Source organism: Dasypus novemcinctus, chromosome 2, assembly GCF_030445035.2.
Source record: "Dasypus novemcinctus isolate mDasNov1 chromosome 2, mDasNov1.1.hap2, whole genome shotgun sequence".
Lineage (NCBI taxonomy): Eukaryota > Metazoa > Chordata > Mammalia > Cingulata > Dasypodidae > Dasypus > Dasypus novemcinctus.
This window is the reverse complement of record NC_080674.1, coordinates 199,755,037-199,826,902: the sequence shown is the minus strand read 5'-3', so window position 1 is coordinate 199,826,902 and position 71,866 is coordinate 199,755,037. Positions and strand designations below refer to the sequence as shown.

The following is a 71,866-nucleotide window of genomic DNA, read 5'->3' as shown; positions in this document are numbered from 1 at the left end:
GTACATTTTAGCCTATAGACTTTTATACATTTTTGGTGTAATATAACATGTCCTATATCCACCATTGAATGATGTTGTGGAACACTTCCATTGCACCACAGTTACCCTGATTCCATCTATTCAATACCCTCTCCCACTCCTGACAGTGCCCACAGTGGCAATTAGTCTTCATCAGTTGAAGGATCATATTCACAGATACTTGCAACAACTTTGAGGTCTTAACATACTCCACTGCCCTAATCCATTGGGAGCCACTGATTCTCTCAAGAGACAAAATTCCCTCTGTCTGAGAACATCAGTCCTCCCCAGGATGTGGGTACACTTCACACTCATTGTATGGATCTCCACCCAATAATATAATCCACTATGACAAAATGAGCACTCACACACTCCCTAGAAACCTGCCCTGTGTCAGATGTCTCCTCTAAAGCATCTTAAACAGGTAAACTTCCTTATTATATTTTTTAATGAGTTTTCTCAACATTATAGTTTCAACCACATCCCTGACAATCTCCTATGTCCAAATGTTTCCCCACCCTCCCCCAATTTCTTGGGCCATCAGACCCATCTGACCAATTCTCCCATCCCACAAGCCCTCAAAGTTCCACCCAAAGGTATCCCTATGCCCCCATTTTATCCCTTCCCTCTACAAATACTTGCTTCCAGCTTATCATAGATTTTGCCCATATAAGTGTCAACTCGCAACTTTCCTCTACCCCAATTTCCTTTAAGCCTATCATCCAGTCTCTAGCTCTCTGAGACAGCTTGGTCATTCTTTTACGTATGGATATCCAGTTCTCCAGGCAGCATTTGTTGAAGAGCCCATTCTCTCCCAATTGAATGGGTTTGGTGGCCTTTGAGGATATCAGATGAGTGTACATATGAGGATCTATATCAGAACTTTCAATTCTGTTCCATTGGTCAGTGTGTCTATCCTTGTGCCAATACCATGCCATTTTCACTACTGTATCTTAGTAGTACGTTTTGAAGTCAGGTAGTGTGATTCCTCCAATTTCATTTTTCTTTTTCAGTATGTGTTTGTCTATTTGGGGCCTCTTTCATTTCCAAATAAATTTCATAATTTTTCTAGTAAATTAAAGAATGCTGTGTTGATTTTTATTGGGATTGCATTGAATCTGTAGATCAGTTTGAGTAGGATAGACATCTTAATGATATTTAGTCTTCCCATCTTTGAACAGGGAATATTCTTCCATTTATTTAGGTCTTTGATTTCCTTGAACAGTGTTGTGTAGTTTTCTGTGTATAAGTCTTTTACATCTTTATTTGTTTATTCCTAGGTATTTGATTTTTTAATTTACCATTGTAAATGGTATTTGTTTCTTGATTTCTTCCTCAGATTTGTCATTATTGTACAGAAATGCCACTGATTTTTGCACACTGATCTTATAATCTGTGACATTACTGAACTCATTTATAAATTCTAGCTTTGTTGTAGACTTCTCAGGATTTTCTATGTATAGGATCATATCATCTGCAAATAATGAAATATTGACTTCTTCCTTTCCAATTTAGATGCCTTCTATGTCTGGTTCTTGCCACAGTGCTTGAGCAAATACTTTTAACACTATTTTAGAATAGGTGATTGTGGGCATCCTTGTCTTGTTCCTGATCTTAGAGGGAAAGATTTTAGGATTTCACCATTTTAAATGATGTTAGCTGTGGGTTTTTCACATATACCATTTATCATGTTCAGAAAGTTTCCTTCTATTGTGATCTTTTGCAGTGTTTTTATTAAGGGTGCTGTATTTTGTCAAATGTTTTTTCTGCATCTATAGATATGATCGTGTGATTTTTTTCCCTTCAATCTGTTTATGTGGTGTATTACATTAATTGATTTTCTTATGTTGAACCATCCTTTCATACCAGGAATAAATCCCACTTGGTCATGGTGTATAATTCGTTTAATGTGTTTTGGAATATGATTAGCAAGTATTTTGTTGAGGATTTTCACATCTAGATTCATTAGAGAAATTGGTCTGTTATTTTCCTTTCTTGTGGCGTTTATGTTTGGCTTTAGTATTAGGGTAATGTTGGCATCATAGAATGAATTAGGCAATGTCCCCTCTGTTTCAATTTTTTGGAAGACTTTAAGCAAGGTTGGTGTTAGTTCTTTCCAGAATGTTTGGTAGAATTCATCTCTGAAGCCATCTGGCCCAGGGCTCTTCTTAGTTGGGAGGTTTTTAATGACTGATTCTATCTCTTTACTTGTGATTAGTTTGTTGAGATTGTCAATTTCTTCTTTTGTTAATGTAGGTTGCTTATGTGTTTCTAGGAATTTTTCCGTTTCCTCTAAATTGCCCTTCTTGTTGGAATATAGTTTTTCAAAGTCTCCTCTTAAAATAGTTCTTTATTTCTATTGGATAGTGGTGACATCCCCTTTCTCATTTCTTATTTTCTGTATTTGCATCTTCTCTCTTTTTTCCTTTGTTAGTGTAGCTAAGGGTTTGTCAATTTTATTGATCTTCTCAAAGTATCACCTCTTGGTTTTGTTTATTTTTTCAAGTGCTTTCTTATTTTCTATTTCATTTAGTTCTGCTCTGATCTTTGTTATTTTTTTCTTTCTTCTTCCTTTGGTGTTACTTTGTTGTTTTTTTTACTGATTGCTCCAAGTGTGAAGTTAATTGTTCAATTTTAGCTCGCTCTTCTTTTTTAATGTATGAATTTATGGCTATAAATTTCCCTCTCAATACTGCTTTTGTGGCATCCCATAAGTTTGGATATGTTATGTAATCTTTTTTATTAGTTTCAAGGTAATTATTAATTTCTTTTGAGTTCTCCTCCTTGACCACTGTTTTTCTAAGAGTATGTTGTTTCACTTCCAAATCTTGGAGCCAAGTCTGGGTCTCTGGCCCTTGCAGATTTCCAGCTTCATTCCACTGTGGTCAGAGAAATTATTTTGTATGATTTCAATCTTTCTGAATTCATTGAGACTTCTTCTGTGGCCTAGCATGTGGTCTATCTTGGAGAATGATCCATGTGAACTTGAGAAGAACATATATCTTGCTGTATTTGAGTGTAACATTCTGTATATGTCTATTAGGTCAAGTTCCTCTAATACATTGTTCAAAGTTTTTGTTTCTTTATTGATTCTCTTTTGAGGTATTCTGTCCAAAGTTGATAGTGGTGTGTTAAAGTCTCCTACTATAATTGTAGAGGCATCCATTCTTTCACTTAGTTTTTCCAGTGTTTGCCTCACGTATTTGGAGGTGCCCTTGTTAGGTGCATAAATATTTATGATTGTTCATTTTTCTTGAAAGATTATCCCTTTCAGTAATATGTAGTATTGATCTTTGTCTCTCACAATTGTTTTGCATTTAAAGTCTATTTTGTCTGATATTAATATAGCTACTCCTGCCTTTTATTGGTTTTTGTTTGCTTGTAAGATTGTTTTCCATCCATTCACTTTCAACCTCCGTGAGTTCCTAGGTCTATGATGTGTTTCTTGTAGACAGCATATAGATGGGTCATATTTCCTTATCCAATCTTCCAGTCTGAATCTTTTGACAGGTGAGTTTAATCCATTGACATTCAGTGTTATTACTTTCAAGGAATTATTTATGTTAGCCTTATTTTGTTTGGACTTGTGTTTGTCATATTTTGTTTATTTGTTTTTTCCTTTTCTTTTTGTCTTTTTTGTTGTTCTCACACTCTCCTCCAACTCTGCCTCTCCTGTTTTTTTCTTTCTTCCTGCAGAACGCTCTTTAGTATTTCTTGAAGGGTAGGATTCTTGTTAGCATACACTTTTAATTTCTGTTTATCTGTGAGTATTTTGAACTCCCCATCATTTTTGAATGCTAGCTTAGCTGGGTAGAGTATTCTTGGTTGGAAATTTTTTTCTTTTAGTACCTTGACTATATCATACCACTGCTTTCTTGCCTCCATGGTTTCAGATGAGAAATCAATACTTAATCTTATGGAGCTTCCCTTGTATGCGATGGTTCTCTTTTCTCTTACTGCTTTTAGAATTTTCTCTTTGTCTTGAGCATTGGATAATTTGACAAGTATATGTCTTGGGGTAGGCCTGTTGGGATTTATGATGTTTGGTGTACGTTGTGCTTCCTGTACGTGTACATCAATCTCTCTCAGTAGATTTAGGAAGTTTTCAGCCATTATTTCCTCCAACACCCCTTCTGTCCTCTTTCCCTTCTCTTCTCCTTTTGGGATGTGTATAATACCTATGTTTGGGCATTTTGCATCATCATTCAGGTCCCCAAGTCCCGGGTGAATTTTTTCTATCTTTTTATCAATCAGTTCTACTATCTGTTTGTTTTCAGATGTACTGTCTTCCACATCACTAATTCTCTCCTCTGCCTCTTCTCATCTGGTGTTATTTGGTGTGAGTTTATTTTTGATTTCTTGAATTGTGCTGTTCATCACCATCATATCCACTATTTTTTTTGTATGATTGCAATTTCTTCTGTATTCTCTCCAAGTGTTTTCCTCATATTCTTAATTTCTTCCTTTACTTCATTAAACTGGTTATTAATATATGTTTTGAGAACTTTAATTACTTGTCTGATGTTTTGCTCCTTTTCCTGATTTTTAGTTTGTTCATTGGATTCAGCCATGTTTTCCTGATTATTATTTTGGTTTGTAGTTTTTTGTTGCTATCTGGTCATCATTTTATCTTGACAGGTTTAATCAGTTCCTTAGCTTCTTTGTCTAGTCTTGGGAATTAATTAGTTGTTGTTCATGTGTAAGTATTATTTCTTCTCTTTTTCACTTTGTTCTTCTTACTCTATTTTCTTGTTGCTGGCTAGGAACATATTAGGGCCAGGGAAAGTAAAATGAGTAAGAAAAGAAAATGTATAAAGTAACATTGGTAATAAATGTTAACAGAGCAACAATGTGAGATCTAGGAGAATGGATATTATACTTATGTAAGTTGTGTAGAGTTATAGCAGTAAGTAGAGTACCTATAATGAGACAGTCAACTGAATATGGGGAGGAATATAATATGAATTAAAATGTCTGTTTTCATGAAAGCGGGAAAAAGAAAAGAAAGACAGTAATATTAAGAGACAGTAATATAAAAGACAGAAAACAGAACAAAGGTATTAGAAATAAAAAGTCAGAGAATTTGGGTGCCAAAGAAAGGGAGGTGGAATGTAAGAGAAACAATAGATGATGGAGGATAGAAAGATGTAGGGGAAAGGGGATAATGTAGGTGGCCAAAATCAATACACACAAAAAAGAGGAAATGGAGGATGAGGAAACACAGCAAATGTGAAGTGCTCCCTGCAGCACCTATTATATAAAGAAAATTAAATAAAAAAGAAGAAAAAGAGAGGGAAAAAAGAGAGAAGGGGGGCAAAGAAAAGGGGGGAAAACAAGCAAGAAAAAGAGAAAAAACTAAATAAATGAAAAAGGATCTTGGGTGATAAAATGAGAGAAAAGACCAGGAGAGAATGCAGTAGTAGCAACCATGACAAAAAAAAAAAAAAAAAGAACCAACATTTCAAGCTAGGAATCCTCTTTGCAGTTAAATAATATGCTTAGGGATCTCACCTTCCCCCTTTCTCCCTTCCTCACTTCTCTCTCTCCCAGGGCAGCATGAAAGCTGCCTGAGATGTCCGGTAGGAGATTCAAGTGGGTCCTTGTTGAACCAACTCAACACAGAAGACTATGACTCTTTATTTCCAGTGTGAGAGCACCTACACCTCACCAGAAACCCCAAAATATGCTATTGGAGCTTGGATAGCACATCCTACAATCCTACAGTCCCTCCCCCTTAGGTGTGCTAGGGGAGGTCTAATTGATTTTCTGACTCCACCTTCTCCCAGACCAAGTTTCCTATCCCAGGACGTGTAGGTAAATTGGGCTTTCTCAGCAGATTCACCTCTCCTTTCTTCCCAGACTCTCCCCAAGTCAGCTGGTACACTCCTTCAAGCTCAAGGAGAAAATAAACAAATAACAAAAACACCAAGGGGTTGGGTAATCAAGGAGGTCAGACAGACTTCTGGGTGTAGTGGATTCAGGAATGGGAAGTCCGTGATATTGCAGACTCAAGGTATATGATTCTCTGGAGTGTGGGCTACAAGGGTTTAGGGGATACAGACCTGGGAACCACACATCTGGCAAACATGGGGTTTGGGAACATAGCAACACAACAAAGTTTTCAAGGATCACCCCAGCTGGGCTGCCAGCCCTAGGGGGAGGGGTCCTGCCCACAACTTCTGACCTTCATGTCAGAAACCCAAAATTCCACCTCTCATAAGAATCTCTTCTGTTACTGTCTTACCAAATTGCCATCCAGACACCTCCTGCCCTGCAAGCCCCCAAAACAACCCACTCAGGGTTTGGGAACACTACAGCACAACAGAGTTTTCAGGGATCACCACAGCCGGGCTACCAGCCCTACGGGGAAGGGTTCCACTCAGAACTTCTGACCTCCATGTCAGAAACCCAAAAATCTACCTCTTGCAAGAATCTCTGTCTCACAAAATCGACATCCAGACACCTCCTGCCCTGCAAGCCCCTGAAACAGCCCAGTCCATCAGGACTCTGATGCTACTCAGCCACTTCTTTGCAGGAGAGATTATGAGGTGCACTCACTCAGATGCCATCTTGCCCCACCTCTCCCTTCTGTTAACTTTAAAAGTGATTTTAATTTTTCACAGAGCATGTCCAGAAAGCACTTTATTTTTCATTTCCATCTTCCAGGGGAGGAAGCACAAACATATAGAGATGAAGGCATGAGTTCAAGGACCTGCAATGCTTGGTGGCCAACCATTTTAGATCAATGTCACCATGGAGCAAAGTAAAGGTAACTGGGGCATGTATTTCCAGAGAAAAAGGGTCTGTGGGTACATGATAGATGGCTGCTCAATGACTTCCTATCATACCATTGCCTTTGTGAGAATCTGAAAAGATTTAATCTTCTTCTGCAGTATTGTGAGCTCACAACAGTATGTTTTTAATTGTACCTCCTTAATTTTGAGGCACACAATATTCAGACATGATGGTAACAATATCACCCTTTCCTATGTCAATGCCTAAATTGTGGCTCTGATAGGATTTACATGTTTGCTCAATTTTCTTCTCTATGTTCTTATTCCATCTCAGGGCAAAGTAAGAACTAATCAACACAATAAAAATGGTACATGAGTACTGAGATCACTTTATATGACTCTTGTAGGAATGATGTTGTGTTCCCCTACCAAAGCAAAGTTCAACTGTGGGCTTCCACTGGGAAGCTCAGGTAATCAATTACATGTAAATTCCTTAACAGATTTTTATGGCTGATTGCATGACTTCCTCTATCAGTTTATCTTACTTGTAGGGTCTATTCATAACCCTGTGACACATTGATTGGAGTGGATATTCCTAGACCTAGTAGATTTTAGGGTTCTTCATGTTGAAGGAAAAACAATTTAAGACTACTACCCCTCTCCCCACATTGTCTTACATGGGTATTTGTGAAAAAGAAAATAATACCTGAGATTAAGTCTTTATGTTATAACCTCATTCATGCCAAGTTTTACTCAATTGGTTAAGTAAGCTAATATCCTCAGCTCTAGAAGTGGCAAGGTTTATCATAACCGCTAGTTCTCCCACAATTATATTCCTTATACTCCTTGTCCCTTTCTTGTTGCCATTGTTGCCCTTAATATTTATCAGAAGACCACCTGCCACCAGTTCTGTCTGCATAATATATTTAAATTCAACATCACTTCCTCTTCTTATCCAAAATCAGGACGTTCACTACACATACGTGAAATAGGAATTGTTAAAGCACCAAAGTGACATTGTTTTCTATCTACAGTTGTGTAGTGTTAAGGCTTCCTAAAGATATTCGAAGATCAAGTGTTTAATTGCTAAGTATCTGAGTATTCTCCAAGGTATCAGCATAGGCTGGGAAGCCTAAAACTAAAACTCAAAATACAGCAATTAAGAACTTTGTAAGGTGAACCCCTGTGCTCAAATTCTGTCTCTCCCCTAAAGTCTCCTTCGGTGTGTTACTGCACTAAATAGTCTCTTAGAGGTCAAGATCTCAGAACAGAGCTTGGCACCTGGTAAGCCCAAGGTAAATGTTTCTTATTATCATGACCACCAGGAACCCATAGTCATCTTTTAAACTCACAGTTCATAGGGTCATGCTAAGATATCGTATTTTATAGCAAATATGGTTTCAATTCCTCATGACAAGATATGTTAGATGCATCAAGAAGCTGTTGTTAACACCCTCACTTGATATATGGAGAAACTTATTTCTGAGGAAAGGAAATCATTTGCCAAGGTGAGTGGGTCAGTGATCACACTGAGCCTAGTGTACAGATTTATCACCCCTCTCTTGAACCTCTGTAGATAGCTGGCATTCCAAACTTGGCAGTCTCTCAGGAAAAATGTAACATAAAGAGGGAGGACACATTTCTCTTTTCTAAAGCAGGTCAGAGTAGACAGAAGCTTTCTGAGCCCAACATTCAGACCAGAGAGTGCATTCTGTTGTTCAGAGAGAAACAACTCCCAAGCTCTTCAATGTGAGAGGTACCACTGGATTTATTTTCTAAGTGCCTGGACTAGAACTGGACATTTTAAAAATATATATATTTTTTATTAGAGAAGTTGTGAGTTTACTAATATTCATGCATAACTTGCAGAGTTCCCATAAATTTCTCCTCCACAAACATCTTGCATGGTTGTGGAATATTTGTTACAGATTATGAAAGAACATCATCAAAATATAATTAGTAACTATGGTCTATTGTTTATATTTGGTATATCTTCCCTTTGATTTGGGGTCCTTTCAGATGATTATGTTGATGGGCACTCCCCTACAGATAGAGACTAGGGTTTTACTCCACTCCCAAGTGACTCGGTGCTTAGTGGCTGCTTTTCCAAGCATATTTAATGATGTCCAGTTTGCAGATTCCCTGGAAGAACTTCCACAGGGTGCCTGCAAGCAAGAATACGTACCAGGGTATTTAAGTTAGAGGGTGCAAAGAAACGTCGGTTACACAGCTGTTGAAACTGGCAACCTTGACTTTATTCATATCCATTCCTAAACGACCTGATGAGTTTCATGAAATTTTTCTCTGAAATTAAGTAGTTATGCCCACTTTCAAAACCTATGTCAATTACTCTTTAAATCTCTGCTAAATCCATCATGACTCTCTTCCCTACACTGCTATCTAATCATAATGAGTAAATGCTTGTTAGATTTCTATTGCTTGCCTTACCATTATTGGTTTTTCCTCACTTTCTTCCCTTTTCTTCACATGTGTAGGTACTTATCTGCACATGGTTACTATGAAGAGAGGGTTCACAGAGATGGCCTGAAACCATCATCAACCCTCATACCTCCTCTGGAGGTTTGTCCTCTGTGCTATAATTAGGTGTGGCTAGGAGATTATGTGATGGAACAAATAACAACTTCTACTTATTTTGGGGCTTGCTTGTTTCTTCCTAGTAGCCAACAAGGTTCTTGATTGCAATGTATTTTTAATTTTATATTCTTGATATATAGTGTAGGACCTTGAAAACAATATTCATTCAATAAATAAGGATGGATACATTAATTGATTTCATGTCCAAAGACAATTAATATTATTTCTCTAAGAGATGTACAGTACTTTAAAATGTGCCCTTAAATAATTGTTCATAAATTAAACAGAACTGAATGTGAAAATTAGGTAGAGTATAAAATATGATCTCAAAAAATTAATAATAAGCTCTTCATATAGTCATTCATATATATATGTATAAATATATCCATTTATTTTTTTAAACATAGTTTCTGGATTAGAGCGGTTTCTGTTTTAAATTTTACTACACTCTGTAGACACATATCTTTAAAAAGAAAATTCAAACAAAACCACATCCCTCTTACAAAGACTTTACTTCCCTTTTACTTGATGAATAATATCCAAATAAGGTTTACTGACATTTAAGGTCTTTGAAAAATTGACTCAAATTTACCTTTAATTACCATACCCTGTTATTTGATTTAGTCAATATATGCAATAATCTCTCTCAAATTTAGTTATTTGCTTTTTTATTGTTTTCTCTATTAGAGAAGTTGTGAGTTTACAGAACAACCATGCACAAAATACAGTGTTCCTATACACCACGCTGCCACCAACACCTTGTATTTTTGTGGAAGATTCGATACTATTGATGACAGGATATTTTTACAACTGTACTATTAGCTAGGGTTCATTGTTTAACATAGCAGTCACTGTGTAGTATAGTTCCATGGATTTTTAAAAAAATTATTGTTACCATATATGCAATCTAAGATTTCCCCTTTTAATCACTTTTGGATACATTTTTGGAGTTGTTAATTACATTCAAAGTGTTGTACTACCATCAACACCATCCACTACCAAAACCTTTCCATCATTCCAAATAGGAACTCTGTATACTTTAAGATTTAACTTCCTATTCCCTATCCCCACCTCTTCCCCTGGTAACCTGCATTCTAGATTTTGACTCTAAGAGTTTACTTATTCTAATTATTTCAAATCAGTGAGTTACTTGCTTTTGAAAAATTTTCTATGCCACCCTATAGTGTAACCTCAATTTCTAGACTCAGGCAATTCAGTAGGCCTAGTTTTTTAACTCCACATATTTTTAAGAGCAAATTGTCATGTCACCCTAGAACTAATTTTGAACTTATTCTGTGGGTTACTCAACCTCTTCTGCATTCTTATAATGCATTGCATGCACAAAAGTGATCATGTACATGCTGATGTACTTCATCATTGTGTCTACTTAACGTACCTACCTATTTGGTAGCTTTTGCTAATGTACTCTATTTCTCTGGTATTTATAGTCCCCACAGTTTCTATAAAATGTCATTACATTTACATTGAAAAAATTAATATTTATGAAAATGTGGGAAAAACCTCAGTCTTGATGCATTTCCTCTTTATTATCCCTATGACCTTTTGTTTCATCCTCAAGATAGATGGAAAACCTATTGCAAATAGACAGTGTTTATGGGATAATCAAAGATATCACACATTAGTATTCTCTACTTTGCCTTTTCCTTTCATCTATTTCCAAAATTTGATTTCCCAGCACGACGTAAAATCCATGAGGTGAATACATTTTATGACTTTGTCTTTCAGGAATGAATGATCAAAGTGAGAGTAATGCAGTGGACCAATCTGAGTGCCCTCCCTGGAGTCATTCTGATAGGTTTTTCAGACAAGTCTCAGTTGGAGCTGGTTCTCTTTGGAATAATCTTGCTCCTTTACCTCCTGACTCATCTATGCAAGACTACCATCATCTTAGTGTCTGTCTTGAACTGTAAACTCCACGCTCCTACATACTTTTTAAAAAAATTAATTCATTTTTTAACGTTATTTTTTCATTGTCTTTTTTTAAAAGATACATAGATGACAAAAAATGTTACATTAAAATATATGAGGTTCCCATATACCCCACACCCCACCCCACCCCCACTCCTCCCATATCAACAACCTCTTTCATCACTGTGGCACATTCATTTTATTTGGTGAATACATTTTGAAGTACTTCTGCACTGCTTGGATTATAGTTTACATTGTAGTTTACACTCTTCCCCAGTCCATTCAGTGGTTTATGGCAGGGTATATAATATCTAGCATCTGACCCTGCAATATCATTTAGGACAACTCCAAGTCCCCAAAATGCCCCCACATCACATCTCTTCTTCCCTCTCCCTGCCCTCAGCAACTACCATGGCCACTGTCTCCATATCAATGATACAATTTCTTCCATTGCTAGAGTCACAATAGTTCTATAGTAGAAGACCAGTAAGTCCACTCTAATCCATATTTTCCTCTCCCATGTCTCCTTCCTGGACCTCTGCTTCACCAGCAGTATCATTACCCAGCTTCTAGTCAACCTTCAGGGTTCAGATAAGTCCATCACGTTTGGAGACTGTGTGATTCAACTCTATGCCTCCCTTGCACTGGACTCCACTGAGTGTATCCTCCTGGTTGTGATGTCCTATGATTGCTATGTTGCTGTTTGCATCCTCTACATTATGCTTTTGTCATGCATCCTCGGCTCTGCCATGTCTTGGCCTCTATGGCATGGCTCAGTGGGGAGGACACCATGTTGATTCAATACACACTCACCCTTTGGCTGCCCTTTTGTAGTAATCGCCAGTTGGATCATTAATTCTGTGAGGTCCCTGTGCTCATCACGTTGGCATGTGTGGACACCACATTCAACTAGGCTGAGCTCTTTGTACTTAGTGTATTATTCCTGGTGGTGTCTTTGTCACTCATCCTAACCTCCTATGGGTACACTGCTCAAGCAATTCTGAAGATCAAGTCAGCCACTGGGAGACATAAAGCATTTGGAATTGCCCTTCCCACCTGATGGTGGTCTTCATCATCTATGGAGCCACTATCTTCATGTATCTGCAGCCAGCCAAGAACAGAGCCAAGGACCAGGGAAAGTTTGTTTCCCACTTCCACACTGTGGTGACCCCCATGCTTAACCCACTTATCTATACCCTAAGGAACAAGGAAGTAAAGGCAGCACTGAAAAAATTCTGGGCAAACTATGATTGAGTGGGACATGATTATCAAGAAACACTTAGTTGAGTTTATATGTCTATGAGTTTCCAAAAAAGAGTCAGAAGGTCATCAGAGGGGGTCACTCTTATGCACACCTCAGCAGTGTCCCAGGACAGCCAAAGTAAATACAAGCCCAGGTATCTGTTCTTCTGAGTGCTACAGAGATCCACGTGTTCTGTGGTCATGGCAGATGGAGTTCAGTGCCATGTGAGTTGGCCCTACTTTGGAGTTTGTGTTCCTGAGTGTGAAGGAGTTGAACTCAGATGTGATCTTTGTTCACAAGCCTCTCCTGTTACTTTTACTGGACCTCTTCTGTTACTTTTACTGGTTGGTGCTGGGGTTTGGTGTATGCTCAGGGGACCTGAATCTCTGGGCTGTCCATGTGATAGCCAGGCCCTGAGCCTCAACAGACCTGCAACTTCTACCCTCTGGTTTAATGAACTTACTCCAGCCAGCTAACAGGGAGGTGAAGAAGGTCAACCACCATACAAGGGAGCCACGAGTGCCTACAACTGCAAGCAGAATTGTTTTAGGGAATAGCAGGTATTGAACCTGTGTCCTCATACATTCAAAGCAGGTGCTCAACCCTGAGCTACTCCTGCTCCCACAATATGCTCTTTCTAAACTTCTAGACCTTGATCACACTTTCTCTCTTCCTGGCTTTCCTTTTTCTCATTCTCTACCAAGATAATCCCACTCATATTTTGCTGATCATGATCAATTCTATCCAAGATCCATCACCCCTTTATTCCTTAACTTATTGAACATCAATTTGTTTGAGAAAACAATGTGACCAGATTTAAATGCTCAATTATCTATCTGCCTTGAAGCTAGAAGTGGCCCAGTTTTGACCCAAAAAATGTAGGAAATATTTGGGACTTAACCTTCATAGTTAAAATTTTTTCAATTCTTATTTTTTTAAAACATACTTTCTTATTTTGTTTTAAAGATACTTAGAGTACATAAATATTACATAAAAACTACAGGGGATTCCATATGCCCTGCTCCCAACCCACCCCACATTTTCCCACATTAATGACATCCTTTATTTGTGTAGTACATTTGTTACAATTGATGAACACATTTTGAAGCACTGCCACTGAGCATGGATTATAGTTTACATTTTGTTTACACTTTCTTTTGCACAATTTTGTAGATTATGGCAAGATATGTAGTCACCTGCATTTGTCATTTTAATGTTATTCAGAAAAATTCCCAAATCCCAAAAATGACTCCATATTTTACCTGTTTTCCCTCTCCCTGACCTCAAAACCTCCAGGGGTCACTGCCTCCACATCGATGATGAAAGTTCTTTTATTACTAGACCAGTAAGACTTATAGGAATTCTATACTAGAATACCAATAAGTGGTGATTGTTCATTCACCAATCTTGAGGATTCTGGGATGGCAATGCTCCCTCCACTTCTAATTAAGTGGGGGCTTAGATTCCAAGGGGATGGGACCATCTTGATTGCAATTGTACACTCTCTCTGTTCCTTGGGATGATCATTGTCCATCATCATCTCCTTGTTAGTTGTCCTGGGTGAGTTCAATGAACTGAAGAGTAGGTGTTGCAACTCTATTAAGATTCAGGGCCCAGCTGGCACATGGACAGCCCAAGGATTTAAGTCTCTTGGACATAAATCTATCAACTCTAGCATTAACTATAGGTTTAAATAGAAGGGGCAGAAGAGCCATATGTTGGGAAACCATGACTAAGTCCAACTCTGTCACACTGGGGAGCAAATATTCTCAAGTAGGGCCAACTGGCAGGGCACCAAACTCCTGAGCTGTCTGCCCTGCCTATTGTGTCTGTATTTCTCTGCTATTTGAGGCAATATTTACTATGGTAGTCAATGAGATCCTGCTGAGATATGCATAAGCATAAGTTCTGGAATGACTTCCCAACACACTTTGAAATATCTTAGCCTTATAAACTCATTTGTCTTTACATTTTCCCCTTTTTGGTCAAGGTCTTTTTCCAGTTGCATTGCTAGTTGGTGCTTGGATGTAATCCCTCAGTGCCAGGGAGGCTCATCTCTGGGGCTCATGTCCCACGCTGGAGGGAAGGTAATATTTATATACAGAGTTCAACTTAAAGAGAGTCCACATTTGAGCAACAAGGAAGCTCTGAGGAGGTAACTCTTAGGCACCCCAAAATAATAGGGTAAGTTTCAATTTCAAAAGTAAATGTTCATAAGTATAGTCCTCAATATCAATGGCCCATCAACAGTCCATCCTCCTTCACTGGTCACTGTTAATGGGGGATTCTTGCTGTTCCATTAGAGAATGTGACAGAACTCCCCAGGATGGGAATTCGATATTGTTTTGGTTATTGTGTGACTCTCCACCCCCATGACAATTCCCATGAACACTTGAACACATTTATAAGCCTTATAGCTATGCCCAGGTGAAATTCCTCCTTTGTATTCTCCATTACTGACACCCCACACCAATGATACTCCCCACCACAGTTGTAACCTTCTGTGACGACCCAAAACTTCAAAAATGAAGCTAAGAAAATAACCAAATACAATTAATAAGAAAATGGAAGGATGATAGTTTAAAAAGTAACAAATAAAATACAAAAAAAATTCAAAATGTTGAAACAATAAAAAATATAAAATTAATAATAATTTTTGACATTAGGTCTTTCATCACTGTAAGATTTGTTACCTTGTATGTACAGTGACATTTTCTTCTGTTTATTCCCCCATTGACTTATTTTTTTTTCATCTTGTCTTCAAAGAAACTTTAGGTTACAGAAAAGTCAAGTACACTGTGGCAAGAAATTTTATCATTGATGTGGTGACAGTGGACACGGGAGTTGCTGAGGGCAGGGAGAGGGAAGAAGAGGTGCAATATGGGCGCATTTTCAGGACTTGGAGTTGTCCTGAATGATATTGCAGGCACAGATGCAGAACTTTATATATCCTTCCATAATCCATTAAATGGACTGAGGAGAGAGTGTAAACTACAATGTAACCTATAATTCTTGAAGTGCAGCAGTGCTCCAAAATGTATTCACCAAATGCAATGGATGTGCCATAATGATGAAAGAGGTTGTTGTGGGAGGAGTGGGGGTGGGGTGAGGTATGGGTATATGGGAAACTCATATATTTTTTAATGTAACATTTTTTTGTGATCTATGTATCTTTTAAAAAAGGACAATTAAAAAACAATATTAAGAAAAGAAAAGTCAAATACAGAATATAGGGGATTCCCATATACCCAACATCCTCCCCTTTCTTCCTTTCCCCTACTAACAACATTTGAATGTGAACAGTATATTTGTTACAATTGATGTGAAGTATTGAAGCATAGCTACTAACCATGATAAATGATTTATATTATCATTTACATTTTGGACCATACACTTTTATAAATTTTGCTGAAATTTACCATGGTCTATATCCATCATTGCAAGATCATTTAGAACAATCCCATCACACTAAAAATGCCCCTTGTTCCTTCTATTCTATTCCTCCCTCCCCTTCCCCTCAGGACTCATGGCAATCACCAAGCTTAACTCCTTGAATAACAAGATTCATAGTTACTTGCAACAACACTGAGGGACTGACATACTGGCCTGTCTTCCCCTATTAGGCACCGCCTATGCTCTCAACAGACTCCTGCCCCTATATTTGAGAATATAGCAGTATTCCCCAGGATGTGAGTCCAACACATTCCTGCTCATTATGGGAGTGTCCACCCACTGATACAACACACTATGACAAGATGAACACTCATTCTCTAGAAGCCTGACCCAGGTGTGCCCTGACCCAAATGCCCCCCATATCCAACACTCTAGCCAGCAACCCTCCCTTGCCATATTGCCAAAAGAACATTCCAAATGTTGTAGTTTCAACTACATACCTGCAAATCCCCAGTGTTCACTTGGTCCTTCCCCCAAACCTTTCCCCAGTTCTATGGACAGTCCAATCCATGCTCTCCACCTTACCCTCCTCACTAACTAGTACTGCCCAACCCAATAGCCTCACTGCACCACTGTCATGCCTATCCACTGCACAACTACAGGAGACAGAAAGGAGAAGAAGGTTGTGAACCATAGTTATTTTTTTTTTAAATAGAGAGAAGAAGTATTTTTCCCTGTAGTTGACTGCTTCTTCTTGCCTGGAACACAAGCATGATGCCTGGTGGTGAAAATGGCATTAGGTAATCCTAGAACAAATGTTTGAGAATGAAAACTTGTGCTCAAGAAGTCAGGGCTGAAAGAGAAAAACTGGGGATGATTTTATTCATTGAATTCTGAGCCATTTTATTACTTTCTTTGTACTGGTCTGTGACAGGGGAAGCTGATCCCTGTGGACTGTGTCCTCTTAACTCAATGTGGTTGCTTGCTTAATTGTACTTAGGATTCATGATTGAAAGCACCAGAAGATCAGGAGAAAACTTGGGAAGAAGAGGAGAGTATTTTCCCCTGCTTTGTCTTTGCTTCAACATACCACATTTCTGAGCGTAGCTGCGTCCTTTCAAGATGTGCCAGGCAGCCCTCCCCCCAGTTCCCAATCTCTTTTGACTTCTAAGCCCTTTTTTTAAAATTCATTTAAAAAAAATATTACATTCAAAAAATATGCAGTCCCATTCACCCCCACCGTCCCCACCCCCCACTCCCCCACAGCAACACTCTCTCCCATCATCATGACACATCCATTGCATTTGGTAAGTACATCTCTGGGCATTGCTGCACCTCATGGCCAGTGGTCCACATCATAGCCCACAGTCTCCCACGTTCCATCCAGTGGGCCCTGGGGGGATCTACAATGTCCCGTAATTGAACGTGAAGCCCCACCCAGGACAACTCCAAGTCCCTAAAACGCCTCCACATCTCGTCTCTTCCTCCCATTCCCCACACCCAGCAGCCACCATGGCCACCCTTCCCACACCAATGCCACATTTTCTCTGTGGACATTGGATTGGTTGTGTCCATTGCACATCTATGTTCTAAGCCCTTTTTATTCTCTTGTTTTTCCAAGCCAAGTGGTGGTCACAAGCTACTCTCTTTGTCTACACTCTCTGTGCCTTGTCATCCCTTCTTTATTCTCACATCTCTACTCAAAATTGTAAGAGTAGCCTTCACCCTAAACAGCAGGGATGACCTTTCTTAGCTGCCAGAATCTTACCTGCTGCTTAAATGACACATAGTGGTGCCACTGAGCCAGCACACCAGCACTTCACTAGCCCTCCATTCTCCTTGGTACCTTAGAAGTACAACCCATTTCTGTTGATCAGGTTTCCTCTTACCCAAATTCCATTCCTTTATTCTTCAGATTTTATATTTGCTTTAGTGTGCTAAAAACTGCTGGGAGCAATATACCAAAATGTGTTGGTGTTTATAAGGGAAATTTACTAGTTTAGAGGCTTACAGTTCTAAGGCCATGGAAGTGTCCAAATCAAGGCATCTTCAGAGATGCTGTCTCACAAGAGCTACAGCTGTGAGTGATCAGACACATGGCAGTGCATAATGACAGCTTTGCACAAATCAAGGCAGCAAGCCAAGCTCTCTCTCTGAGCTCAGTTGTGGGTAATCGGGTATATGGCTCCCTTCTCTGCTGTCATTCAGGCCTCTATCTCAGCCTCATGGGGGTTCTCTTTTTGGGACTCTGAGCTCCATGATTGCATTCTCAGCCTCTGGGTCCTCTTTCTCTGCCTCTTGGGATTTCTTTCTCTGCTTTTTCTTAATGATAAGATAATAATAAAATGGTTAATGCACAATTTATGTTCATGAAATAATTGAATAAATTAGTCTACTGAATTTAATATGTCATTACTAAGTAGTCAACTTATTGAACTGCAATCATTATTAATTTAATTCTCTTAGGTTTTTTGATTTAATGAAGTTAACATTGCCACACAATATGTGTCCCTCTTTTAATTCATTCATTTATTTGCATGTATTGATAAAACCTTAAGTAAGCAATTGACACTCTTTTCTAAGTTAGGCTAGAATAATGGTAAATTAATATGAGACTTACTCGGAAGGATCAGTGGGCTTAATTGACAGGAGAAAGAACCAGAGTCCAGATGCCTCAGACATTTCTGAGTGAAGAAATAAAGTGGGTGTGGAAATTCCAATATTTATAAGTTCATTATTTTTTTCTTGTTTTCTTGTCAATTTTGGAGTGGCACTTGTAGTCATTTCCATACTGTAGAAAGAATACTGAATGTGAAAATGATCAACACCTCCTGTAGCATGGGCACAAACTTCTTATCTCTGAATGATTCCAATGGAACCACAACAACACTGTGGGGATGTAATTCATAATGACCACGGCAAATTCCTATGGTATTATGGGCCTATTTTCCATCAGTAAGAGGATGTCATTTTCCTTTCTATGCAGCCAAAGTGGAAAGCCTGTAGGAAAGAATTGAAATGTCACCTCCCATTTTAAAATTAGGTTGGCTTTTAGAAAGAAAATACATCCCTTGAATTTAAAGAATAAATTCAGCCCACCTTATTAATCCATGTAAATCCACTCAATAAAATTAATTTGTGGGAACAGGTTATAATTTTAAAAAAAAGAAAAGAAAAGAAAAGAAAGGTTTAGATTTGGCATCATATTACAAAAGAAATAGCAAATAATAATTTATTAATTCACAGAAGTGAATGTGTTAGTTTGTTTGATATGCTAAAAATCTTTTAGGCAATGGGAAGATTATATTGAGAGAGCCTATGCTGTCTGGCTCTGAATGCAAAAACCAAAGCCAACACGTTTAAGTAGAAAAGAAGCAGACTTCCAGGTTAATTTTAGAAAGAATAGGATAGTTAGAATGCCCATCAAAATATGGAGCATTTATCTTGCAAAAACCAAATGCCTTTGTTGTAGAAATGTTCAAATTTGAATGATGACTGTTCAATAAATATTTTATGGAGGGTCATACACTGGACTTATTAGGTTGAGGGCCTCTAAAGTAACTATCCATTTGGAGATGTATGATTTTAGATAATCTAATGGTAAGATCAATCTTCCCCCCAAAATTGTATGTGGACTTTTAAATATTTCACCTTTGAAGATTACAAAACACTCTTTTATCTAATTTCACCTTCACAAGAGCCTCACAACTATGACAGCAGGTATCTTTATTTCTCTTTTTGGCAATAATAGTGACAAAGAGAGAAAGTAAATGACTTTCCCAAGGTCATGGAGTTGTGGCCAGGTACAGTATAGATAGGTATTGTTAGCTAATCTGCTCAGTTATCTTACCCTTACAGATTTATAAAAATGTAAACGTAAACACATATGTGTGTGTGAGTGTATTTTCTAACACATGAGCTAGGCTACTTAGAAATAAAAGAGATACTACCATATTTTCATAATTAAAAGCATCTCATGGCTCACTACCATTAAGCCCTTCTCCATTTGCTAGTATCTATCATCCTGTCTCATTCTTCCTTTTTCATGACTCTTTCCCAATCACCCTTCTCCATGCCCCTTTCATATCTTTATTCCATAATGTATAAATGAAAGGATTTAGAGTTGGGGTGACAATTCCATAAAATAAGGCCATGAATTTGCCCCAGCCCTGGGAGGCAGTGGGAGCAGTTTGCAGATATGTGAAAAAGGAAAACCACTGTCAAGTGGGAAGAGCAAGTGACCAGGGACTTCCAGTGTCCTTCAGATGGCCTAATCTTCCACAAAGCCTTTGCAAAGCAGCTGTAGGAAATAAGAATGAGAAGGAGGGGCACCAGGAGTAAAAATGCACTGACCAGGAAGAGCTCCATCTGATTGAAGGTAGCATCTACAAAGGCTAGTCTGAAGAGAGCTGGCATTTCACAGAAGACATGGTCTATGGCATTTCTTCCACAAAGGGGAGCCTGCATGATGAGCACCATCTGCACTGATGAGCTGGTCAAACCCATCAGCCAGGTCATGGTCTCCACTTGCAAACAGACACAAGGATACATGAGTGTGGTGTAGTGCAGAGGCTGGTATACTGCAACATAATGGTCAACAGCCATTACTGCCAGAAGGATGCACTCTGTGGAACCCATTGTTAAGACCATATAGAGTTGACCAACTCAACCACCGTAAGTTATCACCTTATCTGGACCCTTCAAGTTGAACAGCAGCTGGGGAACTGTTCTGGTGGTGTAGCAGAGATCCATGGAAGATAAGGGCTGAGGAAGAGGTACATTGGGGTGTGGAGACAGGGATCCAGATGAGCCAAAAAAATGATTACTGTATTGCCAAGCAAGGTCAGCAAGTAGAAAATTACAATGAAAACAAAGAGGGCCAACTCCAGCAGAGGCTGGCTAGAGAAACCCAGCAGGAAAAAGCCACTGAAAAAACTGAAGTTGGGGCTGACCATTACATCTCATTGCATAGTTGCTAAGAGAGAAGATATATTTACATAAATAGGTAGCCAAGATTGAATAGAAATCTACAATTTCAATACCTTTTCTGGGCACCACACTAAAAGAGGCAATGGGAGCATATTCTTGATTTTTAGTCTTTTAGTTCTTGAATATAAATAATAATTCTAAATTTCAACCCTTACTCCAATTTTATGTCTTTTGATGCCTTCTCTAGGATTTTTCTCTTTTGCATATTTTCTAAATACGCAATATCTGGACACTTTACTTGTCTGTTTCTTTGCCTCTGCTCTAATCATGCTTATATCCCCTCAATTTTAGAACCTAAAAGTGCTTTTAGACTTCGTTTTGTCCTTTCTATTCCCTTTGCCTTCAACTATCCTGTACTAAATGAGGATGCAAAGTTATATGATTTCAATATCTACATGTAATCAGAAGGCTCAATTCTCTGATTTCATTATTGTACAAGATAGGAACTGAAGCTGCCCCTCTTTCTTCATGGCTACATATTATTATCTTATATATATATTTTCTGTCCTTTTGATTTCCTGAAAGAGAACTCACGAAGTTTACAATTATCATGCAACAGTAAATCCAATGGGTTTGTCTCACTCCCATTCCTCCTCATTATCTTAATAATGAAATATATTAATCACTGTGCTTTTATTCTTTAAACTCTGATCATTATGAAATTCTTAACAGTTTAATTCTTCCTCTATTATGACGGATTCCTCTTTACTGTATTGAATTTTATTCTTCTGCCTCCTTCCCATTATTGTCATTTCAGAGTTTTCAATATCTCTTTTCATGGGGCATTTTTGGTACACTGGAATTGTCCTGCATGACATGGCAATGAAGAATATAGGCCATTATACATTTTGTCATAGCCTATAAAATTGTGTGGGGCAGAATGTAAACTATAATGTAAACTATAATCCATGGTTTAGTAGCAATGCTTCAACATGTGTTCATCAATGGTAACAAATGTACCACACTAATGAAAGATGTTTTTAATGGGGGAAAGTGTGGAAGGGGGGAGGGGTGGGTATGTGTGAATTTATATTTTTGATGTAACATTTATGTAATCTAAAACTTTAAAAGTAAAAAAATCTGTTTTCTTCTCTTTTATGTCAGCTCTTTCCAAAAATTTTCACACAATCACATAACTTCAATTCATTGCTGCTGAATCCATGAGTTTATCTTCAGTTCTTTTTAAATGTTTTGATTATGAAACTGCATACTAGTATGTCTGTGTTCATATATGCATATATTAATTGCACCTTTAATTCAGCATATCTAGCTGAGAGTCCAAGTTCCAACTACAGAAGTTTTTGATGATGCACATGAAAACAGTGCATACCATTTCCCAGGCTTCTCAACTGAAAATGCAGCTTCCTAGATGACCCGAACTTCTGCCTCCTGTAACTCAATCCTGTCCTACTGCCATCATTTTGTATCAGACCCTAAAAATTCACTGAAATATGACCCTTTATCATGTTTCTTCCAAGATAAAAATATGCAGCACCTTCTCAGTTTGTAAAATAGTCAAATCAATACTGTTTTCATGTATGAATTGCTCTGTGAGCTTCTGAGGTTTTCTGTGTTTAGCAGTCATTCTGCATTTAAGACAAACTGACTGTTATATCTACTGCTTCCCTATATTACAATTATCTTTACCATGCATCTTATAAGAATCTTGCAGGAAAGAGCAATAAACAATGTTTTAAAGGCCTATAACTGTGACTTAAGTAGAAAACAGTTTTCCATCTCTCTGATTTCTTTTCTCTACAAGCTTTTTCATGCCCATCTCGTTTACGTAATGGTTATCAGTCATGATCTCTAATCAGACAATTTGCAAATACATACAGACACACACACACACACTCTTCATGCTTGGCCCCCAATCTCACATTTTCCATTCAGTTAATTCATTCTAAAAATAAAAGACAAAAAGATTGTTGTCTTCTGAATCAATATTGTGTTCTGTCAAAATTACCACAGTTCTTCATGAATGAAATAGATATCCTGAAAGACATTCACCTCCAGAAAATTTCCTTCTGAACCAAGTTAAGTTACTTAGAAATGTCCATGATGGTTACAGCTTTGTCAGAAGATTCCATCTGTAATTTTCTTCTTGGCAAGGAAAACCCTTAAACACAAAAATATAGAATAAAGGAGAAAATAAAAGTAGAGCAGATCACTTCAAAAATTGATTTATGCCTGTACTTTCCCAATGAGGACTGTCCATTTTTACTCTCTTAATGATATCTTAAAAAACTATTTTATAGTTCCTAAAAATTGAATCTAATTATAAATGATCTATAAAGTTATTTTCTTTTACAGAATAACATTCATTCATATGTCAAAAGAGGACAAGATTGTTCAAATCACTAGCATTGTATTCAGATCATTCATTTTCTAATTAACACTTCCTCCATGAATTTTAGTGACTAATTAATAGTATGGGATCTCTATATAAATAGTTTATTTAATCAATTCAAATAAATGAATAATATGTATGTGTCTGGTAAAATACTTAAAAAATAATATTAACCTCTCTTTAATCTGATTAACAGCTGAGCATTTAATTATTTATTTGTTCCTGATAAAGTAGCCATAGACAAGTGATTGACTTTGTCTCCATAAAGGTTTCACCTGAAGGTTTTAGGGACACTTGCAGGTAGAGAGAAAAATGTAGGCTTTCTTGGCAAAATTGCTACCATTTTTTACCTGAAGTTGAAAAGCAGGCATCAAGAATGAAGAAAGGTGTAAGCTCCTAAAACAGTGAAATCTTCTCTAAAATTATGAGAGAGTGAAGAAGACACAATGAGGGCTATGTGGTATATTTATTGGCTGTAGTCACTGGGGCAAAGAATTCCAAGGAAGCAATTAATATCTGCATTCACTAGTATACTGTTAGCCAGGAATCACTTTAGGAAAAGGAGGCTTATAGGGTAGATCTTTTTGTCACTCTGTTCTAATTTGTTTGTTTAAAAGACTAGTTGCAGTTCCCAGATGCAGATACGACCACCAGTGGTGCCTGGTATCGCCTGAACTTGGAAATCACAACCTTCTTCAAAATGTGCCTCAGGAATTGTCAGACTATAAAGGACAGCTTGACTGTTCCTCAAAAAACTAGCTATAGATTGGCCATGTGACCCAGCAATTCCACTGCTAGGTGTATACCCAGAAGAACTGAAAACAAGGACACGAACCAATACATGACATCAATGTTCATAGCAGCATTATTTACTATTGCCAAAAGTTGAAACCAACCCAAATACCCATCAACAGAAGAATGGATAAAACGTGGTATATACATACAATGGCATATTACTCAACTGTAAGAAAGAATACAGTACTAACACATGGGATAACATGGACGAATCTTGAGGACCTTATGTTAAGTGAAGAAAGCCAGGCATTAAAGGACAAATGCATATAGCCTCTCTGATATGAATTAAGCAAATCAAGTTGTCTCAGAGAGCTACAGACTGGAAGATAGGATTACAGGAAATAGGGTGGGAGAGGAAGGTTGTGAGCCAACATCCACACAGGTAAAATCTATGTAGTTGCGAATGAAGGAATAAAACGGGGGCATAAGCATACTATTGGGTTGGGCTTGGCAAGCTTGAAAGGGGCTAGGGTTGGGAGGATGGGTTAGATGGTCCAAGGAATTGAGAGGAGGGTTGAGGGGAGCAAGTGAACATGGGAGGTTGTCGGGTATGTGGCTCAAAGTGTGTTAAGAAAACTCTTTAGAAAATATAATAAAGAAAGGTTGCTGGTATAAGGTTTTTGATGTGGGGGCATCTGGCACAGGGTGTACCTGGGCCAGACATTTAGGGAATGTGTAAGGGCTCATCATGTCATAGTATGCTATATCAGTGGATGGAGACCCATGCAATGAACAGGAAGGTGTTGTACCCCCATCCTGGGGAGGCCTGATGTTCTTGAACAGAAGGAAGGGTGTCCCTCGGGAGTATGGGTAGCTCCCAGTGGGGGAGGACAGACTAGTGTGTCAAGCCCTCAGCATTATTGCAAGTATCTATTAATCTTGCCCTTCAAACAGTGAAGCTTGGATGTCACTGTGGGCTCCAAGGGAAGAGGGAGAGAGGAATAGAATGTTTGGAAGAGGGCGTAATTCAGTGGCAATGGAAGTGTTCTACATGATGCAATGATGGATACAGGCCATGTTAAATATCACCAAAAATTTATAAAGGTGTAGTCTAAAATGTAAACCACAATGTAAACCATAATGTAACTAAGAATTTATAAAAGTGTACAGTCTGAAATGTAAACCATACTGTAAACCACAATGGAACCATGGTTAGTAGTTATGTTTCAAAATCTGTACATCAGTTGCAGCAAATGTAACATCCACATGTAAAAAGATAATTGCTGGGGAATGAAGAAAAGGATTTGATGTTGGGTATATAGCAGTTCCCTATATGTGACTTTACTGTGACCTAAAATTTTTTTGAAAACATATATATATATATAAGATGTAGACACTGAGGAAGAAATAGAAGAGATTGCCTTGCCACTGTAAATAAGGGCAATACCTACCACAACAATGAAAGGGCAAACATCAAAAAAATTTTATGATCTTTTCTCATTTTTAATACCCAATTTATTTTTTACTTTATTTTAGTTTTTCTGAATTATTGTGTATTCTATTTCAAATCTTTAAACCTATCATTACTATTTCATTTTCTTATTAATTGAATTTGGGAATATATTAGACTTCATTTTTAAGAAGTTTTGGATCACAGAGCAGTTCAAACTATGGCAGGGGAGAAGCACTGGTGTGGGGTGTCATTGATGGGGGATGCATGGGTGAGAGGGAGTTTCCAGGGCATGCATATGGGGTATATAGATACGTTCATATTAGTTGGGTATTGACATAGGGGGTAAAAGTTTCACATGACTACTGAGAGGGTGCTGAGTTCCCATTCTGGGAAACTCTTTCACATTCCCCAATGGAGCAGCAACAATCCCCAAGTACAAGGGCAAATACCAGTGAAGAAGGATGGTCCAATGTTGGGCCCTTGATACTGATGACCATGCTTATGAGCCTGTGTGTTTGAAATTTCAACTAGACCTAGAGCTCAGGGTGCCTAAGAATTACCTCCTGAGAGCCTCCATGTTGCTCAAATGTGGCCACTCTCTAAGCCAAATTCAGCATGTAAATGCATTACCTTTGCCCCAGTGTGGGACATGACTCCTGGGGATGAGCCTCCCTGGTGCTGAGGGATTACTACCAAGCACCAGTTGGTGATGCAACCAGAAAAAGACCTTGAATAAAAGGGGAAAATGGTAAAGACAAATGAGTTTATATGGCTGAGACTTCAAAATGAGTAGGGAGGTCATCAGAGGGGTCAATCTTATACACATCTGAGAATGATGTCAGAGAGAGTCAAAGTAGATATAACGCCAGGTAGAGGTGCTCCTGAGTGCTATGGAGACTCCCAGTTCCTATGGTCATGAGAGATGGCTTTGGAGTTTGGTGCCTTGTTAGTGGGCTCTACTTTGGAATTTGTGCTCCTGAGTGTGATGGAGTTGGACTCAGATGTGACCTTTCTACACATGCCTCTTCTGTCACTTTTACTGAACCTGTGGTTGGTTCTGGGGTTAGTCTATGCTCAGGAGACCTGAATCTCTGTACTGTCTGTACTGTCTATATGCCAGCTGGGCCCTGATCCTCAGCAGAGTTGCCACACTAACTCTCCAGTTCACTGGACTTACCCAGATCAGCTAACAGTGAGGCGAAAGGTGAGGATGGTCAACAACCACACCAGGGAATCAGAGTATTTACACCTGCATATGGGACAATTCCATCCCTCAGCCATGTGGGATCTAAACCTCCTCCCCATTTGGAGGTGGAGTGGACACCGTCATCCCAGGGTTCTCAGGAAGGAGGAATAAAATATGGATTAGATTGGGCTTCCTGGTATTCTACTATGGAATTATTATGACTTTAGCAATGGAAGAAATCACATCATTGGTGTGGAGACAGTGGCCAACCAGAGTTGCTGAAGTCAGGGAGAGGGAAAAAGAGGTGTGATTAGGCATTTTGGGGACTTGGAGTTGTCCTCAATGATATTGTAAGGACAGATGCAGGGCATTATATATCTTGCCATAATCCACTAAATGGAATGGGAGATAGTGTAAACTACAACATAAACTATAATCCATGCTGTGTAGCAATGCTCCAAAATGTAATCATCAAATGCAATGGACGTATCACACTAATGAAAGAACTTATCAATGTGGGAGGAGTTGGTGGTGTGGAGAGTGGGGTATGTGGGAACCTCTTATATTTTATAATGTAAAAAAATAATCTTTAGCAGCTACATGTAACAACATGAATACAATTTATAAATACTAGGTGGAGCAAAAGAAGATAGACACAAAAGAGGACAAAACTAATCTGTGAAGATAAATGTCAGATGAGTGGTTTCCTCTGGCAGGGCAGGTGTGGGAAGAGATAGGGTGGGAGAGAAGGTAGCCTCCTTCAGGTGCTGGAACTGTTCTCCCTACTTATCTGTATGCTGGTTCACCGATGTATACATAGACAAAAACTCATCCAGCTGTGCAATCAAGTATATGCACTTACTCATGCATGCTTACCTCAATAAAAATTTAAAAGAAAATAAATCAGAATATAACAACATGTTATGGTGATTGAATGATCCAATATATAGAAATATATTAATGATGCAGGAGAGAGAATGAATTCCCAATGCAATCTCCTTGAGGTAGCAAGAGAAATGTGATCTAGGCCATAAGTGGGTGAATTGGATAAATATAGGAGTCTGAAAAGTTCAACCATCAAAACAAATGGAAAAACAGAGTATATGAGTGCTGGCACTGGCTGGTGGACACATTTGGTGGTGAATGTACACTGATGTTCTGTCTGCTTGGATTTTCTATACAAGTACATGATGTCAGAAAATAAACGTTAATAATAGAATAATCAAAAGTCTTATAATGAGGATTGTGGGAAGATGGCACTGGATTAGGCAGACAAGGCTCAGATCTCTCAAAAAAAAAAAAAAAAAAAAGAATGGAGAAAGAGTCAAAAGCTGCTTGAGGGAACTTCTTTGGGATTCAGCAGACCAGGGCAATGCTTCACAACTCTGAGGATAGTTTGGAACAGAGAGAGGAAGAACTCAGAACAACAAAGTGTGAGTTACTAAACTTTCTGCCCACAGGGAGGAGCTCCCCTCACCCATCCCCAAGATATTAAGCTGGGGCAAAACTCCTAGCTCATTGCAGCTGACTGAGAGGGGAACAGAAGTCTTCCTTTGGGTAAGCTGTTACAAAGGAAAAGGAAAGGCAATTTGGGAGGCATTTCTTAAGTCAATTCACCCAGCAGAGACCACTTCGAATGTGGGCTATAGCCAGACCAAAACAAAGGAAAACCAAGAGAGATACACCTATATGGAAAGGTGCACCAACAAGCACCATCTGCTGGGTGGCCTGGAAATGGCATGGACAAAAACCACACTGTGGTCTCTCTGTTCTCTAGCTTCTGAGAAAAAATTTGTGCCCCATTAGTGAGTTCCTGGGACAATTATGATAGTTTAAACAGGGCAGGTTGAAAGAATTGGGATAAGTTGAACCAAATATCAAAGAAGAGCTGTGAAACAAAAATAACAAGAGGTCAAAGAGAGAAATTGGTCATCAGAGTAAATTCACCAACATATTCAGATGTCTAGACATGAACAAAAAATTACAAACCTTACTAGGAAATAGGAAGAAATTATCCAGCCAAGGGAAAAAAAATATCCTGCAGAGATACAGGATTTGAGGCAATCAATTATGTTCACACAACTTCTCTTAAATCAGTTTAAAGAATTGAAAGAAGATATGATTAAAGAGATAAAGGATATTAAGAAGACACTGGGTGAGCATAAAGAACAATTGAAAGTCTGCAAAGAAAAGTAACTGACCTTATGGGAATGAAAGACATGATGGATAAGATAAAAAAAAATACATTAGAGGCCCATAAGAGCAGGTCTGGATTACTGAAAGACAGAATTAGTGATACTGAAGACCAAACATATGAACTGGAAAAGACAGGAGAACAGAAAGGGAAGAGAAATGGAACAGGTTCTCAGGGAATTGAACGATAATGCGAAACACATAAACATTCACATTATTAATTTCCCAGAAGGAGAAGAGAATGTAAAAGAGGCAGAAAGAATACTGAGGAAATAATGAATTAAACTTCCCTGCCATTATGAAAGACATAAATATCAATATCCAAGAAGACTACGTTCCTAAACAGAATAAATCTGAATAGACCTACCCCAAGATACCTACTATTCCAAACAACAAGTATCAGAGATAAAGAGAAGATTCTGAAAGCAGGAAGAGAAAAGCAAAGCATCACATACAAGGAAAACTCAATAAGATTAAGTGCAGACCTGTCATCAGAAACCATGGAGGAGAGAAGAAAGTGGTAAGATGTATTTAAGGTACTGGAAGAGAAAACTACCAGCAAAGATTCTGTATCTGGCAAAGCTGTCATTCAAAAATGAAGGTGAGTTCAAAGACTTCACAGACAAACAAAAACTGATAGAATATGTTACAAAAAGATCAGAATTACAAGAGATATTAAAGGGAGTGCTACAGCCTGAAAGAAGAAAAACAAGGGTGAGGGATTTTGAGAAGAGTGTAGAAATGAAGATAATTAGAAAGGGTAAATTAAAGGGGAAAAAGATAGACAATAGTATGATATGAAAACAGAAGGCTAAAGGTAAAAATGGATGAAGTATTAATGCCTTTAATGTAAATAACATTGAATGTTAATTGGCTTGAACTCCCCAATCAAAAGACATAGACTAATAGAATGGATAAAAAAAAAAAGAAGAGCCATTTATATGTTGTCTACAAGAGACTCACCTCAGACCTAAGGACTCAAGTAGGTTAAAACGGAAAGGTTGGAAAAAGATATTCCACACAAATAGTAACCAAAAAGAGCTGATGTAGAAATACAAATATCGGACAAAATATATTTTAAATGCAAAACTGTTATAAGGATTTAAGAAGGTCATTACATTTTAATAAAAGGGGCAATTCGGCAAGAAGAAATAACTATGTTAAATATTTATGCACCTAACCTCAGTGCCCCAAGATACATGAGGCACACACTGGCAAAGCTGAAGGGAGAAATAGATGTCTCTACAATAGTAAGTGGAGACTTCAATACTACACTCTTAGTATTGGATAGAATATCTGGATAGAGGATAGATAAAGAAACTCAGCTTGAATAATATGATAAATGAGCTAGAACTAACAGATATCTATAGAGCATTGCACCCCAAAAGAGAAGGATATACATGTTTTCAAGTGCTCATGAATCCTTCTACAAAATAGACCATATATTGGGTCACATGTCAAGTCTCAATAAATTTAACAAGATTGAAATTATACAAAATATTTCTCTTATCATAATATAATGAAGTTAAAATCAATAATGAACAAAAAGAGGGAAAATCATAAATATATGAAGATTAAACAACACATACTTAAATAATCAGTGGGTGTGATGGTTAGGCTGTGTTAACTCAGCCAGGTAATTGTGCCCAGTTGTTTGGTCAAGCAAGCACTGGGCTAATTGTAATACAAGGACACTTATGGACTTTAGTCACCAGTGAGTTTACTGCATAGAAAGCTGGTTACTTCTACATTAATAAAGGAGATGGCCATCAGCATTGAGTGATGCTTTGTCTAATTAGTTGAATGCCTTAAATGGGGAAGTGATTTCAGCATTCAAAGAGAATTTCCCAGCTCATCTTTCAACAGCAAACATCTCCCAGAAACTCATCAAGGACCTTCATTGGACTTTTATTGGAGTCCCTGGTTTGCAGCCTGCCTGTGGATTCTGGACTTGTGCATCCCCATGGTCATGTGAGAGTCTCTTATAAAATCTCATACTATTGACAGATATCTCCTGTTGATTCTGTTTCCCTAGAGAACCCTGACAAATAAAGAATTTGGTACCAGAGAGATGGGATCATGCTTTTGCAATTACCAAAATGCTGGAATGGTTTTATAAATGGTTAAGTGATATTTTTTTGGAGGAACTGTGAGATGCTTAGTAGAAAAGACCTACAGTGCTTTGAAGAGACTGATAGGATGAATGCTAAAGAGACTTTTTATGATGCCTTAGAAGTAAATGATGATACTATTATTGGAAACTGGAGGAAATGAAATCTGTGTTTTAAATTTGCAGATAACTTAGCAAGATTTACACCTGATGTTTTATGGAAGGCAGAATTTGAAAATGGCAAGCCTAGGCATTTAGCTGAAGAACTTTCTAAAGTAAACTTGGAGAATGTGACTTGGCTTCTGCTTGTAGCATATATCAAAATGCCAGACAAGAGAGATAAGCTAAGGACTGAATTGTTGGGCACAAAGAAAACAAATTGATTTCATAAATTCCAAGCCTCTGGAAATCAAGCTCCCAGCTGATAGTACCCCATTCGAGGACTTATCTAAACTTGCAAATGGATTGAAAGGAAAGACCTGTGGAAAGTCTTATTTTCTGATGGCTTGGATCCCTGCTTCCTGCATGCTAAACCAACAAACTTTTTGAGAGAGCTGTATGAAAAAAACCACTGTCAGCTTGGACAAAAAAGGACATCAATGGGAGAGATGGAAGGGAAAACATCTTTAAGAGGAAAACCATGAAAGCTGAGATCTGGAATTAAGACACCACCTTGGGCCAAGAAAGGAGCCCTTCCCATGTGTACAGAGAGGGTGGGTTTGCCCCAACGGTTGAAGAGGGTGGATGTTCTTGCCATCTCAAGGTACAGAGTGTGTGGAGCACATTCCTCAATGATTAGGATGGTTAATGTCAGCACCCCATAGGTCTGAAAAGAGTGGACCTGTCCTCTGTGAATTAGGGAAGACCAGGTGGTCAACTCATTGCTCTAAGAGGGTTGAGCCTGTATGCCAAAGGCTAGGGAGAATGTTGTCTTCACTTCACTGTACTAGGGGGACTAAGATTCTAACCCAAAGATTGGGTAAACTGTGACAATCACCTCAATGCCGTTGGAGTGTGAGGTCTAGAGCTTGGTCGACACTCAGGTTCTTGATGAGGGTTGAACCAAGAAAATGGCCATTGGGCAAGCCTATGGAAAGGGTGAGTCCCCACATGGCCCCAAGGAGAAGACACCATCATCTTAAAATTGACTCTCAGACTTTGACATCTCATGAAGTATACCCTGCAGTTTACTGAACTGTAGAGGACCTGTGACTCATGTTTCTCTCCCAATTTCTTCTTCTGGTAATGAAAATGTTTTTTCTTTGTCTGTCCATTTGTATATTTGAAGTAGATATATTGTTTTGTAAGTTTCCAAGGTCTACAGCCAAACTGAACTTTGCCCCCAAGACAAACTATTTCTTTAAATTGATTATGATATGATTTTGTACTTAATATTTTACTGAAATAGTTTTTTGAATACTGTAATGTCTTTTTGGAATTCAGAGGGTAGAGTATAGCAGTATGATATTATTGATGAATTCCAAAAAGAAACATTGGGTTATGTTTGTGAACTGGTCTTTTCCTCTAGGTTAAATTATGATTAGGGCTTTCATTAGGCCATGTCACTAGGACATTGAGTCCCTGACCCCTTGGTGGGTGGGGACTCACAGAGAAAACAACAGGGCAGAAGTATTAGTTGGAGGTTTGAGCTGGAGCTCAGGAAGTAAGCACACAGAGAAACAGAGCAACTGAGCCTGGAGAGAATTGAGCCCCAGGGAGAGAGACAGAGCCAGTCACCTGATAGCCTACCACTGGTCTTGTGGAGAGAGGCAAAGCCTAAAGAGTCTCACAGGCTACAGCTGACCTTTTGGAGAAAACAGAGGAGCTGAACCCAGAAAGAAATGAGCCCTGGGAAGAGAGAAACCCAGGAAGCCTAAACCCTGGCAGATGTCGACACCTCTCTAAGAACAAAGTGAAACAAAGAGGCATAAATTCAAAAAGAACAGGCAAATGTCATTATGGGTAGATAAATTTTTTATTTAAACAATGTAGAAAAATCAACTGAAAATCTGTTAGATACATTTAAATAATTCAGCAGTGTTATTAATTATGAAATAAATATATAAAATATAATAAAAGAATAATATTTAACTATAAAATTAGAAATTTTAGATTCAGAAGAGTCATAAATGCAACAACCTGAAAATTCATGAATTAATGATGTTCATAATACACATGAAGAATATATATGAACCAGTACTACACTAACGTAGAACATGAAGTAATTAAAAATGCATTGTATTATATAATATATTCTGGAATGTGAACTCCCAGTATTATAAAGAGATTGACTCCTCCTAAATTAATTGATTAGTTCTCGGTAAATAATTGCAAAATTTCCTTTCAGCATGGCATATACCAAAGAAAAATCTGTAATCTTATATCAATCCATATTGGATTGGGCAAATATGTTGTGTCTTAATTTCACACAATGGAATATTAGGCAACCATTGAAAAGAAAACTTAATTTTTCATATATTAGTGGTCACTAGATTTGTGTTTTAGTAGGAAACCCCAATTTAAAAAAATATGTTATGGTATATTATATTATAGTTCACCCATGTACATTGCCCCTTCTATGTCATTCCATGCAGTAGAATTATACACATCCACCCTATTTAATTCAGGTGTGGCCATATTAATTCCTTTGGCCAATGGAATGCGAGTGTAAATAATATGCATTGTTTCCAGCAGAAGTTTAAGTTTACCCAAGGTTCCCTTTCCCTCTGCCATGTTGGCCAAGACTTGGCATTCCAGAAAAAGTCTGTTTCATCAATTTTGGTCCGAAGGGAAGATTATATAATCCAGGGCTAAGAGAATCATAGTGATCAATAGATTCAACACAATACAGTACAATCCCCAGAAATCTTTTGGTAGAACTTTAGAGGCTGATTCTAAAATCTATATTAAATTGAAAATGACCTAGAAGAGCCAAAAAACTTTGATAAAGAACAAACCGGGAAGACTAACATTACTACCTGATCTCAAATTATATAATATATAATATTCAAGATGATATGAGATTAGACTAAACATGGACAAAGTACAGAATCCAGAAATAGACCCATGGGAATATTGTCAGTTGATTTCAACAAAGGTATTGAGGCAATTTAGAGAAGAAAATAAAATATTTTCAATAAAAGCTACTGGAACAACAGAACACCGGTATGGAAAAATGGGAATCTTAATGCCTACTTCACACCATATACAAATATTAACTTGAAATGGATCATAGTCTGTATTAGTGAAGATTCTCTAGGGAAATAGAATCTACAGGTGATGTCCGTAAATAGAATGAGATTTTATAAAATTTGCTTGGGAATGCACAAGTCCAAATTTCCCAGGCAGGCTGCAAACCAGAGGCTCTGATGAAGGTTTTTGATGAGTTCTCAGGAGATGTTGGCTGCTAAAATTGAGCTTGAAATTCTTTCTGAATGCTGAAGTCACCTCCACTTTTAAAGCATTCAACTGATTGGATAAAACATCACTCATTGCTGACAGCGGTCTCCTTGGTTGATTGTAGATGTAATCAGCCATCTATGCCATGAACTTACTGATAACTAACGTCCAAAAATGTCCTTGTATTACAATTAACCCAGTGCTTACAAACAACTGGGCACAATTATCTAGCCGAGTTGACATATTAGTCCAACCATCACATAGAACTTAAATCTAAACTGAAGCTCTAAAACTTTTAGAAGAAAACATAGAAGGTAACCTTCACAAAAACTTCTTAAACACCATATAAAGAAAAAATGGATAAGGTGGACATCATCAATATTTTAAAACCTTCCTTTTACAAAGACACTTTTAAGAAAATGAATAGGCAAGCTACAGAATGAGACATATTACATTCTATACATATATAAAACAAAGGAAGTGCATTCAATGTATATGAAGAACTCATAACTCAGAAACAAGATAACAATCTAATTTAAAAATGGGCAAATGACAATGACAATTCACAAAAAGTATGAATAAGCAATAAATACATCAGGGAACTACAAATGAAATTGTAATGTTATCCCACATTGCACATCCACTAGAAGTGCTTTAAATTAAGATATTAATATTGTCATAGCCCAAGTTTGGTGATCATGTTGGTGTCAAAAATATTGAACAACTGCAACTCATAAATTTCTGGCATGTATGCAAAATGGTACAACATTCACTTACTATAAAACCCAGACTATTAAAAAACATTCATACCAGCTTTATTCATAATGCCCAAAGCTATAAATACCCCATGTCTATGTACCCATCAACACATGATTTAATTGACAAATTTTTGTACATACATATAATATTATACTACTCAACCATAGAAAGGTGTAAACAATTGATCTAACATATAGTTATACAAAACAGACTGCTAGGACAGGTGAAATTCACTGAAAAGAGCATGGTGGAAATCTGAGATGATAGAAAATTTCTATTTGTTGATGGAGGTGACCTTGTGTACACTTAAAGTGGTTGTATTTTTTTGTATTTAGCTATAACTTAGTAAAGTTGATTATAATATGGATATAAAAATTGCAACTATGTATATGCATAGTAAAATAAATTAGCTTTTAAAAAGCAGTTTACAGGTTAAAAAGTGCTTTTACAGTAGTTATTTTTATTGCTCTTCACAACCACATAAGGTAGTTATATTTTCCTTTTTAGTTGAGAAACTGAGTCTCAGAAAGATTAAGTGACCTGTCCATGGCCTATAGTTAACAAATAGTTAATAAATGGACAATTTATTTCAATGGTCTTTTTATTAGACAATAGTATTCATTAGTCCATTGTACCTTCTGCTATAATTCCAGGTTGCTAAGCAAAGTAAAATTACTCAGTCTTATTTTAAATATGATATTTATTATATAATAAAATAACTATAAAAGAATATATAGAGTAAATTTTTGGCATTTAATTGGCTGATTTCTACAAGGTTGGCATATTTCTGAGGAGATGGTTTTTCTAAAATCACAAGATTTCTATTAAATTCTTCTGCACATTGAAATCACCTCAAAGGATTACTAAAATTAGTCAAGGGTAGAAAATCAAGACTTGTGTAACACAAATAATTAAGATGAAGGTCACTTGACTTATAATTGTCAATGACCAAAATATCAGTATATTATAACTATAAATAGAAAAGAAATGTCATGTATAGTTTGCCATTTAAGACCTTTGCATCCTGACTGGGAAGTTGGCATATCGCTTTAAAATGCTATGGGAATAAAAAGGCAGAAAGATGGATTATTCACCAGCTTGCTCAAATTTTAAGTTCAGATAATATTCATCTTCTTTTTAATAGCAGTAACTAGTTACACGTTTTAAAAAAAAATCTAGTATGCTGTAAACAAAACTGTACAGATACACTTATTTTCCACTTATCTTTTAACAGAATCATCCAATTTGTTGCATATGCTACTTGAGAAAGGCAAAGATGGGCAACTGCTCCTGATTTTTTTCATCTTGTTACATGACCTGACATACTCCTCTCAGACCAATACTAAAAAGTATATTGTATGCGTTTGCAAGCAAGAAACCCCTACAGGTGGAAAAGAAAACAATTGAAGTAAGTATCAGGTGAGCGAAAGGCATGGCCATTCACCAATTTTATATTTTTAAGGAGTTCATTGAGGGAGCTGCGGGGGGCCGGGGGCCAAGAGCAGGAGTACCAAACCCAGAGCCTTCACCTGCTCGCCAGCTCCGGGCCAAGAAGAGGGAGGAGAGATCCCAGCTCCCTGAGATCCCGCCCTGGAGCGTGAGGAAGCAGAACAAGAGAGAAGTGCTCCTGGAGGACTCCCCGGAGGGGGAGGACGACCTGCGGGAAGGGAAGCTACCACCCTACGGTGTTTGGAAACCTTCCCCTGACGCTTTTGAAGCTGCTGTGCTTCAACATCTAGTGTATTGTCTGAGGATCTGTACATAGTTCATGAGATTATTTCTTCCCCAATGGATCAAAAGAGTTCTTCATAAGGACTAAAATTGTTTCATCTCATAGGAGTTAAATGCAGGTTCCCAGCTCGTTAAATGGAGTTGGTTATCTTAAGCATCTAAACATGGTTACTAGTGGAACTTTGAGTAATCACACTTGGTGGTATTGGTGCTTGCCCACTTTTTATTTTTTAAATCTCAAAATGTTGTGGTTCTTCTAAACAGTAGCTCTCTAGATGTCATGATGAGAACCTTCATGTTCTCATATCAAGTATGGAGGACATGAGGAAGCTGAACATAACTAGTGGTGGTCAATGATGGGCTGTAATGTTGCTTCAGGATGGACTCCTGAAAAGTGTAAGCTGGTCCTTCCTATGTCCTGCTCCCATGTCTTATGATGACGGCGGACGCTCTTTTTCCTCTATGTTCTTATTGGAAACATTGAAAACGTGCAGGAAAGATGGAAGAATAGAGTGAGCACCCATGGCCCCTTCACCTAGTGTCACCCGTTGCTAATGCTGCCATATTTAAGGCCCTTTTTCTGATCTTTTGGTTTACAGAGTCATCTATATCCTTTTTATATTACTTTATTGGGATATCTATAGTTTAATGTGTGGGGGAAAATTTGCTGTAGAAAAAAAATAGAGAAAATTTTTGTTAATTGCGACAGGTCATGCTTTAAATTTAGTAAATTCCTTCAAAAGGGCTGATCATTCTTCCAAAGCTAATTTCTCTTAGAATTAAATTTTAAAATTTATGAATTTACCGTAAAACTTCTGCTACAAAATTTTAAGGTTCAGAGAAGTAGGAATTAATGCATGAGTAGGATTTAATTTCCTATCATATTAGAAAGAAGATATCAATTGTTTCATTTTCAGTCTCTCATCCCCAATTCCCCACCCCCCGCAAAACAACTCTTTAACAGATTTGTTTTTAACCATGTAGCTTGACAGTATACTTTGCCTTATTCTATTAATAGAAAGTTTGTAATGCTATCTGTTGTGTTTAACTTCCTTGAAAATCAGGAAAAACAACTATAATTTCTATTGCCATGTGTTATTTTTTAAAAATAAAAAAAATGTTTAATGTTCTGTATGTGTGAAATGTGTGGTAAATAGCTTTACCATTGTAAAAAATATATTTTTCTGATCTTCTAAAAAAAATTCATTGAGTAATTGAGTAGATTACACCTCAAAAAATGACGTAAGTAGGAGTGGAAATATTGGTATTCTCTAATGGAATAGCAGGGTTGAATAAAAGATTCTAGAAACTATATCTGCGGATGCTTATTGTCCTAGGAAAGGTTTTCACCTTATCCATGTCTCTAAACCTTACAAACAAAAGATGTAGAATTATCTATGTCATTATGTCAATGTATATGGTTTAATCCAAACAACAGAGATGATGTCACGTTTCATATTGGCCCAAGGAAATCCAGCAAATTGACATTATTTTTGGTCTCTGCCCAGAAGTAGGCGATTCGTGAACAGCTGAGAGACTCGCCCAGAGTCCCTTGTACTGTATCATGTTCCTTGCGTGGCTGATGACGACGCCACGTGAGGGTTTCTAGCAGGGAAATACGAGCTCATAATCATGCTCCTGGGTGCTGGAAGAAGGCCTTGGAACACACGTGGTCCTGAGAAGGGCGTATTCCGTTTCGGGCCCATCCCTGAGTTGCCTCACTCTCGCGGCGGTGGAGTCGATATTTTCATAGCCACCGTCATCGGAGCTCAGCGAGGATCTCCGGAAATGACTGTGATTAATGACTGTGTAGCACACTTCTTCATAACCATTGCCACCCTTGTTTTCCTGCCAAGAAGGAGGAGAAAAGGAATCAAGGATCCAGGGTTACCCCTTAAATACGAACTGAAGTGCACTGCCTCTCCTTCAGTTAAGGGACTTTCTATGTTGGGATTTCTTTCCTTTACTGCATAAAAATTGCCAAGTAAATTCTTTTAAATGTGAAATATTTCTCTAAGTGCATTCAGGACTTGCAAGTAAAGAAAGAATTACAGCTATTCTTCGGGAAAATCATCTTTATTTTAACATTTATAAGAAAAATGTAATTAAAATTTTTAATTACCTGAGAAGCTGTGGATGAAATGTCTTGACCTGGAAATGGGGGATAAAAAAAGGAAAGCAACCTAAGACCTTAGCCCATCACATTTTGGGAGGGAAAGGTAAGAATAGAATGTAGAGATGAAACTTCACAGAGTCCCTGAACATCTCCCTCCCTTGCACCATCCATATTATGACGGAGGTTCTCAAAGTTGACTACAAGAGCAAGGAAGAACGTTTATTCTGAGTCAACACGGACACTACTTCCACGGTGTAAATGAACCCATACCAACTTTGATCAATAGAGTAGATTTTGTAACTGGGCAATACAATTCTATAACAAACATGGTGTTGACAATAAAGTTTGGCAGGTGTAAAAGGAGAATAGTGATAGCTGGAAATTTAAGAGATACTTGTTATAAAAGCATCACAGAAAAAGCATTTAACATTTCTAGATGAACAATCATTATAGAGATAGATACAAAAAAATGAGTTACTAAGTATTTTAAATTACATGCAGAAATAAAGACACAAGTTCATAAAACCCATGAAGACTAAAGCAACTTACATGTGTGTACTAAGCACTTTTGATAGGTTTTTTAATTGCTAATTTTTTCTCTTTTATTAGAGAATTTTTAGACTTAGAGAAAAATTATGCCGAACTAGCACAGAATTACTATATATTCCTCTCACACACACTGCCTTCCTATTATTAAAATTGTGTATTAGTGTGGTAACTTTGTTATAACTGCTGAAAAATATAATTACACTATTAACCATAGTCCATAGATTGCACTAGGGTTCACTCTTTATGGTGTACAGTTCTATGCTTATTTTTAAATTTTATTTAGAAAAATATCTCATGATAGATATTTCTCTAAAGATGAATGAACTTGAGCATCTTCATATGTGCTTGTTAGTCATTTTACATTTTTTTTTTTTTGGAGTAATGTCTATTCTGGTCTTTTGACCATTTTTTAATGGGGTATTTATCTTTTCTCTGTTGGAATGAATGTATTCTTTATACATTCTGGGTACTAGCCCTTTAACATATATTATTTGAAAATGTTTTCTCCCATTCTTGTATATTGTCAATATACTTTCTTGATGGTGTCTTTTGAAAAAAAAAGTTTAATGATGAAATCCAGTTTATTTAATTTTTAAAATTTTGGTTTTTGTATTTGTATAATATCTAAAAATTCATTTCCAAATCCAAGGTAGTAAAGATTTAACATTGAACCACAATGAGACTCATTTATAAATTTCCTACACATGGCTCCTCTGCCATATTTATTTGAACCTATAATTAACACTATGATTAAATATATGTCCCAGAGACTTAAATCTTCTGCTAGTTGAGTCCTGAATCTCACCAGAGTTGCAGCCAACATCTACTTTCCAGGTCATCGGACTCACCCAGGACAATGAACAAAAGGATGATAATGGACAACACCCATCCCATAAAGCAGTCAGGATCTACAACTGAAAGCAAAACAGTTCCATCCATCTGCCCCATAGGATCTAAGCTTCTCATTTAGAAGCAAAGTGGCCATCACCATCTTAAAATCCTCAAGACTGAGGAATGAACACACTTAAGTTGGGAATGCAGTTATGGACTACAGTAGACTTACTATTATTCTAGTAACGGAAGAACTTGTAACATTGGTATAAAGACAGTGTCATCAGAAGTTCTGGGGAGGAGGGAGAGTAAAGTGAAGTGTAACATGGGGCATTTTGGGGACATTGAAATTGTTCTGCATGATATTGCAATGATGGATACAAGTCATTATACATTTTGCCAAAATGTGTAACATTGTGCCATGCAAAGTGTAAACCATATTGTAAAGTATAGACCATGGTTAGTAACAATGCTTCAATATGTTTTCATCAATGTAACAAATGTACTATAGGAGTAAAAGATGTTGTTAATGGGTGAAAGTGTAGGAGGGGCAAAGAATAGGGTATATGAGAATTCCCTATATTTTCAATGTAACATTTATGTAACCTGATCCTTGAAAATAAAGAAAAAACAGTACTAAAATAACCTACATTTAACCCTTATGTTTTTTTCTCAGAGTTTTAGAGTTTAAATCTTACATTGAGTTTTTGGTCCACTTTGAGTTAAGTTTTCTATATGGTATAAGGTAGGAGTCCAATTAGATTATTTTTCCTGAAAATACCCATTTGTACAAGCACCATTTATTGAAGAGATTATTCTTTCCTCATTGAATGGACTTTCACCATGTCAAAATCAATTGAACATACATATATGGTTTTAGTTCTGAACTCTCAATTCTAATCCATTGGTCTATATTTGGTGTCTACACTTATGTCAGTGTCATCTTGTTTTGTTTAGTTGTTGCTTTGTAAAACATTTTTTTTTACTTTATTGAAGCATATCACTCATACATAAACATACATGAACAATAAGTGTATAGTGAAATTTGTGGACTTACAAAATCAACATGCATAATAAAAAAAAGTCTGAATTAGAGAGGTCATCACAGAACATTAATTATGGCAAATATCCCTGTTCATAAGAAGAAAATTGACTGATTCTGAAAACTACAATCTAACAAACTTGATTGATGGTGATTCTTATCAAGATCTTATAGTATATTAAACAACTTTTAAAAACAAAATTAAGAATTCTAATAAATTCTCAAATAAAAGCCACAATCAATGGTCTTATTTCCAATAAGGAATGCTGAATATTTTCATATAGTCCTATATATTTATAAATAGAGTCATATTTAATGATTTAAATGAACAAATAGCTTTGATTTAATACAATTTTATATCAGTTCTATTGTCTGAAACATTTAAAGCATGAGATTGGAGGCAGTGCTTTGGAAAGCTAAGGGTAAGTATAGAGGACATGAGAAAATCAGGGATTATTAAGTGATGTGATTGTACCTAATAGTGTTGAAAATGCTAAAACATTTAGAACCAATTAGATTAAGCCTCAAATTAAAAATATGAAATCTGCCATAACTATGCTAATCATCAGTTGAATTAATATCCTAAGCAAGCCTCTTAATGAAAGTTAAGGGATGGTCTGGGAGAGCACGGGGCCATTAGAGTCAGAAAGGAAATATTTGAGAGAAAGCATGATGACTGTAATTGCACTAAATCCCAACCTCCAGCAAATCCCTCTTGTCAGATGAGGCACTCCCTCTGGGCCTGAATGATGAGGCTCTTCTCTCCTTCCTGGAAATCCCTGAAGAAGTAATCTTGCAAAAGAAAGCCAACTATTATTCCTTACCAGGTCTACATCATTCTATTCACGTTGAAAATGAGAATCAGATCCAAGTATGCCCTTTAAAGAGAGATGTTTACTCTAAAAAACATTCTAACTACCCAAAGAGAAAAGTGAATTCACATTGTGTTGTTATTGAATGGACTCTGTGCATCCTAGACTGTGGAGGGAAGCACTTGGATAGGACTAAATATTTTGATATTGGTGCATTTACCAGAGAGTCTGAGCCTCACATGCCAGCTCACACAGCTGAAAATATTTCTAACCACCTGGAAAATGGTCTTAGCCAGGGACATATCAACTGGCATTAATGTTCCATGCTGTGCTTGTTTCTTATTGCTATGGTAGCCAATCACCACAAACTTGGTGACTTAAAACAACACAAAGTTATCATCTTAGGTTCATTGAGTTCAGGTATGACAATCAGTAAGTCTCTCTGGGCATAAATCAAGAGGTGGGCAGGGCTACATTCCTTCTGGAGGCTCTAGGGGAGAAACTGTTTTCTTGCCTTTTCCAGGTTCTAGAGGCTGCCCACAATCCTTGGCTCATAGTCATCTTCCATCTTCAAAGCCAGCAATGGCCAGTTGACTCTCAAGCTGCATCACTCTAACTCTGTCTCTTCCGCTTTCCTTTTCCTCCTTTTTAAGGACCTTTGTGATTATGTTGTGACCACCCAGAAAAGCCAGGGTAATCCTGGAAAATTTGTGTATGTGTTATAAAATAATCATATATACATATACCAGTGTTATAAACTATACACATGTGTTGTGTCCATTCTTTTACATTCTGTTACATACTTTTTTCTTTTTCTTATAGCAATACCTCACTCATTCAATCAGTACTTTATTTGGAGCATCTAAATATTCCAGCACATTCTAAGTTCTAAGTTACTGTAACAGACCAACAATAATAACAACAACAACAACAAACCCATAAAATCCCTGCCCTGGTGTTCTTACATTATCATAGACTAAGACAAAAGTAAATAAAATAAATAATTTAAAAACATAGTATTTCAGGATGTGGAATAATTTATGGGGGAAAACTTAAAAAGGCATGGAAATGGAGGGGTTCTGAAGCAAGCAATTCAAAATACTGTGATCAGGAAAGACTCCTGTGAGAAAATTTTGAATCAAGATACAAAGAACTCAGCAATTTAGATAGCTGGGGAGGAAAATTATAGAAGAAACAACTGCAGTACAGAAGAATACATAGAATATATCATTATGACTGGCATATATGAGGAAAAGCCCAGAGGTCCATGAGACTGGAGAGGAGTGGGAAATGAGAAGAGTAATGGGGAAAGAGATCACAGAGGTCACTGCTGGGAAGCAGCCTTTATATGACTTCCCATCCCTACCTAATCAGAGCTCTGGGCCCAGAACACTCCCTTATTTGAAGGCTGAGAAGTGAATTCAAGTTTAGGCCAGGTCCTTCTTCCTTTCAGGGTGATCCTTCTCTCTTTCAGGGCACAGTGAAGATCTTTGTTACTGCTTAAGCATATGTATCTTATGGCACAAGGAAACCCCACTAGTATATCTGTTTTTAGATGCAAAATTAACTTACATTTAACTTTAAAACTAGTCATTTCATAGCTGCATTTTAGAGGTAATGGGGTTTCCCTCACTGTAGCACAAAAGGGGTGTGCACAAATCAGTACCCTGCATTTGCTGTTGGGAAGAACCTACTGGCCGTAGGAGACCAATTACTGAAGCTGACTTTTCTTTCTCATATCTTTGTGACTAAAAGGTTGTTCCAACCAGTGCTTGCGTGTGTTGTACCTTCTTTGACAATGATGATATTGCAGTGTCATGGAGTCTGAAAAAATATTTGGATAGGTGGTTGGCATATTTATGACATTTGCTATCCTCCATGCAGTGGGCCATTGTCCCTGGGATTGGTAGCCAGTGCTTCCTTGTTCAACAACCATAAACAGCAAGATTTCATGTGGTCCTGCAGACCATTAAAAGGACATTGGGTCTTACACTCTTCGATGTAAGAATCCAGTAGAAGGGAAAGATTTGAACAAGAAGTACAATCATATGTTTTATCTTTTAGAAGAAATTACTATAGTTAGTGTTTCAAAAAAGACTGTAGGTGTGCAAAGGGAATTAAGTGTAATGGGTAAAATATCTTAAATGTGGTTCGTTCAGGAAAAAATAGGGAAGATAAATTGAAGAAAGAGTATGGTCAATGAGTACATGAAGCATTAACATAATGAAGAGTAGAGAGTACAAGGGGGAGCCAGGCAAAGAGAGATTTATTTTAAAAGATATAAATTAGACCAAGCCAAGTCTGATTAAAAGAATCCAGTAGTAAATGAAAAACTAGTGGGTTAAAAGAAAGAAGAGAGTCCTGGGGTGATGTTCTAGAATATGTATAAAGGAAACAGAATCTATCTGGCTGTGGACAATTACCCAAGCAACAAGAGAGGATGCAAAGGCAAATACAGATGTTCTGGTGGGAAGAATGGAGTTCATTTTCTAATTGCTTATATTTTCTAAATTAAATAGATAGGTATTAGCTGAGAGTAAAGATAGAAGTTTTCTGTTATAGGAGTAAAGAGGAGGTATGAATGAATAGTCTAGGAAAGTAGGTGGATAAATACACTAAAGGAAGGTAGTATGGTTGCCAAGTAGTACTAAGTTCACTTGATGTCATACATTTAAAATGAAACCTGGTATATTTTTTCCCATTTTATGCAGCTTCTCAGAATCAGGTATTAGACAGAGAGTTGGTTGTAATCAATAGTTAATTTTAGACAGTTAGTGTGTTATGGGTTGAATTGTTTCCCCCCAAAAAAGACCTGTGGCAGTGCTAACCCAAGTACCTCATAATGTGACATTATTTGGAAATAAGGTCATTGCAGAGGGAAATAGTTAAGATGAAGTCATACTGTAGCAGGGTGGCCCCTAATGCATTATGACTGGTGTCCTTTTAAGAAGAGGGAGAGAGATAGACAAAACACAAGACAGAAGATCCCTACAGGAAGTTGGAGGCAGAAACAGGAGTTGTGCTGCCACAAGACAAGGAATGCCTGGGGTCACAAGAAGCCAGGAGAGAGGCGTGGAAGGATTCTTCACTGCAGACTTTAGAGAGACCATGGCCCTGCCAACACTTTGGTTTCAGATTTCTAACCTCCAGAACTGTGTAAGAACATGAAGCCACCCAGTCTGGGATACTTCATCCTCGTAGCACTAGAAAACTAATTCAGGGCTTAAGGAATAGAAAAAGAAGAGGCTGTGATATGTAAAGTAGTGAGTATAGTAGCTGATCTTTAAAGTGAAACCACACAAAAGAGGAAGGGAAGACACAACAGACAATGTGCGTGTCATTGAAAAGTTCCAGGTTAATATTATTGAGTCATGAAAAGCAATGAATTCCTGATGCATCAGACAACATGGATGAACCTTGAAAACTTAGGTTGATTGGAATAAGGTCATAAAAGGACAAATATTGTCTGACCTCACTGATATGAACTAACTGTAACAAGCAAATTCATAGACTTAGAATCTAGGATATTGGGGTAGATTGGGGCTAGAGAATGAGGAATTGATGCTTAATGTTTACAGAATTTCTATTTAGGTTTATTGTAAAAGTTTGGAAATGGATGGTGGTGATGGTAGCACATTATTGTGAAAGAAATTACCAGCACTCAAGTATATAGGGAAACTTTAGGTAGTATATGTTACTAGAATAAAATTAAAAGATAAAACACAGTGCCGTACAACAGAGTGAACCCTATTGTATAATACAAGTGTAAGAATGTTCTCTCATGAATTATAACACATATATGACAGTAAGAAAAGTTAATTATAGGGCAATATATGGGAAAAATACATGTAATATAAACTATGGTCAATAATTAATGGTATTACTTTCACAATCTTTCAACAATTGTAACAAGGGTAACTACTGTAAAAGAATAGTAAAATTATAGAAAAGTACTATCATCAATTGTGGCAAACGTTTCAAACCAAAGCAATGTGTGAGTGGTGGGATATCCTCCACTACTCCATATAGTATGGGAATCCTGTGTTTTTGTGCATGACTGTTCTCTAAAGCCACAACTTCTCTAATTAAAAAAATTAAAATTTTAAGTATGAATAATTTTTTTAAAAGTTCCAGGTTAAATGGATTGTACTATAGAATCAAGAAATCAAAAGATTGTTGCAGTAATTAGTAATAATTAGTGAATAGCTGGAAGCATAAGAAATGTCTTCAGTCCGGTGATTTGAAAGCAAGATTTTGGTGGGTTTGCCTCACTGGTAAAGACAGTTTGAGAGCATGACCTTGTAAATGAGTGGCTGAAGAAGTGTGGAGGGAAAACACAAGAGCCCATGGCTTGGGATTTGGAGAGCCCCCCAAAAATGGATTCTTAAACAAAATGAGTGGCTAAAGATCTAAAATGTGCAGGAGCGTAAAGAGTAATGACATAGAGATCAGCAGAGAACTATAACCAGGAGAAACATGAGGTAAGGTTGCCAGAAAAAACACAGGATATACAGTTAAATTTGAATTTCAGATAAATAATTTTAGTATAAGTGTGTCCTATGAAATATTTAAGATATACCTACACTAAAGTATGTGCTGTTTACCTAAGATTCAAATTTAGCTCATTGTCCTGGCAACCTCACTTTTGGATAAAGCCTGATGACATAAGAGTCATATTATTTTATGGGGAAGGGAAAGTGACTTGTTGGTGCATGTTAATGAGAAGAAAAGAGGCCATAATCCTGTTCCAGAAAGGTGGTGTGAAGTGTGTCAGAGAGTGAACTTCCACCCCTTGAAAGGTGTTCAGGGAAGCAGATGCCAAGGGAAGATTTGATTTCAATTAGAATCAGAGGTAGAAGGAAAGCTTCAAAACAGAGATTGAGGGTAGAGTGCATCTTGCTTCTGACTGAATAAGAGTTCCACAGGGTAAAGTAATCGGTTTTAGGAGTCTGAAGGTTGAGATAAGGGATCAGAAAGGAATGACATAGTAACCTGGAAATCCAGGTTTTTTTGTAAATATTGACATGAACAGGGATAGTGGGAATAACAAGATAAGTTTTGATAATCCGAAGGCAGTCTGACTGTCTCAAGGAAGGAATGGTAAGGGATGGGGAAAAATGGTTGGGGGAGTCGCTGGAAGCACACACGGTTATGAAGTCCCTTTAGAATTTTTGTAAAAGATTGCACAGAAATCCAAAGAGGCATTTCAGCTTGATTTCTTGAGGAGGAACCTAGTAAAGGATTGGTTTTATACCTTAGCAGCCTTTTAGCATGTACTAAGGCAATATTGCCCCCTTTATTAAATTTTGTAAAATTTTCTTCATCTCCCATGATTATTTTTTCAGGACAAATGTGAAATATCTTATATTTTTAATATTCATTTTCATTTGGGTTTTGTATATTGTTTTCTTGTTCAAGAACAAGAATATGGTATTTCAGTTTAGTTAATTCTTCACTCCTGACCATTTGAAAACTTTTGGCAATAGCCCTTAAACATTCCTACAATGATCTGAAAGTTATTAAATATCTTATAACATCTTTTCTGTGACTGAATCCAACAATTGTGACTCAGATACATTTGGTCTGGGTATGGGTGAAGGCAACAAACTCCCAATGACATGAAGATGTTGGTTTGATTATATCACCTGGTTTGATTTAGAGGGAGAATGGATCCCATTAGCACTAGCATATGGGATAGTGCCAAGTAGCACAATGTTCAATTAAAATTTTACCTGTAGTTACCTGAACTAAAGAGACCAGGCTGAATAATTACTCCAATTGACCATTACAGGAAGAATGAAGAATATAAAGACTGATCTATGATCTGTGCTTTTGGAGAGCATAAACAAATAATATGCTAAACACATGACTTTAAATTTGTGGTCATTTAAGACTTGGAAAATTCTATGACTTCCCTGAAAGGACGTACTTAATACACTAATCATAGGAGGGGTAAAAATATAATTCCTGTATTTGTGTCATGGTGGATTCAATGGGCCCATAAACACATCTTGTGAATTTCTCCAATTCTTGAAAGCATAGTGAAATAGATATATGGGCCAGCTGGAAGTATCATCACATTAATTCTCCTGGCCTATGCTGGTGGGATGATCCACATAAAATGTAAACAAACAAACAGATAACTCACAAACAATACTATCATTTCCCTAGGGAATTCAGGAAATTATTTATTTGAATATCTAGATGATATAGAGGTGATTTTATCACATCTCCATATAATCTCCTTTTTCACCTGCATAAAGGATGTCTGGGGTCTTGCACATTTTCACAAATTTAATTATATGACCACTTTAATTCTGTTCTTTCAGAAGAGGTTTCTTTGTTCGACTAAAGCAGTACAAAGGCACCACATCTCTTATGAATTTTATTTCAGATGGAGGGATACCAACATAGCTTTACTGGTGCTTTGCAAGGCTTCATCAATTACTGTCTCTCTGGCAAAATCAGTTCAGTTGGAACAATTCACTTCATACACCCACAGACAAAATAATGTTCTAACACACTGAGCACATAAGGCTGATAGATTTTGGTAAACAGGAAGGAGCAGGTATCCTAGATGACTTTAGCCATGGCAAAGAAAAATTATAGCCCAGGCTCAATAGTCTGAATTATATCAGGAAACGCCCTTCCAAATCAAACTGCATCTCCTATCCCTATGAAAGCAGCAATGAATGAATGAATTTCAGTAAAACTAATCAGCAAAATAACATGTGGAAAATAAACACACAGTGTTAAGAATGAACAAGTATGCATCACTAGAGATCCTATGGATGTTTAATAAATAAGAGGATAGAGTGAATAATTTTAAAGTTAGAACTTTGAAATTTTAATTTAAAAGGACAAATTTGATGAGACATGTTACTTAACAAAACCGAAAAAATGAAACAGAAAATATGAATAGTCTGTATGAAATTCCATCTGTACATAAAAGAAACTCTTCACAGTAAATACATCCCACCCTAAAGATTAAAAGAAGAAATAAGATCATAAACAACACTTCAAGAGAATTGAAAAATTCCAAGGATGGACCACTGAGGAGCACCAGCATTTCAGGTATACTCAAGAAAACGTTAATGTGGCAAGAGATAGAAAATCAGAGTGAAGTGCAAAAAAAATTCTGATGACAGTTTCAGAAGGGAAATATTAAACAACATTGATAAGTATTAGATATAGGACAATTAAGATTAAGATGGAAAATTTCCCTGCAAAGTCTGAAGTTATTAGTTGATCACAATTTAGAATTAAATTTAGAATTAAATTTTACACCATGGTTTTATACACACACATCCATATATATACCCAACTGAAATTACTGTTTTGCATAATTTTATATATGATGTGTTATGATGCTTTTTAAAATACATTATTCTATTTACAATCTCGATATTTGATTAATAAATTTATTTCATAAACCATGGAATATCCTCAGTGAAGAGGTGGCACCAGAAACAAGTTACAGTCAAGTGAGGTGTGGTTGGGAAATGCAATCTTTCAAATAATGAGGCCATACAATTTGTTCAAGAAGCTTGACCATGGAATGACAAATGATAGCAAAGAAAAAAAAAACAAGCTTCCTTTAGATATATCTACCTACAGAGACTTAAATTTTTATTTGCAATTGTTGTCATTTTGAATAACTGTATGATTATTACACCTAGATACTATGTCAAACACAGCAAATACTTGAGAAAAAAAAAGCTAATTACCAGCTAATATTTGAAGTGGACCTATTCTGAAACACCAATATATAAATTAAAATCAGTAACATTTTAGTTAGTCACTTCCTACAGAAATTTATTAAATATTGCTCAAAGTAAATTATAAGCAGAAATTACCAAAATACAAAGCATATAGTTGGTTTTATTAGACAAAGTAAGGACTAAGACTTCTGCAGTAAAGAGTCTAAAAAATAATTCCTCCAGTCTTCTTCAAAATACAATCAAGAGAAATTTAGCTAATTGTATATTTAAATTTACAACATCCCTAGAATGAAAAATATTAGGAAGAAATGACTTACTTTTCTTAGCTTGACCTTGATTTTGACTCTCAAATATGGTCGTTTCCTTCCTACAAAGAAGAGCGATAACATGAGACCTAAGAGGAGAGTTTCTCCAAAACTCAAAATGTACTTGAAAGAAGTGTTTCATTGCTCTTGGCTGAAGGTTATTTTACATAATAAGTAAAATTAAATACCTGCATTCTTCAAGCCTTTCACCCCCCAAAACTAGGAAAGGAATGAAAAGTGAAGAATACTACCACACATTTCATGAAATTAAGGAATTAGAATTTTATCAGACCATATGTAGAAACTACTTATGCAATATAGTGAAATGTGGAACAATTCAAAGGAGAATATGGAGAGTCAATTTTCTCTTCTTCTGTTCTTGATGAGGGGATATGTATCCTTAAATTAAATAAGAAGTTCTTAAGAATTTTACTAAGAGCTTACAATGTTGCCATTGATACATGTAAGCTGGTCATTAAGAGAAATAAGATAATTTCTACAGAGACAGAAGGATGAGACCACCAACATATCACCTTTTATTTCTCTGTCCTCCAGACTCCTAAGCCTGAGGGGGAAAGTGGAGGTGAGAAATGATATGATTTACTCACTTCTGAGAGGAACCAATAAATACTGAATAAACATATGCATGGGGCGAAGAGAAGACAATATTTGGTGAGGAAGTGCTCTGAAACAACATACCAAAATTGAAGCCTGTATCTCAGCTTATTTCTTCTCTGCATTTTTCCTCAGAATTCATGCACAGATACATACATACACACATTCAAATATGCAGGCACACAAACATCATTTTATTACAAAATTACCTGCCTCCATTCAAAGTACTAAGTACAATGCTGCAAAAATGGAACTGAATGAAAATATAGTAGAAAAATATAGTGAAGACAAATAAACTATAATTATCAGAAGAGGAATTACTCCAAATGATATAATAAAATATCTTCCTAATATTTAAATACATTCGTATGTAATTGCAGAGAAAACACAGTGAAAGCACATCATAGAAATAAATAAAATAAAATTATTTACTTATAATGAAAATTTAATGATTCAAAGAAGAAATAAAACAATAGAGAAGGAAAGTGGGCTGGCATAAACAAGGAAAATATCTGAAAGGAACGGTGAAACCATTTAGGAAGCTGAACATTAGAAGCAGCAATAAATAAGGCCAAATACTTCTCAAAACAGAGCAGTGGCATGTAAAGCATGCTTAAAATGAAAATTAAAAACCAGAAGATAGAATGAATAGGTAAAGGATGGTAATTGTGAAAAAAAATTAGACCTAATATGTACACAATTGTTATGCTTGGGGGTAAGAACTGAGCAAATGAAACGAAAATATTCTAAGATACAATAACAGAAAACTTTTGAAAATAACTTGAATCTGAAAATTGATCACACACAGGAAAAAAAAATCATATGAAAGCGAGTTGTATCATGGTTTCTGAACTTCAAAAATGAATCTTAGAATAATATCCAGGGAATTGGATTTGGCCCAATGGATAGGGTGTTCACCTACCACATGGGAGGTCCGTGGTTCAAACCCAGGGCCTCCCGACCCATGTGATAAGCTGGCCCATGTGCAGTGCTGACGTGTGCAAGGAGCGCCCTGCCATGCAGGGGTGTCCCCTGCATAGGGAGTCACACGTGCAAGCAATGCGCCCATAAGGAGAGCTGTCCAGCATGAAAAAAGTGCAGCCTGCCCAGGAACGGTGCTGCATACACCAAGAGCTGAAGCAGCAAGATGACACAACAAAATGAGTCACAGATTCCAGGTGCCGCTGACAAGAATACAAGCAGACACAGAAGAACACACAGTGAATGGATACAGAAAGCAGGCAACTGGGGGGGAGCGGGGGACAGGGATTCAGCAGGGAAGGGGAGAGAAATAAATAAAAAATAAATCTTAAAAAAAAAAAGAATATCCACGGGAAAAAAATCTAAAGTCAAGTTGTCCTAGTTTCCCCAGGCTACTATGGAAAATACCACAGAAGGGGTTGGCTTAAACAACAGGAAATTATTCTTTCACAATTGCAGAGGTTAGGAGTCCAACACCGAGGTGTCAGCAGGCCATGTCATCTGTGATCTTTGTCATTCCAGCGGTGGCTCCATCTCTGCCTACATCATATGGTGACCTGTCACTATCTGTCTCCTCCTCGGTTTCTATTTCTGCTCAGTAATATCTTCATAAAGTCGCCAGCCATAATGGAGTAAGCTCTACCTCCATTCAATTTGAAATAAGTTATAACTAATAACTTATTCAAAGCTCCCATTTATATGTGGGTTCACACTGGGTTAGGTCTTGAACATATCTTTTGTGGAGGATATAATTCAATCCCAAACACAAGTCATCACATAAGCAGAATTAAGGTAACCTAGGCTCCACAGCAAAAGAGTGGAATGATACCCACAAAGTTGTGAGGAGAAGTGTTTGACCCAAGAACTGTGTTATCAGCCAAGGAGAGAAAAATGTGTTGTCAAATAGATTAATACTCAGAGGATAGAAGACTTGAGTGTTTTAAGGAAAAACAAAATTCTACAATAAACTCTCATTTGAATCTTGTAAGATACAAAGTCATATTACAAGCAGTTATTGAAAGACTAGCTCCAACAGTCATAAATTGTTTCACACAAAATATTTATAAGCAGTATGAAGCAAAGGAAAAGAAAGTATGAAAATTACTACTAAGACATTAGTAGTAAATGGATTTCTCTGTCGATAATGAAAACCAGGAAAAATAAGGACACAGAATATCTGAAATAAATAATTAATTTTCTCTGGTAAATTTCAAATGTGTGATCCTTGAACAAAAAGCTGCTAGTATTTTCAAACACCCATGGACAAAATAACTAATATAAAACTAACTAATAATTATCAAGTACTAGTGGAAGCTAAGCATTGTGCTGATGAATATGCATTGTTATATTTCCACTTTATTTTCAAACCACAATCTAAAATAGTCATATTTTAAATTTAATTTACAAATAAGGAAACCAAAGCTTAAAGAATATAAGTAGCCTGTCCCAAATTTGATATGATAGATGACAAAGAACATGTTAAAAAAATACACAAAGCAGAATAACACAGATATTAGTAATACTGCAAAAATAGAACTTAATATTGAGAATGTAAAATAAGTTTTAAAATTAAAAGCTACTCAGATCCTAGAATAAATAAACAGTAAGGTAGCAAAATATCTCTGTTTTTTGGACAACAGCATTTCCTTTGACAGCACATAGGATACAGCTAAAATTTTTGTTAGAGGAAAAGTTTTATTCTTATATGCTCCCACTCCTAAACAAGAAAAAGTGGAAATGAAAGAAAGTCTTTAACTCAAATAATTTAGAACAGCAACAATTTTTTTCAAGTGAAGGCAAGTGGAAACAAAACTCAATAAAGATAAACACACAAGAATAGGATATTCTGGAAAAAAGCAAACTATAGAAATTAGATCAGGGTTTTTCAGGGGTTGGTTGTTACATGACTGTTTTTCTAAGTTTATCAAACTACTCACCCTAAAATGATGATTATTACTGTATTATGTTTCTATAAACATAAATTGTAAAAAGTTAAATGACTTGAAAGAGCTGATATTGCCCTCTACGTATTTATGCCTAAAAGCATGAATTAAATGAATGATGTGATATTCTGGTAAAAAAAAAACTTGTTTCAAGATGATATAAAAATCTTAACTTTATTCAAAAAGCATCAGTCCCAGGCCATGAAATAATTATAGCAAACATAAGCAGTTGGTTGACTGCAATTTCCTGTGGTAGCCAAATCAGTTCAGTCTTCTCCAAGCAGTGTGGTTAAATTTCCATGAGCCACACTCATAAAATTTCCTTGAATGGGAATACCCTAGAGACATCTATTTTCTTTTCATTTAAATAGAAAACCTGATGTGCAAATAGTTTGGAAAAAAGATTTACTTACCTTTGAAAATGTTAACACTTAGATACCCATATAAGGAAAGAATTAGAGACTAAAATTTGGTCCAAAACTCATTGCAGAAATGATTCAACACAATAAATAGTGGCAGCCTGAGAGAATAACCTTAATTCAGTAACATCTCCAAAGATCAAAAATATTTAAAGGGGGGAAGCAAAAAGTGCCCAGTATGTCCATTCCACTGTCTCTAAGGAGTCACATCAAGTCAACTTATTTCTCTGTGCAGAGAAAGTGTATGTCAAAAACTTAGAAGTGGCCTAAGAGTATCACTTTTCATCACCAAAAGCACTAGCCACCCCCCCCCCCCGCCTTTAATATTGCACTCTCTCATGCAATAAGAGGAGTCCATCTCAGAAAAAGAAACTCAGATCTTGAGATAAAAATATTAGAAAAGAGATTGAACACAAAGATATGAAAGCCATGATTACGAAACAAGGGAGGGTGTTTTCTGTTAATCTAAGCCTGGGCAAGATAACAGTGTTCAAGTATCTGTTGATTTTTCCACGCCTTATTTCCACTGGGTAGCTTATAAGGATTGTGGAACAGATAAGCAAGTCAAAAAGACACAGTAAAGGCCTTGAAGAAAATGTACACGACAAAGGGATATGGACTACATAAAGCTAAACTAACAAATGTAGTTGCAAGCTGAGATAAAGTCCAAGGCAATAAAAATAGGGTGCAGTGCAAGAAGACCATGGAGTGTGGAAAACGATGTTCCTTTCTAGTCTAATCACAAGGTCCTCTCTGAGGAAAAAATGAAAGCCAGCTACTACAGGAGGAGAGAGTGCCAAGAAGTAGTGGCACAGAAAATAAACACACTGTGTGCGTGAGTGAAGGCACCGAAGTGAGAACGTACCTGGTGGCTCGAGGGGCACTAAATGAGGCCAAGTTTCCTGGAGAGTTACTGGTGAGAGTAAAGGGCAGGAAATGAGATTGGGGAGGTATGCAGGAGTCAAGCTTTATAAGATTATAGGACCAGGTAAAGAGTTTTAATTTTACCCTCGATGTGATGCGGGAACCATTGAAGGGTCTTCAACAAAGAAACAGCATGGCCAGAATTATTTTCAAGCTTATTCTGGCTGGTTGGTGAGGACTAGTTTGGAAAGTTGGCCATTGCAAATAACCAACTTTAGACAAGAATCTACTCTTCTACCTATGTATTTGTACGGTTGTATTATATAATCATTTAAAAAAAACACATGTGCACTAATACCTTTTCTTTCTGTTTAGAGTCACAATCTAATCTACTACCAAGTCTTAGAATTAGTCACCAAAGAATTTTTAAAATTTTGGCTCTAAGTGTGAAAGAGATTTTGGAAGGAAATCTCAAAGAAAACTGTTCTGATATGCTGTGTTCTTACCATGTCCTTGCCACTTTTGGGTTTACTTTCCTGTGCTTCTTTTGATTCTTTCTCAGGCAGCTAAATGGAGACACAGAGAAAAATAAAATAAAAATAAAATTATTACGTCCCTCCAAATGTTTTCACCCTCTTTTCTAACTTAGCTAACCTAGTCTGTCTTCATTTTTTGACCTCACAAATGACAGTCTCAGATATAGAGCTCATTTCAGAAATAAACAACAGGAACAGAACCTGAAGGCCAGACTTAAATCTGAGTTTTGATTCTTTCGATCTCATATTTAATAGTCAGGAAAGCTCTTGAGCTGAGGTCTATTGTAATCAGGATGCCAATTTCCCAAGCATCCAGAAGAGACAGAAAAGGGCAAAAAGGTAAAAAGACTCTAAGGATGTGAGGTTCTCCAAAGACTCTAGGCAGAATTAGCAACTTCGTTTTTCACTGTGGAATATGAGGACCATTTATCTGGCTCTCCAATGAGGAGGAAGCTTCTCTGAACCTTGCTGTGTATGTACAGACAGGGTGTTGTGATCTTGACTAAAATTCAGGGAACTTGGTCTTTTGCATATTACTCTTGGTGTTTTCCATCAGTTATCAATATTGTTACTATCAAGCAAGTGCTATATCTAAATTAGGTCTCTTGCCATAGTTACACAAAAGTTAGCAATGGACTCAGATCTCTGACTCAGTTCATCAAAATTTCCACCATACAACTTTTTCAAGCATAGTCTTTCCTCAAATGGTCATTTTCCTGTATCATCACAGTCTCAGCACTAGTCTATCTCTCTGCTTCCTTGTGGGACCATATGTTAAAAATTTTGGACTATGAACCTCACTTCTGCTTACTGGCAATTATTCAGGTAAGATATTCCCTTGCTGTTAATGTTAAAAAGTTCAAGAAATTTTGCTAGGTATCGACATATACAGCCACTAAGCAAAGACTAGAATGTGTTAGCATAAAAACAAATCATATTTCCAATGCCCTAAATATGACCTATGCTCCACCTTTCACCCCTTCCCTTCCGCTCTGAACCTCTGGTAGCCATTATCTTTATATTTGTTACAAGATCTTCTGTTACCACATGATAACACCTGTGATAACAATAAATCTACACTGGTCCATGGTTCATAACGATTTTCAAAAAAGTGACATATTGACAGACAGGTACACAGAAAGAATGATATGGAAAATGTGACAAATCTTAAAGACTGAAGGATCTGGGTATCTGGGAGGGGACTATGTTGGAGTCTTCTGTTTGGGTTTTGTATTTTTTTTGCAACTGTGCCAAGGTTTTCAAGGTATGTCAAAAAAAGTTTTTAAAAAGGAAAAAAAACCCAGGGTGAATCATATTTGCAGAAGAAGGACATTTTGCTTTCATGGGACTATTTCTGATGTAGAAAATTTGGATAATAATCATAATCATTTAAGTCAGGATGAAGTGATTACTTAATAGTGCATATTGTGAATCAGGCAAAATCTAATTTTTGTGTCTCCTGTTTCCCCTTCTTTCTCTATTTCTCTGAAGCCCAATTTTCTGTGATTCTATCTTCCTAAATAGATCAATGAAGACAGAATCTGATAAGGCAATTCTCTGTGAGGTTATTAATGAGTCTCTGATTCACCCTTCTAAGGGATGTTTACATTTTAAAGTTAAATAGCAGAGAGAAAAGTACTTAATATTAGTGGGGACCTAAATGAAATTCTATATCCTTAATATTACCTAATATTACTGGATGTAAAGTAACACATTCTTAAATCAAGAGGAATTTAGATAATTCTGGGCATAGATAATATTCACGTATTTTTGGCTGAATCAATAAATCAAGTGATATTCTATCATTAATAAATAAATATTAAATAAAGCACAAAAGGTATCTTGGCCAAAGTTTTAAAAACATGGGTGATTTTTCTACTTTTTTTTCTTTTTGTTAAGTTTCTAAATGCTTGACAGTATATGTAAATTAACTTAATACTTCATACTCCATAAAGGGAACCTCAATAAATTCCAAAATAGCAAACATTTACACACTATATTTCCAACTATAATTTTGTTGTTAAAATTAGAAATCAATAATGAAAAGATAAATGAAAGTATACATATGGCTAGAAATTAATATATTAATAAGCCCTGATGTTAAAGAAAAATCACAATAGAACTTTATGAAAAAATATATGCAATCTGATAACTAAATTGGAAGAATGTAGATAAAGTGAAATGTGAAGGAAAATGCATTGCTTAAATACAATCATAAGAAAAAACAAATATTAGAAAACACTAAAATATAAGTATTTAACCTCAAGAAGTTGAAAAAAGAAAAAGGAAGAAAGAAAAATTATAAGAAGAAATATTAGAAAACAATAATATCAGTAAAATGGCCATATATCTAGCAAGACTAATTTTAAAAAATGAAAGGAACTGAAGAAAAAATATAAAGGGGAAAATTCAGAGCAAACACAGAAAAAGAAAGATTACTGTTAACAATTATATGTAATAAATATAATACCTTAAAATGAATAATATATGGAAGAGTAAAATACAAGAAAGTGGCACATGAACACTTTCCATAACTCAAAAAAATTTACCAAACTTCAAGTGAAAAACCCATCCTCTCTCAAGATGTTCCAGAGAGTAGAAAAATAGAAAATGATGTCCCCAAACCATTATTGAAATTAGTATCATCTTTATTTCAAGAGTAAGTAAATAAAAGAAAAACTCTTAGACTTATTTCATTAATGATCATGCAATGATGCAGTGATCATCAATGAAATATGTGTTAACTAAATTTAAAAAGTGTGGAAAAAATAATATGCATCACAATCAAATAGGTTTTGTTCCAAAAATTCAAGAAAAGGTCATCAGTATAAAATCTATCAACATGACTTACCTCCTTAGAAGTCTAAGCGAAAAAAGCAAAATTATCTCAATAGATTAAAAAATACATTTAGTATTTAGCACCCAGTAATAAAGATCTTCATAAAACTTATTATAAAATGAAACTTACTTAGTTTTACCAAAGCGAAATACCAAAAACATAGAATGAAATTAATTAATGGAAACAATTTAGATAAGGTACAAAATAAGGATGCCCAAGGGCATTAATATTCTTAAAGCAATATTGGAATTATTGTCTTATGCTGTAAGACAAGGGGAAAAAAGCATAAGATTTTTAAGAAGTGAAAGAAGAAAGAAAAAAGTCTTTAATTTTATAGATGATACCAAATATGTAGAAAACCTATTTGAATTTACAATCATTAAAAGAAATGAGAAAGTGAGCTAGGTGGTAGTTAAAAAAATCATCTTATTACATTCAGTAGCATTCCAAGAACAACACATTAGAAAATAATGTACTTTATGGTTTTTATTGTTATTGTACATAATATATAGAAATCAGTCTAAGAAACATGCACATCTCCTCTGTGGAAACAAAAATTAAAACTCCATTTTATAACATTAAAAAAATAGGATAAATGTGTGTATATACAATTATTTTGATTGGAATAGTGCAACCAAATAAAGATGGAAATTTTCCCTCTAATTAATCTACATATTCTGTGTTCTCCCAATCAAAATTCAAGCTAGTAGGACAATTTACAAGGAGAAGATGACTGACAACGACCATCTCAAGGAACAGAGAGAGTGTGCAACTGCAAGCAACAAAATCCCATCCATCTGCTCCTTCTTAATTAGAGGTGGAATGGGCATTACCATCACAGAATCCTCAGGATTGGGGAATGGATGATGGACTAGCATAGACTTACTGTTGTTCTACCATAGACTTGTTGTGATCCTAGTAATGGAAGAATTTTTATCATGGATGTGGACGTAGTGGCCACTAGAGGTAATGAGGGGAGGGAGAGGGAAAAGTATGTGTAATTTGGGGACATTTTTGGGACTTGGAAATGATCCTGAATGACATTTCAATGACTGATACATATCATGGTATATCATGTAATAACTAGCAAAAATGTGCGGGAGAGACTGTAAACTACAATGTAAACTATAATCATCACTTAGTGGCAATGCCCCAAGATGTATTCATGAATAGTGACAAATGTACCACTATAAGGAAGGATGTTGGTGATGTGGGAAAATGTGGGAGGGCTAGGGAGCAGGGCATACGGGAATCTCCTATATTTTTTTGTGTAACATTTATGTAATCTAAGTTTCTTTGAAAATTAAGTAATTAATTAATTAAAAAGCATAGTAAAAAAATTCAAGCTGGTAGTTTTTGTAAAATCAATGAATTCAGTTTCAACTGCCTGTGGGAGGATAAAGTCCTCAAAAAGCTAAATCAATTTGGAAATAATAAAGAGGAGTCATTTTTGGGTTCTTCCTCTGACAGGACTAGCTAGAGCAACAGGAAGTTTTCCAGGATTAATGTACTAATATTCGGTTTTCAGCCTTTAGACAGACTGGTTGAGTTCTTGAATCTGGAACCATTCCATAAGCTTCCTGGGCAGTAGTAGTTCCTTGGCTGAACTCTGTACAAGAGGTATCATTCCAAGAGGCCTGACTTTGAACCCAGAACTTCAGCCACTGCAATGATTATGTAAGCACCTCATTCTCTGAATTAAAACATTTTCTACTGAAAAAAAAATCTGCAGTGGTTTTTATTTTCTGCTCTAAAAGATGACTGATAAAGGATGACATATCAGATACTAAGACATACTATGAACTCATAACAATAAAAACAGTATGTTATTAGTGAAGAATACAATAAATAACCTAATAAAAATGTCACACAAAGAAAATGATTAATGTAGAGGTTGAACCTTGAAATGTAATAAAGAAGAAAACACAAATCGATGGGAAAAGGATAGATCTTATAATAGATGAAGTTGCAAAATGAGATCTACTCTTTGGAGTAAAAGAAAGCTAAATATCTACCTTTTTAAAAGATCCATGTGCTCTAAGGCCATGTATGAAACACTTTAATAATATTGGCACTTATGGGAGGGAGAGTTCAATTGGGAATTGGGGAGAAAGGAGGAAAATAAAATTAATGAGAATGTCTTGCTCAGGTCAAGATCAACAAAAAGTTAACAACCAAGGAGTATAATTAACAAAAAATATGAAATTTTAGAAAAGAAAACAGAATCTCACAAACTGGAACTCACACATGAGGTGGTGAAGTTTGTACCACTCCTCACTTTCTCACTTAGTGGTGATTTCTCCATTCCTTTCTGTACTTTTAAACACCCACATGTTGTTAGAAATTGAATGAAGATGATGATCCAAAATATTTTTCAATGGTCACTAAGGCTAGCTAACTTAAAAAATTCGAAACCTATTTCTTGTTTGTTTTTTAAGGCAACAGAAAAGCATGGCTTGAATGTAATCAAATCCCACCCTTGCTTAATTATCATTGAAAGAAAATAAAGGGGAGAAGGCTTTGTGATCTTCTCCACATGGAAAGTTTATCTGTCTCAGCCCCTGGGACTTTGCCTCATGTACTACAATCCCTGATGCTTGGACCAGAGAACACTCTTACAGCATTAGTCCAGGGATGAAAAGTCAAGTTGGAAATATAGACTGAAAGTTGTTACATATGGATAGACCTTAAAGCCAGAAGACTACAGGAGATTGCCTAGGTAGTGAGCAAAGACAGAGAATACAAAATGAGACAAGAGTAGAACTATTCAGATGTAGAGAGCAAGTAGGAGAACTACCCTGCAAAGGAAATTGAGAAGGAGTGGCAAGGAAAGGAGGAGGAAAAACCAAGAGTCTGTATCAGGGAAGCATAGAGAAAACAGGGAAGTACTGTATGAAGCATTGCTGGCAAATAAAATGAAGGCAAAGAACTAACAATTAATTTCTCAAGATGGAAGTTATTTGCAACTTTGACAAGAGCTATTGATTGGAGTGAAACAATAAAAGCTCTACTGGAGTAAAGGAGGAGAGAATGATAGGTGAGAAATGTGGAGTAGTGATTAATCACATCTCTGAAGGAAACTTAATGTAAATCAGAAAATGCAAAATGCTAGCAGCTGGAGGGAGACAAGGGGTCAAGGAGTGAATTAATTTTTAAAGGCAAGTATATACATTGATGGAACAACCTGGTAATGAGAGAAAAGAATGATGGCAAAGAGAAAGGGAACACATATGCATATGTGCATTTTGTGCATACATATATCACCACATATATCATTTATACAAAATACAAATGCATAGCAACACCTGAGTGTGTCAGAATTAGAGACAGCAAAATGTGTACTCACCAAGATTAGATGTTTGCACAAACCATCTTTATGCAAATCACCTACAAAGAATTCCTCCTGGCTGAATATCTCCATGACTTCTTACAAAATTAGATGGGGGAAATCAATAACAATAATCCCAGAAATTCACAATGAAGCTTCTTTTTATATTCCCTTGTTGAGAGCCACTGACAGACTTTGTCCCTCTCGTTCCAAAATGCCCTGAGCACAGTATGAGCCCACCAGCAACATCCCCATGGAAAGGAATTCTATAGCAGGCCTCTCCCAAAGAAGCAGAGTTGTGTGGGCCTTGGAATGTTTCTGGGTTCATGGCTAGTGAACTTAAACTTCCTTTTTAAAGCATGAGACTGAGGCTCTCTTACCCTAACTTTCATAACTTGTGAAGTGGGGAGAGCAATGCCTCCTTCATAGTATTGTTTTAAGGATTAATTTCAATGGTGAAATATGCTTCATGCACTCTGGGAGCTTGATAAATGTCACCCCTTTTTCCCTTTAACACCATTGACCTGGAGGGACTAAGAATAAAATTGGTATGCCTGGGTACACATTTTGTCAATCTTGCGTGGGACAAATGACCTGTCAGAGGCATGGGGTAACGGTTGAGTATGGAAAGAGTGAAACATGTTATCATAGAGAAAGGGAAATGATTCATCATTGGGGTAGATCTACTCTCTCTTTCTTATCATTTCTGCTTCCTCCATCTGGTAGATCGATGAGGAGGAAGTTGGAAATATTGAGTAACAACCTCATAACACTAATATCCATTGTTGCTCTTTCTGCCTCTATATTCCTCCATCTGGTATGATTAGCATCATCCAAAGGATTCTCTAATGATGGAGAAGGTCCAGGGAGAGGTGTAAACTTCCTTCAGGGGAATAATTTTAACCTTTATGCACACCACTATCTGTTATCTAAACAACTGACAATGACCAAGATGGCATAATTTGAAATCCATTTACTCTCATGGATTTCCTTTTTATTATGGTTGTTCTTGCTGAATGTCAGCTCTTTTCCATCTCTTTCTTGGAAAATTTTAAGAGATCTTTAACTTTGTTCATCTTTTTCTGTCATTCCACCGTAAACACTGAAAACAAGTATTTCTCCTTAAAATATAGAACACATTGTATCAATCTTTAGCTCATAAATGTTCACTGCTCTTTAACATCCTAAATTCCTTCAAAGGCCCTTCATCATCCTATCTCAAAACTCAGTTTTAATGTCATCTCCCGCCAAATACAAGCTTGAACAATATGCTTCAGTTGCTGGTAACTAATTGCCATTTCTGAATCACCATGTAATTCAAACACAATCCCAATACCAGTTTTTCATACACATGCTCCCTTCTCACAATCCCAAATCAGAATTACATTCATTCCTTCTGCTTGCTTCTATAACGTATTTTATTTTTGTGCTTCTACATGGAAAATATTGATTATTAAATGCTGTTGTGGTGTAGTAAAAATGCCACATGATGACATCAAAATTAACCTCCCAATTTCATGATTTTATAGCAAATATGGCATTGCCAGGTTTTTATCTTCTCTTAGCTTTAATTTTCACAGTTATATGATCTCTAATTTTTTAAAGATACTGCACAGACTCTGCATAGCACTTTCTGTGAGGGTGTATTCATTCATTTATTTAGAACAATCTTTATCTGTTTCATATCTATCTCCCCTCTATGTTTAATTTTTTTCTTGAGTCCAAGAGCTTTGACTCATATAGGCTTTCCATAAATGTTTGTTAAACTTAAAAAAAGTGGAAGACTTTTCATCACAATCCACATTCGAATTCAACTCTTTGAACACAATTGTGTAATTTCCCCCTCCAATCTATTGTCCAGAGAATCATTCTTATCCTAACCTCAAAATCCCTTCTCCTCATTGGTCTACACTAATGAAGGATGTTGTTAGTGTGGGGAAAAGTGGGAGGGGCAGGGAGTGGGACATTGGGGAATTCCCTGTATTTTTTATGTAACATTTATGTAATCTAAGTAAATATAAAAGTATATATATATAAATAAAGCAGAAAAAGGAAATATGAAGGTACTAAGTGGTTAGATTCAGTATTCAAGGAATAGCAGTCATCTTTAAAGTGGACAAGAGAGGTTACATGGAGAATTAAATGTAGAGAAGACAATACGCCAACTCAAGACTCTCCTCCTGCTAAGGGTGAAGGATGAGTGCATCTACAGTCCAGTCAGAAATGGCCATAAGGGACCCAGCATTTTTAGACAATGATTGGAGTGGGAAGATTACAAAATCTTGCATGCATAAAAGGGATGTAATCAGCCTACAGCATAGAAAAGGTCAATCCAAAAAGCTGGAGTTCGACAAGGTATGTCAAATATTGGCCCAGGAGAGGAATTCTGATGCCTGTAAAGAGGCACAAAGGAAGTCAGCCCATTAGCCAGTCACAGCATTGAACTGGCTCCTTAGCTGTTCTGTGTGCTGAGACACTGTGTCCAGCAATTTTGCATGCTGTGTCCTCAAAGCATTTGTATTATAATGGAGGAAGATATGCACTAAAGCATACATAAGTTAATAAGGAAATGATTGTAATGGTAAGCTGATAGAAGAAAGGTAATAAGAGTATTGTATTTTTGCTGGAATAGATTATTAATATGGCTTTATAATTTCCAGGGTGAACTATTTACTAAAAACTATCCACTTCCTCTTTTTATGATTGTATGATCTCCCAGGATCGTTGTTAACTTGATTTGCCAAGTTTGCTAATCCGTTGAGTGCCCCAGACAGAGAGTACCTACATTTTACTTATTCACAATAAAATGTCTCCCAATACCAATTAATAAATGTACCCAATGCTAAGACCTATTTAACATTTACTGCTGCATTTATACAAGCTTCAAAGGAAATATAGATGATAAAAACCAGACATTTAGGAAAATTTAATGAGTTAATTCCTGTGAACTTATTAACACAATGTGTGGCCAGAGAAAACCTTAAATAAATATTAGTCCTTACTATTTTCCAGTGCAAGTCAAATAAAGTTGTTTATCCTGGACAGTTCCTTTGAGTCCTACCAACGCTGACTGCCCTGAAGTGTGTGGGCCAGCAATTCCCAAAAAAGACTGTGATGCCAACCACAAGACCTCCTCGAGCAGCCTCCTTATCTTTCACCTTCTCGTCTGTCTGAAATTTAAAGTAGAACTGAAACCCAATAAACAGGCTTCTCCAGACAATGAGGGCTGGACTTCAAGCAAAGAGTATTGACCGAAGAATGAGAAGGTGTATCTGCAACTGCACAGGACTGGAACGGAGAACCCCAGCCTTGGGCATTCATTCAGTTACAAACCAGGTGATTGACTGGCACAAACTAAGATATTAGCATCTTTCTGAGTCTCAAATGTCTTCATTACAACATGACTGGTTGAATTTGCTTCCTTTGACTAATTTAATTTTTATAAGATGATAGAAGTTTGTGGCTATTCCCAAAGAGACTGGGAACCTTTCAGAATATGGTAACAGATACTATTGGGAAGGTTTAAATATCAACATAGGAAAGAAAATGATGAAAAACTGAAAACTACTTTGATTCTTAGTATTCCGAAATGATCATTTCATTCACTACATCATTTGTTTTAAATGAGAATTGTGAGTGCTTCTTTGTACAGATCAGAAAATATGTAGCAAGAACCTTCTTTCTGCAGAACATTCATGCAAGGGTTTCAGGGATTTCAAAGAGGATGAAAGACACTGTCCTTGTGGTAAAAAAATAGATAAAATCCATAATCTAAAAGACATATACAAGAGCCATCATGGCATCAGGCAGAGCATGTTGTGTCATAAATGAATGTAAATTTTTTATAGGAACACAGAGTTATTCAAAGAATAATTTCTGCCAGAGATCATGAAGACAACGCATCTGAAACAGGTACTGCAGAAGGAATATTTTGACGACTAAAGATGGTTGAAAATGAACTCTGCCAGCCAAACCACAGAAGCTGGAAAATAAAAAACTCAAACCTGATCATTTTCTAAAGTCTATAAAATATATTTATGGAGGAAAGGGAAGGCAAGGATGTTTAATTAAACCAATTAAGCACACATTCTTTGAATCCCTGCTTTGTACTAAGCTCTAAGGAAGCATGGCGGTGCAAAGATATACTCAAAGCAATATTTGCCCTGGTAAGACGCACTATCAGTTACAAAACACTTAATTATAGACTAGGTGCTAAGCAAGATGGTAGAGTCAATGCCCAAAATAATAAAAGAAAGAAAAGAAAGAAGTGATTAAAATAGAATACAAATGTGAATAGATACTTATCTATCATATGGGTAAGTTTTGTTTCACTTATAATAGATGTCTATAAACAAGTGAGGGAACAAGTTCTCTTTTGATTTTCTTTTTTCCTTTTTTTTTTGACTTGCACAAGTTGCACTATTGAAAAAAATGAGATTGTATAAACCTGATCAAAAGCTGCAAGATACCAAAATCTTGTAGATGTCAAATAAAAAGTTGTTATACTAAAAAAAAAAAAAATCCAAACCAAGTCTTCTGGTCTTTAGCTTTGAGCTAGTAGGGAATGAATGTGCCCATTAGAACACGAAAATAATATGATTAAAATTTATCTTAGACGAATTAATCCAGTGATGTTATGTATAAATTGTCTGAAAGAAATATGCATGAGTGAATGGGGGACCAGAGCCCCTAAGAGCCAGAGTCAGTCATTTAAGATTTGAGCCAGATGTAAGGAAAAGAAAGCCTGTTTTCTGTATCTGTTCTACAACTTAGAAAGCATTTGAACAGTGTAGGGCTATGAGGTTCCAAGAAAAGGGACTATCTAAATCTAAAGCAATTTAGTACATATGTTGTAGCCACCTTCAGAGATTTTAATGTTCATTCTCATATCAATTCCCTGAAGATAATGGGGGATAACATATACCCCACTGAAGAGAGAGAGGTTCAGAAAGAAATCAAGTGACTTTGATCTAGGGTTGCCAGAAAAAATACAGGATGCTTAGTTAAATTTTAATTTCAGATCACATTTTTTTTAGCATACAGATGCCCCCATGCAATACTATAATACTTTTATTTGCTAAATCTGGCAAACCTACTATGGTTAGAAAGAAGTCAGAACAAGTAAACTGGGAGCCCCTGGGAGCCCCTTAGATGACATATTCTACAAAGTAACTTTCTTAAAATACATCTTGTGGCCATCATTTCAAATGCATAACACAAAGTCTCTTTATTTCTGTTCCCCCCCCCCCCCCAAGAAAGGCAGTTCCCAGGTAACAACTCACCTGACTTCTCTCAGGAGACAATTTCCCATCGCCTCACGGTGACTCTGTTTTCTCAGCTCCTGAGTTTGACTTCACTTTGGGCAGTTCTCGACCAAATGAACAGAAGGAACCATGTGAAACAGGACGTTATATCTGATCACTGGTTTGTGTTCCTGACAACCACAAGCTGCCAGGGCGAGCGGCATAGTAGAGAAGGAAGGAAACTTTCTGTAAGGGAAGGGGAAAGGAAAGTGTGTGTTAATGAACATGTGGGTGAGTATTTGCATGTGTGCGTGCCCTCGTATGTGGCCCTAGAGTCCGGGGAAAACCCAGTCTGAAACGTGAGAGAGCAAATCAACATTCTGCACTCACTTTGCTTTCAAGGAAATTCTAAGACTGGACGATCAGATAAGGTAGTCTCTTCCCCTATTTCCTCAGAAATCTGAGCTCTCAGGATTCTCAATACTTATCGTCTGACAAATGCGTGGGGATCTAACATCTTTTCAGGAAAGTGAGAACTACGTTAAAAATGAGGTTTTTGTTCTTTTTTCTTTCCTCTGGCTCTGAGAATCAAATCAAATATAAATATCCTTTCCTCAGAAGGTCTCATACTTCAATAGACAATGTAAGGAAGAAAAAGAAATGTAAGAATAGAAGGTCCTCCAAAACCCATCCCAAGGAACACAGAGTGTCTGCAGCTGCAAGCAAGGTAGTTCCTTCCAGCTGTCCCCTGGGCGCTAAACTCCCTGTCGTAGAAACAGAGCGGGCATCATCATCCCCAAGTCCTCAAGATTGGGGAACAAACAATGGACTAGATTAGACATTATCATTCTATTATAGACATTATTATTCTAGCAATAGAAGAACTTTCATCACTAATATAAAGGCACTGGCCCCCAGAGGTTCTGAGGGGAGGAGAGGGAAGAATAGGTGTAATATGGGGGCATTTTCAGGACATTGGAATTGTCCTGCATGACACTGCAATGACGGATAAAGGCCATTATATATTTTGCCATAACCTACAAAATTGTATGGTCAGAGGGTAAACTATAAACTACAGTCCATGGTCTTAACTATAATGTAAACTATAGTCCATGCTTAGCAGCAATGCTCCAATATGTGTTCATCAAGTGTAACAGATGCACCACAATAATGAAAGATGTTGTGAATGTGGGAAAGTGTGGAAGGGGAAGGCGGTGAGGCATATGGGAATCCCCTATATTTTCATGTAACAATTAAGTAATCTAAAGCTTCTTTAAAAATTAAAATTAAAAAAAAAAAAGAATAGAAGGTCCTGAAAGTTACTGGAGGTAAATAAAGAAACAATTATTCTTCCTCTGGTTGTCAACTTTAAGGCTAATTTTACGATGGTGAGGGAGATAACAAATACCGTCCCCACCATCTCATGATCCCACATCCTTCCTACTGCCCACCGGAGACACAGAAAGCAAGCTGGCTGTAATGATAACTTCAAGACCACAATATCAGTGGTAGGAGGTTAGCTAACAACTGACTCTGAACTGTTAGGTTGGAGAAATGAAACAGCGTTATTTGTTTTCTCCTGCCCAATGGTGTGAACAGCAGTTTGTTGGATTTCTTGAGTTTTTAAGCTATGTGAAATTGATTTGATGAATCCAGAAATGATGGGCTCATCTATTCCAAATCTCTTTTTTTTTTCTTTTGGAATAAAGGAAGCAAGAATGAGAAAGTTTGAGCTACTACCAAACAGCAGCAGAGCTCAGGTGTCTGAATAGCTTTAAATCGATTTACAAGTTTTGAATTATTGTTTTAGGTGTCGCTCCTCTACTTGAGAAAAAATGTATTTGAGATAGCAAATACCCAAGTTCCAGCTATTCTTTACTTAATTCCTATATGAAGCACTCTGTACCAAACAATTGCTTCCCAAATTGCAATGTATGTAAAACTTGCGTGAGGATCTTGTTACAACGCAGGTTCTGATTCTGTCGAATTGGAGTAGGGTCAACATTCTGCCTTTCTAACAAGCTTGTGGAGGATGTGACTGCAGCTGGTTCTCAGACCACACTTAATAGAAACACACTAAGTAAGTGGTTCCCAAAGGGTGGTCCCCGACTGGCTGCTTCTGCATCATCTAAGCATTTGTCAAAACTGCAAATTATCAGACCTCCCCCGACTCAGACCTAGTGAATTAGGAACTCTGGGTATGAGACCTTAGTGAGTCCTCCAGGTGCCTTCTGAAGTTTGAGTACCATGGCAATTCTTCTCTTATCCTGATTGCTGGCAAATAAACTCATCAGTCTCCAAATGATCAATTAACCAGTGGTGGGATCTCCCACATAAAGTGCTGGTTATGATGACAAACATAAAAAATGTCACCAATTTATTCAGCAACTTTAACTGCCTTCTGCCCCCATGCTAGCACATATCAATTGCAAAAGAACATGAGTTTAATTCCACTAATGATGCTAACCATGAACCCTTCCTAGAATTCATTTTGTTCATCTGCAGAATTAATAGGGTGTAAACAAAAGTAATCTTTACTAAACTGTAATGAACTATGCTTTGACTGTTGATTGAATCCAATAGACGTCAGTGCTATTCAACTTCATTTGTATTTTCAGTGCTGTGATGAAGAGACGCTTTTCTTTCCAAAGCCAGCTCCTTGACTTATCCACGTAATGCACATCATTTCTGTCCTCTACAAGTGTCATCTCTGTTACTATGCCCTGATTTTTTTCTTCTGCTGGCCTGTATACCAGTAAGTTCAGGTTTCCTTTATCTGAAAAGGACATAAAATGTTTTCACTTATTCTAATAGCAAACTACCATCTCTCTTTGCACTTTCAATGTCAAACATTTATAGCATGTGTCTGAATGATTATTAAATGTTTATATACTTGCTACAGAAAAATTAGAAATACAAATAAGAAAAAAAAAATTAACTAACCCAGATTCCTACTAGTAATAAACAGTCACCATTTGTATTTTGATGGATATCATTAGTCTTTGTTTTGTGAAAACACACAAACACATACACGTACCCACTAGTTTAAAAAAAGTTCAAAAAAGGGAACATCCTGTATACACATGCCTTTGATACTATTAAATAAATTTCCTTAATATCATTACTGACAGATGCATAATATCCCATTACATAATCATATAATGATTATTTTTAACAATTGTTGGGATTTTTGATATTTTTTTTCTATTATAATAATGCTGCAATTGTTTATATTCTTATAAATAAAACTGTATCAGCAAAACTGCTGATACAGTTTAAGATTTCTAGTAATAGCTGGCAAATTTCCCTCTATGAAAGTGTAGATATGTATAACATTAAGTTGTGCATCAGCCATTGTCCACCACTGGCAGAGCAGAGCTTGTCACAGTGGCTTCTGTAGGGCCTGGAGCCCAAGGACTGAATTCCAGCCCCTCCCCCAGTTGGAACAACCCCATGAGAGGAGATGCAGTTGCTCTCTGTTGAGAAAGAGTTCCTAATCATATGCAGACAGCAGGTGAACCAAAACCAGCTTCTAAATCTGCCTCAATCCCTTCATTTAAAAAAAAAAAAGGCCAATAAGATGAGAATTAACCATAGGAAAAACTAATATTCCAACAAATCGAATATATTGCTTCAAATGTTTTCAAAGCCATTATTTGACTAAGGGAAAATTTTATTTTAATAATGTTATGAAAGAAAGAAATTATCTCAAGCTTGGGAGGGAGCAAAATTATGGTTGCTGGGTTTATTTATTTATTTTTAAAAATTTCTTTCAGCAGTGTTTTACAGTTTAAATACCTTCACCTCCTTGGTTAGATTAATTCCTAGCTTCTGTTTTCCTCTATTAACTATTGTGGAATTTTTAAAACACTTCTTTTATAGTCTTTTCATTGCTGGTGTATAAAGCCACAGTTGATTTTTGTTTATTAATTTTGTAGCCTGCATCTTTTCTGAATTTAACTATTTCTAAAAGTTTTCTTGTGGATTTTTTAAGATTTTCTATTAGGAAGGATCATGTCACCTGTGTGTTGTTTACTTCTTCATAGTAGCGTTGGTTTTCATGAAAATCTGTGGGCCTAAACTCAAATTGTAACACCTACTACATATACATTAATCCCAAATAAGCAATGTTTAGCCATTTAGACATAACTTGGTTTATTTTGATTATTTCATATTAAACAATGTTCTAATTAGCAAAATTGATTCTAATCTGGAGCCGGTGTGTAAAATACCTTTTTGCCACAATATATTTGCAAAGGAAAAGGGAAAAGTTCCCTTTATAATATCAACTAAGATGCATCACAATCAAGTATTGTGTTTCATCCCAATGGTTCTGTCAAGCAGAAGCTGTTAAATCACCAGAAACTTCGAGTATCACAAAAGCCAAGCTAACAAGTGTCAAAAATTTGGAGATGTCCTGTTTAGGTTCTAAATTAAAATATCTTACTAACCAATGAATAATGAAATTTGGTTTAATCAACTGTCTTTTCAGAAAGCAAGTTTGCAAAACTTTTATTAACATACCCATCATGGAAGTCCTTTCTAGAAGATCCCAAGAACCTTCCCCCTCATCAAACCGTTCAGTGTATTTTGATGTATTCCCTTGCCTGGCAGGTAACAAACTCAACTTTATCTAGTGCTCTGTGATCTTTGTTTATTCTTTGACACCAAGAATTAGCAACTTTAGAAGTTTGGTGTTTACAACTTAGTAAGATTAGAAATTAATTTGCATAATCAATTATTATGACTTTACAGCTGGTAGAGAAATTAGCAGCAGGTGATAGGAATTTAATGTATGTAGAAAAGTACACAAAGTACTTTAGTAATCTTATTTTTGGTTTTCCTTTCCAGAATAGCCATTTAAATACCTATTCTTAAAACTAGCCCTTTTGTCATTCTGCAGTG

General features: G+C 36.6%; 1 protein-coding gene and 2 pseudogenes across 1 annotated transcript; 1 reads left to right on the top strand and 2 right to left on the bottom strand.

Moving 5' to 3' along the window:
• Window positions 1–11,099: 11,099 nt before the first annotated feature.
• On the top strand, window positions 11,100–12,530 carry LOC139440138 (olfactory receptor 2G2-like; annotated as a pseudogene).
• A 5,605-nt stretch (window positions 12,531–18,135) lies between these two features.
• On the bottom strand, window positions 18,136–20,867 carry LOC139440137 (putative olfactory receptor 2B8; annotated as a pseudogene).
• A 17,406-nt stretch (window positions 20,868–38,273) lies between these two features.
• GCSAML (germinal center associated signaling and motility like) lies at window positions 38,274–50,335 on the bottom strand. Its single transcript, XM_071218761.1, has 3 exons — window positions 50,206–50,335; window positions 38,940–38,968; window positions 38,274–38,665 (listed from the first exon to the last, which is right to left on the bottom strand). The coding sequence occupies exons 1-3, from the start codon at window positions 50,333–50,335 to the stop codon at window positions 38,423–38,425; spliced, it is 402 nt and encodes a 133-aa protein (XP_071074862.1). The 3' UTR covers window positions 38,274–38,422.
• Window positions 50,336–71,866: the final 21,531 nt, after the last annotated feature.

What these genes read in the sequence shown, in the direction of transcription:
- GCSAML (XM_071218761.1), bottom strand. Translation starts at nt 50,335, where the DNA reads ATGAAACACTTCTTTCAAGTACATTTTGAGTTTTGGAGAAACTCTCCT. An exon ending in TCAAGGTCAAGCTAAGAAAA is followed by an intron (nt 38,969 to 50,205) that starts GTAAGTCATTTC and finishes CCCCATTTCCAG; the next exon opens with GTCAAGACATTTCATCCACA. An exon ending in TTTCATCCACAGCTTCTCAG is followed by an intron (nt 38,666 to 38,939) that starts GTAATTAAAAAT and finishes CCTTCTTGGCAG; the next exon opens with GAAAACAAGGGTGGCAATGG.